This window comes from Emys orbicularis, chromosome 9, assembly GCF_028017835.1.
Source record: "Emys orbicularis isolate rEmyOrb1 chromosome 9, rEmyOrb1.hap1, whole genome shotgun sequence".
In the NCBI taxonomy this organism is placed as follows: domain Eukaryota; kingdom Metazoa; phylum Chordata; order Testudines; family Emydidae; genus Emys; species Emys orbicularis.
The window spans coordinates 102,472,107-102,540,466 of record NC_088691.1 but is presented as its reverse complement, the minus strand read 5'-3'; the positions used below and the strand labels follow the sequence as shown (position 1 = coordinate 102,540,466).

General features: G+C 49.2%; 1 protein-coding gene across 2 annotated transcripts; it reads left to right on the top strand.

The window, feature by feature from the left end:
• Positions 1-8,035: 8,035 nt before the first annotated feature.
• Positions 8,036-42,987, top strand: TFRC (transferrin receptor). 2 transcript variants are annotated; one of them, XM_065411110.1, is made up of 19 exons: positions 8,036-8,106; positions 14,676-14,748; positions 20,431-20,641; positions 21,641-21,854; positions 22,101-22,235; positions 25,251-25,344; positions 26,532-26,654; positions 28,858-28,953; positions 29,271-29,410; positions 29,971-30,140; positions 33,053-33,172; positions 35,009-35,094; positions 35,227-35,290; positions 35,630-35,697; positions 35,785-35,849; positions 36,384-36,465; positions 37,966-38,190; positions 39,011-39,151; positions 39,693-42,987. In XM_065411110.1, the coding sequence occupies exons 2-19, from the start codon at positions 14,716-14,718 to the stop codon at positions 39,933-39,935; spliced, it is 2,310 nt and encodes a 769-aa protein (XP_065267182.1). In that variant the 5' UTR covers positions 8,036-8,106; positions 14,676-14,715; the 3' UTR covers positions 39,936-42,987. The 2 variants fall into 2 exon arrangements, with proteins under 2 accessions (XP_065267182.1, XP_065267183.1); XM_065411111.1 differs by lacking the exon at positions 8,036-8,106 and adding an exon at positions 8,197-8,240.
• Positions 42,988-68,360: the final 25,373 nt, after the last annotated feature.

The following is a 68,360-nucleotide window of genomic DNA, read 5'->3' as shown; positions in this document are numbered from 1 at the left end:
CTCAAAATGACAAGAACAGGTGGAGTTTCTCGAGTTTGAAAACGAAATAGACATTTCGTCATCAGTGCAGAATGATATACCCAAAGGTTAAACCTACGCTCACAAATGCCTGATCTTAGATCATTCAGCTTAGTCAGTTTAGTGATAGTTTTCACAGTCACTGGTGCGAGTTTGTGACCAATACCTCCCCACCACAACCCTGTTTGTAAAAAAAATTAGAGTTGCTGTTTACTAAGTACTAACTTCAAGTACACAAGGAGCAAAATTATGTGCATTTCAGAATTCCCCCCACTCCACACCTCTGCAAGCAGCTTGAAATCACATTCGCCCAGTGAAACACAAGAAAAACGACTTACATCATCAGACCTTTGGTTGGTTGGTGATCCTGAGAGCAGGATGCTAATACCTAGCAATTTTGCAAAATTGATTAACCCTTTGGATAGGGTGACCAGATGTCCTGTTTTTAAAGGGACAGTCCCATTTTTGGGGACTTTTTCTTATATAGGCGCCTATTACCCCCCACCCCCATCCCATTTTTTCACAGTTGCTGTCTAGTCACCCTACCTTGGAGCTTTCATGTGTAACTTCCCCACAGCCACAAATACACCGCAGATTGTTTACAATGCACCATGATGTGCAGAACAAAGACTGACTCTGTGGAAAAGCAAAGCTATAAACTTTTATGACTAGTCAGAGTGGCCCATGGAAGTAGAGAGCAGATCCTCACCTGGGGCGCCGGAAGGACTGCAAAAAGGTGGGCGCCCAGGGGTGCTGCCCCCCTGTGTGCCAGGTCACAAAGCCACTAGCTCAGCTTTGGCCCAGAGTCTCCCTACGTCGTACCACCTTTTTGCCATCCAGCTCTGCTCATGGGCCAAGGGGGAGAGGGAGCTGGTCCTCTGCTCCCATTGCACCCCATCCAAGGTCAGGTTCTCAAAAATGGGGGGCATGGCCCCACCTTTTTAAAACATGGGGAGCAATGACTCTTCCCCCCATCTCCGGCACCGGTGTCCTCACCCATGCTATAGCCCAGGGGTGGCCAACCTGAGCCTGAGAAGGAGCCAGAATTTACCAATGTACATTGCCAAAGAGCCACAGTAATATGTCAGCAGCCCCCAATCAGCTCCCTCCCCCGCTCCCAGCGCCTCCCCCTCCCTCCCCGCACCTCCTGATCAGCTGTTTCATGGCTTGCAGGAGGCTCTGGGGGGGAGGGGGAAGGAGCGAGGACATGGCAGGCTCAGGGGAGGGGGTGGGAAGGGATAGAGTGGGGGCAGGGCCTGTGGCAGAGCCAGTGGTTGCAGAGCCGCCCAGAGGATTCAGGGGGCCTGGGACAAAGCAATTTCGGGGGCCCCTTCCATAAAAAAAAGTTGCAATATTATAGTAACATGTATTTGGAAATGTAAAAAATAACTAGTGAAATACATTCAAAAATTAATTTGTAATAATTTGAAAATACACTAAATACATTATTTAAAAACATGAAATGCTTTAATGGTATGTATACATTTGCAATTACATAATGGGCTGTCGCTGGGTGATGGTGATGGTTGGTGCCAATGGGCTGTCGCTGCCTGGGGGTGGTGCTGCTGTTGCCCAGGGCTGGGTGGGGAGCTGGGCTCTGGGTTGGGGGGTGCCCGGCTCACAGGGGCTGGACTCAGGGCTGTGGGGAGATGGGGTCAGGGGGGTGTCCAGCTCAGAGGGGCTGGGCTCGGAGCTGGGGGTCAGGGCTGTGGAGGGGATGGGCTCGGGGGGTGTCTGGCTCAGAGGGGCTGGGCTCGGAGCTGGGGATCAGGGCTGTGGGGGGGGATGGGGTCGGGGGGTGTCCGGCTCAGAGGGGCTGGGCTCGGAGCTGGGGGTCAGGGCTGTGGGGGGATGGGGTCAGGGGGGTGTCCGGCTCACAGGGGCTGGGCTCAGGGCTGTTGGGAGATGAGGTCAGGGGGGTGTCTGGCTCAGAGGGGCTGGGCTCGGAGCTGGGGGTCAGGGCTGTGGGGGGGATGGGGTCGGGGGGTGTCCAGCTCAGAGGGGCTGGGCTCAGAGCTAGGGGTTAGGACTGTGGGGGGGATGGGGTCAGGGGGTGCCCGGCTCAGAGGGGCTGGGCTCAGAGCTGGGGTCAGGGCTGTGAGGAGGATGGGGTTGGGGAGTGCCCAGCTCAGAGAGGCTGGGCTCAGAGCTAGGGGTCAGGGCTGTGGGGGGGATGGGGTCAGGGGATGCCCGGCTCAGAGGGGCTGGGCTCGGAGCTGGGGGTCAGGGCTGTGGGGGATGGGGTCGGGGGGGTGCCCGGCCCTGGCCCCTTACCATGCCGCTTACCCCCTCTCCCGGAGCCTCAGCGCGCCGCGTCCAGCGCTGCAGGGCCCGGGGCCTGGGGCAAATTGCCCCACTTGCCCCCCCCCCCCGGGGCGGCCCTGAGTGGTTGAGCAGTGAGCACCCCCTGGCACATTGGAAAGTTGGCGCCTGTAGCTCCAGCCCCGGCGTCTGTGCCTATACAAGAAGCCTCATATTAACTTCTGAAGAGCCGCATGTGGCTCCGGAGCCACAGGTTGGCCACCCCTGCTATAGCTCCTATAGTACACTGCTCCGGTGACACATAGGGGCATTAAAACGGCCCTAAAAGGACACCTTAAAGTCTTAAGGCTTCCTTAGCATCAGAATGCAAGAAGTCCCCATATATCCAATTCAGCCCACATAGTTTAGAGAACAGTCTTCAGCCTTTGTCTGAGCTTTTCCCCCTGCACTCGAGATCACACAATTGTGCACATAGTGCATGCTATATAAACTGCTGTCTGGCCCCATAGATGGGATTAAAAAAATAAGACGAAAAATTGGAAAAACTATCGTTTGTGAAGACCAGTAGGTCCACTGCTTCCTTATGGACTTAACACCAGCCCATTCTTCTGCTCCCATGAACCTAATTAATTTAAATTTAAATTCCGTCTGTGTAAGCACCATCTGTCCCCACACAAACAGGCAATCCAAGGCACTACACATTTCTCTCATAGCCTTGACATTTTGGCCAATATGGTATTTATGTCCACATGTAAAAGGGCCAAGGAACCCATTATTTTCCCCTACTAAAGAATATTTCTTTTGAATCATGTAACCGCTGTGCCCAAAACCAGGTTTCACACTTTTCTATACAGTGTTTTCATTGATCGTTTGCTCATATTTTTCCAATTAAATGAGCAGTTATGCTTGTGTTTCACATTGCTCTGTTCTATTTCTGTTCTTTTTGGACCACATTTTGGTGCCTCAGAAGTTCGAGAGGTAAAGCACACTGACCAGATGGTATATGCAGGCCCACAGGTTTCCATAAATGTCAGAAAAAGGGGAAAAAGATGAAAACTAGGAAAGCAACAGGTCCAGACTGTGGAAAAAGGAGGATGAAATGGGTAGATTTTGCAGACATGGTTCAAAGGACACTGACCTCTACCTTGGCAGTTGTCTGCATTGTAGATTTTAAAGTCTTCAGTCTAAACTGTATTCTCTTGATGTTTTTTTAACTAATCCAGGTTGTATCACTATAATCTAAAAATGAATTTTACTGTGATGTGGAGATTTTCTGTATCCAGCAGCCAAACCACTGTGGCTATGAAGCAAGTTCAAATCTGGTCACTCTTTGATGCAGTGTGTGCAGTACTAACTAATCCATGCTGCAGTATGGTGCTCAGGAGGTCGGTGCTGCTGAAGATGTCATCATTTAGATGAGACGTAGAAACCAATGGGCAGATCACACCTGGTCATAAAATGGCTCCTTTGGGAAAGAAGAGCGATGCTAATTCTGGTGCCCTGCTCAAAATTCCCAAGTCAGGCATCTAAATTCTTCCTCCCTACATTTCCCTTTTTGGGTGGAAGGGACAATGTCTGCTCAGAAATCCTGTTTCTGGCCTTCTTGAATCCTTCCACAGGGTGGGAGATCAAAGAGCCACAGCCTGGTGGGGGGAAGGCATGGGGCCATTTGCTTGCAACACCCCCTTCACCTGAACCCTTCCATGGGGCTGGAGGGCAGCAGAGTCTTCCATTCCATCCCCAGACTCCTCCATGGAGTTGGGGAGAGAGGAGCTGTCCCAGCCATGAACAGGGGCATGAGTCCAGAGCAGAGAGAAGAACTAGGAGAGACACCTGCCTTTTGGGCTGCTTCCCAGTGGCTTCCGTGTGGTGCAGAGGGCTGGCTGCTCCTGTGCACCCCCACTGAAATGCCTTGTCTGGCCAGTGGTGCTTGTGGGGTCTCTGACAGAAGTGGGGGATGACAAACAACCGCCCCAAACCAAAGCAAACATGGTAACAACAAAAAAGAACAAGCGTTCAGAATTTAATTTAACAAAAATACTCAGATGTGATTTTTGCTGCAATGAGCAAAATGTGAAGCTGGCAGCATCCCTTCAAATGGATACATGGTTATTATCCTTGTAAAAAATCTGCTGCACTTTGCTGAGGTTTGGGGGGCATGTTTCATTCCTTACTGATATTCACCTCCATCCCACACAGACCTCCCATTATTTCCCTTTTTTATGATTGCAAAATCATTTAATCAGCAATGCCGAGCTGGGAAACAGAACGTAGGGAAAGTGCTGTACCCAGCAAAAAGTGTAGAAGGATCCTGAAGAAAGCGGGCCTTGTTGTTTAGACACTGGGACTGGGGAAATCAGGGCTCAGTTCCTGGTTCCACCACAGGCTTTGTGTGTGACTTCAGGCAAATCATTTGATTGCTCAGTGCCTAAGCTCCTCATCTGTTAAAGGGGATAATAACCATTCCTTTCTCCCACCCTTTGTCCATCTTGTCTATTTCGATTCCGGGCAGGGCCTCTTCATGTGTTTGTACAAAACCTAACCCGAGACCTTGATCTTGACTGGTGCCTCTAAGCCCTACTGAAATACAAATACAAATAATAATAATAATTAATAACTCATTTGTCAAACTTAGAACCCAGGCCAAAATTACGAGGTTTGCATTTATAACAGAGCTTGGGAGGGCTGAGGTTTGTCCTGAAGACCCAACATACACAACACAACACAACCTGAATTTAAAAAAATAACTCCCCGGAGCTGCAAATACATTGGGACAACCACGTTTTCTTGTTGGGCAGCTGTGACCCAGGGACCTCTTGATGTCAATAGGCAGAGGGCACAGGCATTCATAAGAGTTACAGGGGTCCCCAGCACTGGTATCTATATAGTAGTTCACTCAAAGAGTGTCATGAAAGTTCTCCAATGAAAGCCTGCATCAAACTGACCCTTGTAATCATTGCGACACATATATACGGATAATATGTACGGAGTCATATAGAGATACTGACCATTATGCTCTTAAGGTCTGTGACTTGGGGCTGGTCACCAGCAAAGTGAGAAACAGGTTTCTGTCTGTTCACACGTAAATTGAGTGTTGTATGGTTCACAATGGGCACCCACTTACAGTCTGATCAAAATGCTAATCAAGTGATTGCAACGAATGGTGTGGAGAAAGTGAATAGAAAAGAGTTATTTACCCCTTCATGTAATACAAGAGCCAGGGATCACCCAATGAAATTAATAGGCCTCAGGTTTAAAACAAACATAAGGAAGTACTTCACATAACACACAGTCAACCTGTGGAACTCATTGCCAGAGGATGTCGTGAAGGCCAAAAGTATAACTGGGTTCAAAAAAGAGTTAGATAAGTTCCTGGAGGATAGGTCCATTGATGGCTGTTAGTTAAGATGATCAGGGACAAAACCCATGCTCTGGATGTCCCTAAACCTCTGACTGCCAGAATCTGGGACTGGATGAATCACTCGATAATTGCCCTGTTCTGTTCACTCTCTTTGAAACATCTGGCCCCAGACACTGTCGGATGACAGGATATGGGCTAGATGGACCATTTGTCTGACCCCGCAAGGCCATTCTCAGAAAAATGTGCCAAGCGGCCCCAGTGACCCAGGGAGAGGTGGGCACAATCCAAATTGTTGCCAACTCTCACCATTTTATCACGAGTCCTTCAATATATTTCCCTTAAAGCCCCACTCCTGGAGGCAAAGGATTACGGGAAAATTGCAGCTTTTGTTTAAAAAAAAAGTATGTTTCTAACTCAGAGTTGTGCGGTAAAATACTGAAAATGTGACCTGAGTGTGTCTTAAAGGCTCAAGAAACAACAGGCAAATAATAATAATACCTAGCTCCAATACAGTGCTTTTCACTGGTAGATCTCAAAGCAAACTCAAACAGAAGTCTCATTTCTTTTTTTAATCTCACAATTTTAAAGCAAATCACATGATTTCGGAGGGGCTGACACATGATTGGAGTACAATGAGGCTGGCAATGCGGGATTTCATATAGGTTGATTGATACTGGCATTGATGTGGGAGCCAGTGCATCGTGATGGCACAGGTGTGTCAGGGGATTCAGTGCGCTGGGCGGTGAGGCTGGCACCGGCATGTCGGGAGATTTGGTTCATCGGCGGTGATGTTGGCACAGGTGTGTCGGAGGCATTTGATGCATCATGTTGATATTGGCACAGGCGAGCGTGAAGTAGGGTTGCCACCTGGCTGGTTTTTGACTGGTCCGGCCAGTTTTTGTGCTGCCTTGTTGGTTTAATGTGCCATTTTGTTTCATTTTTCACTTGGGACATGTGAGGCAGCTCTGCTGTTCACACCCCCGTGGGCTGGGTATGGAAAGAGAAATGATAAAATAACAGAAAAACATACCTGGGCTGGGCAGGAGTCGAGTGTGTAAAATGGCTCTGTAAAATAGTCATATTAATTAGCTCGGGTCGGCACAAGGGCTCTTTTGTTGGTGGGGAGGGGAGAGACCAGTGAGCTGAGGCATGTTGGCGTGGGCACACACAGCGACACACGGGAGGCAAGGCGCTGGGCCATAGTGCTGGCACACCCAGTGAGGTGCCGGGCCGTGGCATTGGCACACATGCAGTGAGGCTCTGGGCCATGGCGCTGGAAGATGTAGCAAGGCACCAGCCCATTGTATTGGCACATGAGAGGCAAACTGCCAAGCCTGGCGCTGGCACACGAGGTGAGGTGCAGGGCCATGACATTAGCACACGGGAGGCGAAGCGCCTGGCCATGCCGTTGGCACGTGGGAGACACTGGGCCAGGGCGTTGGCACACAAGCGGTACTGGCCTGTGGCATTGGCACACATGAGAGCTGCCAGGCCGTGCACAAGCACAGCGAGGCACCATGTTGTGGCATTGGCACACAGGAGATGAAGTCCTGGCACACAGCAGGTACTGGGCCGTGACATTGGCACACAGGAGGCACTGAGCTCTGGTGTTGGCAGAGGAGAGGTGAGGTACCAGACTGTGGCATTGGCACAAGGGATGCGCTGGGCTGTGGCGTTTGGACACGAGAGGTGAGGCACCAGGGCGTCGCTTTGGCACACGTGGTGAGGCACCAGGCCATGGTGATGGCACATGGGAGGCACCAGGTCATGGCAATGGCACACAGGAGGCGCAGGGCTGTGGCATTGGCAGAGGGGAGGCGCCAGGCTGTGGCGATGGCACATGGGAGGCACCGGGACATGGCGATGGCAGAGTGGAGGCGCCAGGCCATGGAGTTGGCACTTGGGAGGTGCCGGGCTGTGGGGTTGGCAGAGGGGACGCGCCGGGCCATGGGGAGGCACATGGGAGGCTCCGGGTTGTGGCAATGGCAGAGGGGACGTGCCGGGCTGTGGCGATGGCACATGGGAGGCGCTGGGCCGTGGGTTTGGCACTCGGGTGGTGTCGGGCTGTGGGGTTAGCAGAGGGGAGGCGCCAGGCCATGGCGATGGCAGAGCACAGGCGCCGGGCTGTGGCGATGGCCGAGGGGAGGCCCCAGGCCGTGGCACACACAGGGAGGTGCTGGCTGGCGCAGGCAGTACGGGAGAGTCACACGCTCCCCACCCCCGCCGGCGCTCTGCCCTCAGCCACCTCCATCTCCCCGGCCCCCGTCGGGGAGAGGGGCAAACCCCTCCCCCCGCCCGCTCCGTGCGCGAGCTGCGGGGGACAGTTTGCAGGGGGGTGGGAAGGGACGTGTTACGTCACTCGCCGCGTTCCGTGGGGCGCGGCTGATTGGCCGGCAGCCGGTTAAAACGCGGCACGGCCTCCGTCTATTCCTTGAGGGTGGCTGAGACGGCGGCTGCAGCAGCAGGTGAGTGGCCGGCCGGCCTGAGGCGCGTGGCCGCAGGGTAGTTGGCGCGGGCGGGAGAGGTGAGGCGGCGCCCGGCTCCTCCCCCTCCCTGTGCCTACGTGCGGCGCGAGCCGGGCTGCTGCTGAGCTGTGGCGGTGAGCGCGGGGCGGCCCGGGGCTGGGCGCATGGGGGGGACTCGGCATTGGGCGCGCGCGGGGCTGCCCGGCCGTTGGCGGTTGGGGGGGGGAGAGGCAGCTCCTGACGCGGCCTGTCCGCGCGCGGGGTCGGCGCGTGGGCTCCGCTGGCCGGGGACAGGCTGCATGCAGGGCCCTCGCCGCGTGCGCGGGCGGGGCTAGTTCCTACCCCGGGGCGCACATGGCGCGCGGGGCTGCCAGGGCCGCGGTGACCTTGAGCGCCCGGGGGGCAGGCTGGAGCCCGGGCCGCGCGCGCGCTCTGCCCGGCCCCGGGGCCCTGCAGCGCTCCTGGCCGGGCAGTTCCCCTTCTGCCTGGGCCTGCCCCCCGAGGCGGCCTAAACCACGAGCTCCCTGCAGGGAGTGGGTCATCCTAGGCCTGCCGCAGCCCGTCACCAGGCGTCTGTCTCTGGCACCTCCAGCTACAGCCCCGAGCTGGGCTCCAGCCCGCTTTCCTTGCAACGGGGCACTTCCCGCTGGCTGCCCCCCACCCCCATTCCTGCAAGGCTGCTGCCCGGAGCCGCTTGGGAGCACGCTGCACGGAGCTCCTGGGGCAGGAGCCCCCGCCACGCCTTGCCTTAGCCGTGTAACTAATGTTAGTGCAGCTTGGCTGTGTGCACGTTTATTGTGGAGCATTAGAAAATGGCTTCTGTCAGAGCCTGCATTTTTTGTTGACCTCGGGACACAATAGAGGAGTGTTGCAATTCTCTGGCAGGGTGTTATTATTTAACACCTTTTGTACTTCTGAGTCTCTATTTTTAGACTGAAGGGAAGTCACTGCTATTGAGGTGCCTCCTTAGCCTGTGGTCTCTAGGCTATGCTGGCCCTTTTGGCAGGGCAGGGGTGCACGGCTCCATATTGCAGTAAGGACAGCTGGAGGTAGTACAAGTACAGGCAGGCTATAGTTGTCTAACCTTGTCAGAGCAGGTCTCGGTCACACGGCATTTGATTGACCAAAGTACTCCCACTGTTGCTGCACTAATGTGGTGGTCTTGTGTCACAGCACAGGACTTGCACTTCAAGCTCAGCGGTATATTTTCTGTGCTTTTCCCTAGAAGTTGTGGAGTCATTCATCTGAAAGGTGGGGTACCTTCAGCAGTTCTTATCTAGGCTGCTGCAGCAGCAGAGCAGTGCCCATAGGGTGGGATATCCTGTTTCTGGGAAAACTTCACTCTTGATTTGGCTCAGTCCTCTTAACTCGTGCTACATGAACTATGAAGCCTTATAGGCCAGTAATTAGGGACCTATGTTCACCACAGGTTTGCCACCTTATACAGGGTAAAATTGATTTATTTGGGGTTTGGACCCCATTGGGAGTTGGGCATCTGAGTGTTAAAGACAGGAACACTTAAGTGTCTTTCAGTTAAGTCTGCAGCTTTGGGGCACGTGGTTCCAACCCTGGGTCTGTGTTGGAGCAGACCGGCGCATCTGGCTCAACAAGACAGGGTGCTGGAGTCCCAAGATGGCAGGGAAAGCAGGGGCAGAAGTAGTCTTGGCACATCAGTTGTTCCTAAGGGGGTTTCTGTGATCTAACCCATCACATCCACAACCTCCCTAGGCAATTTATTCCAGTGCTTAACCAGTCTGACAAGAAGCTTTTCCTAATGTCCAACCTAAACTGCCCTTGCTGCAATTTAAGCCCATTGCTTCTTGTCCTATTCTCAGAGGTTAAGAAGAATTTTCTCCCTCTTCCTTGTAGCAACCTTTTGTGTATTTGAAAACTGTTATGTCCTCTCAGTCTTCTCATCTCCAGACTGAAAAAAAATGGGTTTGTTTAATCTTCCATTATAGGTCATGTTTTCTAGACCTTGAATCATTTTTGTTGCTCTTCTCTAGACTTTCTCCAATTTGTTCATATTTTTCCTGAAATGTGGGGCCCAGAAATGGACACAATACTCCAGCTGAGGCCTCATCAGCGTGGAGTAGAGTGGAAGAATTACTTCTCATGTCTTGCTTGTAATACTCCTGCTAATACATCCCAGAATATTTGCGCTTTTTTTTTTTGCAACAGAATTACACTGACTCATATTTAGGTTGTGATCCACTATGACCCCCCAGATTCCTTTCCACAGTACTCCTTCCTAGGCAGTCATTTCCCATTTTGTATGTGTGCAACTGAACATGCCTTTCTAAGTGGAGTACTTTGCATTTTTCCTTATTTGATTTCATCTTATTTACTTCAGAGCATTTTTCCTGAGACTGAGTACAGTAAGAATAGGATGTGAAGGATTTGAGAGCAAAACTAAGCAGCTATGCTTGATGTGATGGAGAAGAGGGAGCCAGTAGAGGGTTGCAGAAGGGGGTGACATGATCAAAATGATGAGCTAGGAAATCCTTGCAGCGGTGTATTGAATGGGGTAAGACTGAAGGTGTCCAAGCCAGAGACGTGGATGTTGTAGTAATTGGATGTTGTAGTAATTGAGACACGGTATGATGAGAATCTTGATAAGAGATCTAGCTGTGAATGGGTAAGCAATCTGTGCAGAAAGAATTGGTGAGTTTTAGATGTTCTGGATGTGGGATTGGCGTAGGTTAATCAGATTTTGGCCAGTGTGCCGCTGCCTCTAAATGCAGTGCTGTCCAGGGAAAATGGAGTTAAGATGCTTCACTAATGCCCTTCTGAAGTACTCAAGCGGCAGTTGCCTTAATGCACAGCTCAGGTTGCATTGCACAGTCTACATGAATTTACAACCCACACTGATGGGAGAGCTTCTCCTGTCAGTGTGCAGTAGATGTGTCCATCGTAGAAACTCTCCTGGTGACATAACTCCTGGTGTAGACAGCGCTAAGTCGATGTAACTTTGTTCAGCTGTGTAGACTTTTCACAGTGCTGAACATAATAGTTATACCAATTTATAAGTATGTAGTGTAGGCCTGGCCTGAAGCATGAACATTCTTTTGTGGATTATTAACTCCAGCAATGCCAGTGCACAACTTGTGATTCTTGAACAGGATGCAAATATCTGTGGCTAAAGGGAACAGGTTCTATAGGCCACCACATGGTGGCTTATTGAGTTGTCACTTACGCACCCTAGGGTTCTTTGAGTTCTAAACTGAGACATCTGGGCAAGAAACATCAAGTAATACTTCCCATTTTCTATAACTATAAGTTGAATTAAAATATAGTTATTTAGCTTAGTTAAGTGGGTGAATTTGAGTCTAACATACCAAATAAAACTCCTTGTCAGCTTGGGAAGGCAGTATGTTTGTCTGTCAGCCCCCAATAATGGGGGTATTAACAATTTGTACCAAGTGATAGCAAAACACTTATAAAAACAGTGTGCTTGCCCAGTCAAGCACTCAAAGGCCAAAATTTGCCCATGCAGCCTTAATTTGGCTGCTTGTATAAATGCACTATAATTAATGATCACATGCTATTTTTACAGCACACCTGCCTCATTCTGTGAATGAGTAGTTTAGAAGCATTCTCATTTAACTTGTGGCCTAAGGTGATATTTAATCCATACCATCCAAACCTGGCAGCAGATGCTAGATTAACCTCCTCATGGGTGTAGATCTGGTGCTCTCACTACAGTATCAGTGATTCACAAAACAAACTCACTTAGAATATCCCTTTGAGTTCAGGTGCTGGTGTCCCCACTTCACAGTTGGGGAGCTGAAGTGCAGAGTTTTTGGCCAAATTATCAGAAGATTTGACTAACTTTGGATGCCCAACTTGAGACCACTAGGTCCTGAACTTTTAAGAGTACTTGGTGTTTTTTTTTTTTTTTAATAGCACTAAATATAGTGCATGTGACTTCAGGTGCTTTTGCAGATACGCTGAGCACTCTCAAATCTGGCCACAGGTATCATGTTGTGCACCCAGAAAACAAAGTGCAATTAATGGTCACCTGTGAAGTCTGGTTTTAAATGAGTTGCCCAGCATCACATAGGAACACTGGCATATGCGGAGATAAATGCTATCCTGGAGAACTGGATTCGAACTGGCTTACCCATAAAACCATACTTCTGCTCTCCTCTACTTCATTCAGTACAACCCTCCTCCACAAATGAAGTAAGGTCCTATAGACAACCGCCTCATTCACTACACAGCCTTGCTTCCCAGGGCACTATCATACACTGAGTGATACAGGGGTCCTATAGAAAATTAGTAGAACTGATACAATCTTTAATTACATGATGTAGGCACAAAGGAGGGGCCAAATCAAGGCTACAAAGGCAACCTTAATTCTTGCACTTCCTAACTCAAGTGCTGACTCTTCAATCTTAATGTTCCAGTATAGCATTTAACCCCTAATCTCTAAAAATCAAAATCAAAAAGTGCATCATGTAGAACTACTGATGCACTGTGGAACCCCAGTTGGAACATCAGCAGGGTTCCAATCTCCAAATTCACAGCACAGATCTTTTATGCTAACTGAGTGACTGCTAGTGGTGGTAGGCTGTTATCCTCTATAGGGACAAGTCACTAGAGGGATGACACTTTGCGAGTGTGCTTCATGTTATCTTCTGACAGCAGAAGAATGACTCATGACTCTTGGATTTAATTCCAGTTTCTGTAGAGATGTTCTAATGGTTATGGGGGACAGACCCACCTGCATTCCCCTGTTCCTCTCCACTGTTAAAACAAAACCTGTGCCTGAGGCTGATGTCTGGCATGGAGGATTTCAGCCCAAATGTTTAGTTTGCCAAAGTTACAAGCAACTGAAAATGGGGTCTTATAATAGATGCTAGCAACATTTGCACCTGCAATTCCAGTTGAGGCTGAATGAGGAAGAGTCAAATAACTTACTTAGACTACAACTCTATCAAGTAAGTGATAAGGATAAGATTTGTCAGTCACAGGTTCCATGACTTTCAGTGGCCTCTGACACTTTCTGCTGGAGCTTTCAGCTCCATGCCTTTTAGTAAAATTCAGACAAGTAACAGGCTTCTGTGTATTTTGTTGCCCATGACCTGTCTGAAATAACCATGACACAAATCTTAACCTTAGTGATAAGTCTTACCTTGTACTCCTTCCCAGAGAGCACATCATGAGACATTCCAGTACAGTGCAGGACGACACATCTTGCTCATTACATTCAATTGGCAAAAGATGCCAGGATTGTTAAACACTTCCAGCCCATAAAAGATGTGATCTTTGAAACAGGTTTATTTAACCTTAAGTTTATTTAGTTGGTTCTAGGTCAGTGATTCTCAACCAGGAGTACACCTACCCCAGTAGAGGTCTTCTGGGGGGGTTGGAGGGTACATCATTCATCTAGATATTTGCCTAGTTTACAACGGGCTACCTAAAAAGCACTAGCAAAGTCAAAAAACACTAAAATGTTAGACAAAACGAGATTAAGTAACTTTTTCAGTAATAGTGTGCTGTGATTATTTTTGTGTTGTGTTTGTTTTTTTTTTTTTTTTGTAAGCAAGGGGTTTTCAAGTGAGGTGAAACTTGAGGTATGCAAGATAAATCAGACTCCTGAAAAGGGTACAATAATCTGGAGTGCTTAAGAAGCACTATTCTAGGTGTTGGAGAAACTATTCTTTTGGAGCCATTCTGGGGCTTCTGAGAGCCCACGTGCTTCTGCTGGTCACTGGACTTTAAAAGAAGTGTAGGGATGATTCCTTAGCATGCTTCCACTAATAAAATGGGGGGGACTTGATATCTAGATAAGATGGTGGCTATGACTACTGTGTATTCTTTCATCACTAGGAATCACATACAAAAACATTGGTATTTCCCCATCCATGGTAATCACTTCACTAAAGTGTTTAAATATTGGATTTGCTTTTCTAACGGTTCCAAAACAAAAGGTGCTTTAAGACTAACCACTCTTCCTGGCCTTGGCTATAAGGATTACTTGTTGGATGGGAGCTCGTGAATGTATTCTAGTTTTTGTTTGGAAATTACAAATATTATACTTTGGTTCTTAGCAGTAAGCTTTAGTTAATAAAATAGATACAACTGAAACTTTGGCTTGTTTCTTGAACTTGAGGTTTGGGGACTTTGAGAGACTGAACTTTGGGGTTTCCCATTAGAGCTAGCTGAGTTAATCACCATTTCCTCCCTTCTTCCCCCACACCAAGCCTTCAAATGGGGAGGGGATGCAGTTGGTTAGGGCAACTGCATCACTGTTAATACTGACCTTAGCAACACTCCAGCACACATACCAGAATGAATATTGCACATACATTTATCCAGGTAATCTTGCAACTCATATGGTATTTGGCAAAACTGAATAACTACATTGGTAGTACTTAAGATGAAGGCCCAGAAATACTTCATATAGAAAGAAGCTACTTCTACGTAAGCACTTACAAACTTTCTGCCATAGCTCTAAAGTGGCATAACACAGTAATTGGTGTTGCATCTGGCAGATTTAAGTAATGCTGATGTGCATGAGAGGAATTACAATTTTAATGTGTACATGTCTTTTTAAATTTTAGGTTTCAGTCAAGGAGTTGGAGGGAGCTTGTTCAAGAAGTTATGGATCATGCTCGATCAGCAATCTCCAACTTGGTAAGATTTCCTGTCTAGTAACGTTGCTGTAGTCTGAACACTTGCTCCTAGTTTAACTTTCACCAGAAGTAGTGAACACTTGTAGGAATAAAATCTAATCAAGATTGACATGTAATAAGATACTGAGTTTGTGCCACTCGAGTTTCTTCCTATCTTAGATGATCCTAGGCTGTGGTTTTTCAAGAGTGAAGTTTCAGGTTGAGCACCCAAAAGCCCCTAGTCAAAGTGACCTAAATCCTGACATCTGAAGATGGTGGTTCCCCCCAGCCCCATGGTGTCAAGTTGGACATATGAAGTCACTGGTCATTCTGACTATAATATATTGGTAGTGGGAATGGAGGAACCACCATCAGCTAGAAACTGTCAAAATGATATGATTTCTTTTAACCTGGTTTCACCAGGGAAGCTGAAAATGGCCAAGATGTAAGATAGAGGGGAACTGACTTCTGTGTAGAACTCATACAGACTAAGGCTTGTCAACAACTTGGCAGTATAGACAAAACTTTTGTCTTTCACAGGTAAAAAGTCCCCCTGTCCTCCCCTTCCCCCAAGATAAGTTTTGCTGCAGCAAGTGGCAGTGTGAATGCCCTTTGTCAGCAGGAGCACTCTCCTGTAGTCTTTTTCTTAAGATGAAGGATTAGGACTCCAGAGAATTGCCTTTGCACTCACATAGGGGAGGCAGTAAGTTGACTTTTGTGGGTCTTATTTTTCCTGGTCTGTTTGTAGAGACTGGTAGGGGGCAGTATGTTATGAAACAGAGCTCTGATAAGGGGGTGGAGGTGGGAGAGGAGTTACTTAAGCACAAGTGTGGACACAAGAACAGATATAAACTAGCCAACAAGCTTAGGCTTGAAATTGGGTAACAGTCTCAAATCTTCAGAGGAGTGAAGTTCTGGAACAGCCTTCCCAGGGGAGCAGTGGGGGCAAAAAACCTAACTGGCTTCAAGACAACTTGATGAGTTTATGGAGCTTCTAAACAAGGTTTGACATCTAGAAGCCTCTGTTAATTGGCTGAGCCTTAGTCAGTGGGCAGGGCTATCAAGAAGGCCAGGGCTTTATAAAACAGTGCACAAGTGGCCAGGGAGCTTTGCACAAGGGAGTTTGGAAGGGGAATGGGAATGGGGCAAGGTTCACTTGCTGTTCTTTTGATTGTAGTTTAGTTTACAGATTTTAAACGTCTTGATTTTAAACAACCCTTTCATTAACTAGGTAGCTGCAGGAGACCATGCAGGCAGAAGCCCAGCAGCAGAGTGGGGACTATACAGTTTATTGTGCTGAGTGCAGCATATATGATTACCTGCCCTGTGGGCGGGTGCCATATGTGTGCAGTCAGTGCAAGGAGCTCCTGGCCCTCAGACTGCATACTGGCTTTGGAGGCCAGGGTGGCGGAACTGGAGGAGCTAAGGGAGGCAGAGGTATGTTGATGAGGCTTTCCGGGACACTGTCGAATTGTCCCACCTCCGGTCTGACAGCCCCTGCGCTGTTGAGGAGGATGAAAGGCCCAGAGAAGCAGAGCAGTCAACGGGAGCAGAGGGAAACCTTCCCATACTTGGGACCCTCCTTCCAGACGGTGCTGGGGTTGCCTCTCGCACTGAGGTTACCTCTCCGGGGGAGGGAACTCCAGTCACTAGGGAAAGGCAGGTGTTAGTAATGGGAGATTCGATCATTAGAAACATAGATAGCTGGGTTTGTGATGACCAGGAGAACCATATGGTGACTTGCCTGCCTGGTGCAAAGGCTGCAGATCTCTCGAGGCATCTGGATAGACTTCTGTGTAGTGCTGGGGAGGAGCCGGTGGTCGTGGTACATGTAGGTACCAATGACATAGGGAAGGGTAGGAGAGATGTCCTGGAGGCCAAATTTAGGCTGCTAGGGAAGAGCCTGAAATCCAGGACCTCTATGGTGGCATTCTCAGAAATGCTCCCAGTTCCACACGCAGGGCCAGGTAAGCAGGTAGAGCTTCAGAGTCTCAATGCGTGGATGAGACAATGGTATAGAGAGGAGGGGTTTAGATTCATTAGGAACTGGGGAAACTTTTGGGATGGGGGAGCCTATACAGGAGAGATGGGCTCCACCTAAACTAAAGTGGAACCAGACTGCTGGCACTTAACATTAAAAAGGTTGCAGAGCAGTTTTTAAACTAGGAGATTGCTGACTACAGAGATGCACATGGATTGGACAGACTTCTCTTAGAGGAGAGTCTATTGATAGAGATTCTCTAGGTTATAGTCAGGAGCAGAAGATGGAAGAGGATAATTTAAGGGCCAGATCAGACAAACATTCCGATAAAGAATTGGACACATCAGGAAAGGGCAGACCAATAAACCGTGACAAGTTTTTTCAAGTGCTTGTACACAAATGCTAGAAGTCTAAATAAGATGGGTGAACTAGAGTGCCTCATGATAAAGGAGGATATTGATATAATAGGCATCACAGAAACCTGGTGGACTGAGAGCAATCAATGGGACACAATCATTCTGGGGTACTAAATATATCAGAAGGACAGAACAGGTTGTGCAGGTGGGGAGTGGCACTATGTGAAAGAAAATGTAGAATCAAATGAAGTAAAAATCTTAAGTGAATCCACATGTTCCATAGAATCTCTATGGATAGTAATTTCATGCTCTAATAAGAATATAACATTAGGGATCTATTATTGACCACCTGACCAGGATAGTGATGATGGAATGTTAAGGGAAATTAGAGAGGCTATCAAATTTAAGAACTCAATAGTGGGGGATTTCAATTATCCCCATATTGACTGGGAACATGTCACCTCAGGATGAAATTCAGAGACAAAATTTCTCAATACTTTAAATGACTGCTTCTTGGAGCAGCTGGTACAGGAACCCACAAGGGGAGAGGCAACTCTCAATTCACTCCTGAGTGGAGTGCGGGAGCTGGTCCAAGAGGTAACTGTAACAGGACCGCTTGGAAATAGTGACCATAAGATAATTAATATCCCTGTGGTGGGAAGAACATCTCAACAGCCCAACACTGTGGCATTTAATTTAAAAAAGGGGAACTATGTAAAAAATGAGGAGGTTAGTTAAACAGAAATTAAAAGGAACAGTGACTAAAGTGAAATCCCTGCAAGCTGCATGGATGCTTTTTTAAAGACACCATAATAGAGACCAACTTAAATGTATATCCCAAATTAAGAAACCCAGTAAAAACTAAAAAAGAGCCACCATGGCTTGGCTTAACCATGTAAAAGAAGCAGTGAGATAAAAAGGCATCTTTTAAAAAGTGGAAGTCAAATCCTAGTGAGGTAAATAGAAAGGAGCATAAACACTGACAAATTAAGTGTAAAAATGTAATAAAAGCCAAAGAGGAGTTTGAAGAATGGCTAGCCAAAAACTCAAAAGGTAATAATGTTTAAGTACATCAGAAGCAGGAAGCCTGCTAAACCAGTGGGGCCCCTGGATGATCGAGATACAAAAGGAGCACTTAAAGACAATAAAGTCCATTGCAGAGAAACTAAATGGATTTTTTGCTTCCATCTTCACGGCTGAGAATGTTGGGGAGATTCCAAAACCTGAGCTGGCTTTTGTAGGTGACAAATCTGAGGAACTGTCACAGATTGAAGGGTCACTAGAGGAGGTTTTGGAATTAATTAATAAACTTAACATTAACAAGTCACTGGGACCAGATGACATTCACCAAGAGTTCTGAAAGAACTCAAATGTCAAGTTGCAGTGTAACCTGTCCTTTAAATCGGCTTCTGTACCCAACAACTGGAAGATAGCTAATGTAATGCCAATATTTAAAAAGGGCTCTAGAGGTGATCCCAGCAATTACAGACCAGTAAGTCTAATATCAGTGTTGGGCAAATTAGTTGAAGCAATAGTAAAGAATAAAATTGTCACACAGAAAAACATAAATTGTTGGGCAAAAGTCAACATGGTTTCTGTAAAGGGAAATCGTGTCTTACTAATCTATTGGAGTTCTTTGAAGGGGTCAACAAACATGTGGACAAGAGGATCCAGTGGACATAGTGTACTTAGATTTCCAGAAAGCCTTTGACAAGGTCCCTCACCAAAGGCTCTTACATAAATTAAGTTGGCATGGGATAAAAGGGAAGGTCCTTCCATGGATTGAGAACTGATTAAAAGACAGGGAACAAAGGGTAGGTAAATTCTCAGAATGGAGAGGGGTAACTAGTGGTGTTCCCCAAGGGTCAGTCCTAGGACCAATCCTATTCAGCTTATTCATAAATGATCTGGAGAAAGGGGTAAAAAGTGAGGTGGCAAAGTTTGCAGATGATACTAAGCTGCTCAAGATGGTTAAGACCAAAGCAGACTGTGAAGAACTTCAAAAAGATCTCACAAAACTAAGTGATTGGGCAACAAAATGGCAAATGAAATTTAATGTGGATAAATGTAAAGTAATGCACATTGGAAAAAATAACCTGAACTATACATACAATATGATGGAGGAGGGGGCTAATTTAGCTCCAAGATCTTTTTCCTGATTCATTGTAGTCATTGTGGCTAGTTCTCTGAAGACATCCACACAGTGTGCAGAGGCAGTCAAAAAAGCAAACAGGATGTTAGGAATCATTAAAAAGAGGATAGAGAATAAAACGGAGAATATATTATTGCCCTGTATCTAAATTGATGGTATGCCCACATCTTGTGGTCTCCTCATCTCAAAAAAGATATACTGGCACTTGAAAAGGTTCAGAGAAGGGCAACTAAAATGATTAGGGGTTTGGAACAGGTCCCATATGAGAAGAGATTAAAGAGGCTAGGACTTTTCAGCTTGGAAAAGAGGAGACTAAGGGGGGATATGATAGAGGTATATAAAATCATGAGTGATGTGGAGAAAGTAGATAAAGTTATTTACTTATTCCTGTAATACAAGAACTAGGGGCCACCAAATGAAATTAACGGGCAGCAGGTTTAAAACAAATAAAAAGAAGTTCTTCACACAGCACAGTCAACCTGTGGAACTCCTTGCCTGAGGAGGCTGTGAAGGCTAGGACTATAACAGCATTTAAGAGAACTAGATAAATTCGTGGAGGTTAAGTCAATTGATGGCTATTATCCAGGATGGGTAAGGAATGGTGTCCCTAGCCTCTGTTTGTCAGAGGGTGGAGATGGATGGCAGGAGAGAGAGCACTTGATCATTACCTGTTAAGTTGACTCCATCTGGGGCACCTGGCATTGGCCACTGTCGGCAGACAGGATACTGGGCTAGATGGACCTTTGGTCTGACCCAGTATGGCCGTTCTTATGTTCCTTCTGACAAAGTCTGACTAGATACATGAGTTTATGGTCCTGTGCTTCCTCTAGAACAGGTGAGGGTGTCCAATACCTAAAACAATGAGCTGCCTTAGAGGTTTTACTTATCAGCATTTTATCAAAGTCCTGAACTCCCTTTTTCATAAACTTGAAAAGATGGCCTGACATTCTCAAACCTTACTTTTTAACTAGTTTAGATTGACTGCAGAGTTAAATGTGAAGATCCCAAATTTTTGTGGGTTTATAGCAAACATCCAATCTGGTGACTCTAGACATATAATCACTACAGTAGTTAAAACAATTCTCTTTTAGAGTGCATCCTACATAGGACCCTCTGCATGTGTTCTGGAATGAACACAAATCCCAGATTGTAACACTGCACAAAGCCCACTATATTGCTTATCAGTCATGTAATTCTGACTTCTTTCCCATTTAGTTTGGGAGTGGGCCGCTGTCATACACCCGTTTCAGTCTGGCTCGTCAAATGGATGGAGACAGTAGTCATGTGGAAATGAAACTGGCTGAAGAGGAGGAAGTTGGAGAAAATGGAATGACTGACAACGTTCATACCCATGTAGCAAAGCCCAGGAATAGTGGGAGAAACCTCTGGTGCAAGGTTGCTGCAGGAGGCCTCCTCTTCTTAATTGGTAAGCTAAAAGGGCAAAGATGGTGGGGAAAGGAATTGTACAAAATATTATGCTCTGTTATAGTTATTCTTCAGTGTGCCTCTTCCAATAGATCATCTAGACTACAGTACAATAGAATCTCAGTTAAACACCTCAGGAATGGAGGTTGTTCATAACTCTGAACAAAACATCATGGGCCTTTCAGAAGTTTACAACTGAACATTGACTTAATACAGTTTGAAACTTTGCTGTGCAGAAGAAAAATGCTGCTTTTAACTACGTATCTTTAATTTAAATGAAACAAGCACAGATGGCTTCCTTACCTTGTCAAATCTTTTTTTAAACTTGCAGTACAGTCCTGTGTTAAATGTATTTGCTTTCTGCTGCCTGATTGCGTACTTCCAGTTCCAAATGAGATGTGGTTGACCAGAGTTAAGAACTGACTGGAAGTTCTCTTGTACCTCATTCCTGGGGCTGAAAGTGTGAATACCTGTTGATGCTTTAAACTCTTCATATTTGTAGTAAAACAATGTCTATCAAGGCAAAGAAGGGCAAACAGTATTATGAAGAAACTAGTAAGTGGTTTTTTTCCAGCTTAACAGAGGAACAAAGCTACAATAGGTGTATTAATGTAGGAAGCAGATCAAGTAAGTCTTCAGGAAGATGTGGACTTCCTGCTTTAGTACTAGATGACTAGTTTTGTTACAGTGGTAGACTCAAAGCAAATGGAGCTAAATAAAACTGAATGGTATTGGAGACACATTGTATGAAACTTTTTAATCTGTGGTACAGGATGCTCTCTATATTTTAAGATCAAATGTGAATAATCAGTTAAGGTGAAGCTTAAGAAAGCTAGTACAGTTTATAAGAACTTCCAAAGCTTGCATGGGAACAGGCTAGTCTCCAATAAAACTCCAACTACTTGGAATACACAGTCAGGTGGCTTGAGTTAACACTGGGCTGGCTCAGGTTATTTTATGGCTTTGTAGCATATAAACACATCTGATTTCTTTCCCTTAGGGTTTCTGATTGGCTACTTGAGTTACCGTGGGCGAATGCAGGCAACCAGCACTTGTTCAGATGGAAGTAATGCATGTGGAAACCCTGCCATCACACCTTCCGCAGGAGATGACGAGTACATGGAAGAGCCTGAAATTGAACCTGTTCTTTACTGGAATGATCTCAAAATGATGCTGTCAGATAAGCTGAGAGATGTAAACTTCAACAACATCAGGTAAGATCCTTCACAAAGTCCTAGTCAGAGCTATTTGTTTCACATCCTGAGTGTTTTACTAATCTGAAACAAACCACCTACCTGTTCCTATAGAACAAGGGTGTTAAATAACTGAAGACTATTGCCACCTCAGTTAGTTTAGCCTAGACTGCACTCATGATTGTAAGTGGCTTGTTCACAACCTGGCAGTGTACTGAGTTGCTGGCTTTTAACCTGGTGTGTCTTTACATTTAACTTCCATTCCAGGAAGCTGTCATCTTATGAAGCTGGCTCTGAAACAGATGAAAGTCTTGCTAACAATATTCATGGTCAGTTAACTGATTTCAAACTGGATAAAGTCTGGAATGATGAGCACTACGTTACACTGCAGGTCCAGGGAAGGTATGTTAATATGCCAAAGACAGTAAGCTGCTTTTATTCATTCAGGCATGGATCTTGCTAGTTCAACAGTAAAATTCTTCAGCTAGAGCAAACATTTGAGGTCTAACTCTCAGGCCAGCTAACATTGTTTGAGGGGAAATCCAAGCAGAAGTCTCTCTCTAGGCTTCACTTCTGCCTGTGGTAGCTGCTACTGGGGTGCCTCAGGAAAGTTTAAAACTTGTTTTAAAAGCCTAGCTTACAGAAGCAGTCAGTGTTGGCAGATTTTTTTACCACAGTGCTAAACTGTAGAACTAAGCTTGTCATACTCATGACTTGCTTTTACCTAAAATGAGGCTGAAGACTGACCACTTTAGTGCATATCTGTTAATACAACCCCATTTCTGTTGGGATATATAGATCCTGTAGCTATATCCATAAACTTGTCTTGGCCTGCAAGACCTTATCAGCTCAAATCCATAGTGTTAGGGGAAGGCATACTTGGAGGAGAGTGTTGGGAAAGCCAGAGTCCCTAACTTCTGCATTACTCACATATGGGAGCACGAAGTTCACATAAAGAACAGGAGTATTGTGGCACCTTAAACTAACAAATGTATTTGAGCATAAGCTTTCGTGGGCTACATCCCACTTCTTTGGATGCATAGAATGGAACATATATTGAGGACACACTCGCTCTCTTACCAACTCTGAGAGGCCAATTAAGTAAAGGGGGGGGACTTTTGAAGTGGTGATCAAGATATCAACCTGTCTGTACTGGGCTAAGAAGTGTGAGTACTTACATGGGGAGATAGATTCAATGTTTGTAATGGCTCAGCCATTCCCAGTCTTTATTCAAACCTAAATTGATTGTGTCTAATTTGCATATCCATTCGAGTTCAGCAGTTTCTCATTGGAGTCTGTTTTTGGAAGCTTTTCTGTTGTAAAATAGCCACCCGCAAGTCTGTCATTGAATGACCAGACAGGTTAAAGTGTTCTCTGACTGGCTTTTGAATGTTATGATTCCTGATGTCAGATTTGTGTCCATTAATTCTTTTGCGTAGAGACTGGCCAAACTGGACAATGTACATGGCAGAGGAGCATTACTGGCACATGATGGCATATATCACATTGGTAGATGTGTAGGTGAACGAGCCCCTGATGGCATGGCTGATGGGATTAGGTCCTATGATGTCACTTGAATAGATATGTGGACAGAGTTGGCATCGGGTTTTGTTGCAAGGATAGGTTCCTGGGTTAGTGTTTTTGTTCAGTGGTGTGTGGTTGCTGGTGAGTATTTGCTTCAGGTTGGGGGGGCTGTCTGTAAGCGAGGACAGGTCTGTCTCCCAAGATCTGTGAGAGTGAGGGATCATCTTTCAGCATAGGTTGTAGATCTTTGATGCGCTGGAGATGTTTTAGTTGGGGGCTGAAGGTGACAACAGAACACCACTAGCTATTTTCTTTGTTGGGCCTGTCTTGTAGGAGGTGACTTCTGGGTACTCATCTGGCTCTGTCAATCTGTTTTTTCACTTCAGCAGGTGGGTATTGTAGTTTTTAAGAATGCTTGATAGAGATCTTGTAGGTGCTTGTCTCTGTCTGAGGGATTGGAGCAAATGCAGTTGTATCTTAGAGCTTGGCTGTAGACACAGATCTTGTGGTGTGTCCTGGATGGAAGCTAGAGGCATGTAGGTAAGTATAGTGGTCAGTAGGTTTCTGGTATAGGGTGGTATTTATGTGACCATCGCTTATTAGCACAGTAGTGTCCAGGAAATGGACCACTTGTGTGAATTGATCTAGGCTGAGGTTAATGGTGGGATGGAAATTATTGAAATCATGGTAGAATTCCTCAAGGGCTTCCTTTCCATAGGTCCAGATGTCATCAATGTAGCGCAAGTAGAGTAGGGGCGTTAGGGGACGAGAGCTAAGGAAGCGTTCTAAGTCAGCCATAAAAATGTTGGCATACTGTGGGGCCATGTGGGTACCCATAGCAGTGCCGCTGACTCAAAGGTGTATATTATCCCCAAATGTGAAATAGTTGTGGGTGAGGACAAAGTTCAGCCACCAGGTTAGCTGTGACATTATCGGGGATACTGTTCCTGATAGCTTGTAGTCCATCTTTGTGTGGAATATTGGTGTAGAGGGCTTCTACATCCATAGTGGCCAGGATGGTGTTTTCTGGAAGATCACCGATGGATTGTGATTTCCTCAGGAAATCAGTGGTGTCTCAAAGATAGCTGGGAGTGCTGGTAGCATGGGGCCTGAGGAGAGAGTCCACATAGCCAGATAATCCTGATGTTAGGGTGCCAACGGGGCATCCAGGATTTCCAGGTTTATGGATCTTGGGTAGCAAATAGAATACCCCTGGTCAGGGTTCTAGGCATGTGTCTGTACAGATTTGTTCTTGTGCTGTCAGGGAGGGTTTTTTAGCAGATAGTGTAGTTTCTTTAGGTAATCCTCAGTGGGATCAGAGGATAATGTGATGTTAGAAAGCTGTCTAGCAGCTTCTTGGTCGTAATCCAACTTATTCATGATGTCAACAGCACCTCCTTTGTCAGCCTTTTTAATTGTCAGTTGTTCCTGAGGCTGTAGATGGCATTGTGTTCAGCATGGCTGAAGTTCACATAAGTACCCTAATTCTTTCTCTACTCAACACTTGCATGCAAGCACCTGTCATCCCTTTTTGGAGTTAATGACTCCAAACATGACCGCCTAGTAGCTCATTACTATAACCTAAATGTAGGCTTTGTGCAGCTTGGCTTAAACTAGCTTTATGGACCATGTATACAACAAATGCTTATACATATTCTGGGGGGAAGCAGCATTGGAAAGCTGGATAACGGTTTGAGCTACTTGTCTTAAGGTCTCACCATTTCATTTAAACATGTCAGATTTATACTTCCAAATATTTCTATGGTAAAACACATTTTTAAAACCAAATACTCAAATAGTAAATAGCTAGTGCTAATAATTTCTAAAGATCTACCATTTTAGAACTGGTATCTTGGGTGGCTCTGCTTAACACTGTTTCTTGCTGTCTAATAGCTCACCAAATAAAGTGACTATTGAGTCTTCAACTGAAACACCACTGGAAATTACTGATGGATATGTGGCATACAGTGCAAGGGCAACAGCAACAGTAAGTTACCTAGCTTCATGAATTGCAAACTATTCTTGTAAACAAGTCTGTATGTGCTGAGGATGGCTAACAAGTCAGTTCATCTCACTTGTGGACAAGTCACTGACTAGGACTGAGACTTGAACTGTCATTGGCTCCTTAATACTTCTAAAGTGTCTGTCTGGCTTTCACCCCTGAGGCACAGGACTACTGCTTCACTTACAGCCAAGCAGAGCTGGATATGGTGGTTTGGAGTAAAACCACAGGTTACTGGGCAGAACAGCTCTACAGAATAGCAAGAGGTAGTCCCTCCTGAGGCTTACCACTGAGGACATGGCCCAAGTATTTCCAAGCTCCAGCCCATGAAGCAAGAGTGCTCTAAGTCAGAACTCCACTCTTACGTCACACCCACATCTAGTAAAGCAAACTAACTCAGGTCCCTGATTTCACATTTATTAACAGTTGTAAATATGCTTAGCTTATCACCTCCAAGATGAGCATGTTTGTCTAAACTCTCTTGTCCCACTTCTGGTAAGTGCCCTGCAACTCCCCTTGTGGGAGTAGAGGGATCTCCACAAACCCATTTCCACCACTAATCACCAAGGCCTGAAGTAGCTGGTGGCTGCTTCCCTACTAGAGTTCCTAGCTAGGGCCCATCCAGGAGTCCTTCCAGTCTTACCTTTTTATGATGGTTCTTGAAGGGCCCTCAAAAGGTCATCTGGTCAAGTCCCCTGAGCTGGGGCAGGATCAAATACCTAGACCATCCCCTAACAGGCTTGTCCAACCTCTTCTTGACTCCCAATGATGGGATGCCCCAACCTCCCTTGGAAGCCTATTCCAGCACTTAACTGTGTACCTTAGCTATTAGGGAAAGTAATCTAACTAAATCTCTCTTGCTGCCTATTAAGCCCATTACTATTGTCCTACTTTCACTGACGCTGCAGAACAATTGATCACCTAAGAGGGGAACCTCTGCCCAGAAAGCTGGTGTTCTAACAGCTGGGAGTTGCTACAGCTTGAACCTAGATAATTTTGCTGCTGAATGCATGAGACTTGGTTGAAGCTAGGACATCCAAGTTGCTGCATGAGTGTAAATTTCTCATTGCACTTCCTGTAAATAAGACCAGTGGTCCAGGCCCCATGGCTTTAGATAGATCTGGTGAGTTATCCGTGACTGCTACAGCTACATCCGTCTTACTTTGTTCCAGGGTAAACTAGTCTATGCTAACTATGGCCAGGCAGAGGACTTCCAGGAACTAAATAAAATGGATATCCCCGTAAATGGATCTGTGGTCCTTGTCAGAGCTGGGAAAATTTCTTTTGCTGAGAAGGTAAGTAACCGCTCTTGGCTCCTATTCTGAATAGTGTGGTCATAGATCACATAGCTAATATTTTACAACACTTTTATATTTAGAACTGTATCTTCAGGTTAGTCAGATTAGCCTTTAGCTTTAGCCCAGATGTATTTGAGTGCTGCAGGGGTGGGGAGAGGAGGGGTGTACCTCTTGATGTTAATGGGCCTAGCAAAAATTGTTCATGCTGCCATGACTTCTGGCCCATAGTTGAGGGAAGGAGTAGCCTGTTTCAGTTACCTCAGTTACTGTGCAAGAGAATAGTGAGGACTGAAGTCTCTTTACTTTTTTGGGGGGGGCCCAAGTAGGCAAACTTGTCACTAGGTAAGTGCTGAACACTCTGGAGTTCTAGGTGGGGCTGGTAGCATTGCCTGTAAAGACTGAGTGACCCTTTCATAAGAACAGCCATACTGGGTCAGATCAATGGTCCATCTAGCCCAATAACCTGTCTTCTGATGGTGGCCAATACCAGATACTTCAGAGGGCATGAACAGAACAGGGCAATTATCAAATGATCCATCCCTTGTCATCTAGTCCCAGCATCTAACAGGAAGAGGATTTCCAGGGTCTTGTAATGCCAGAAGACCCTATTTTAGTGGCTTACGGCTTAGTCCAAACAGTTGAAGTTTGGCAGAAACTTTCCATGCCACTTGTGTCTCAGGTGACTTGGACAACTGCAGCCACTCATGAGAGAGACCAGTGAAACACTTTACCCATGGGAAAGAAACTGACCTCTTTGAGAAACTCTAGTGTCTCCATGTTTGGGAGCAGGAACTTAAAATTTGACAGGAAGGTGGCCTTTGGTCTGTGCCTTTTGCCATCCCCTGCAGAAGTTGACCAAGCTTGATCCATTGAAAAACTCTTGCACATGCTCCATAGAATCTCACTAGACCTTCACAGCTAAATGGGCCAAAGATTTGTCCATGCTGGGTATGCTCCAGTCTTGGGCTGAGTAGGGCTCATGGCAATAGCAGATCTGAGCTGCTCCAGGCACCGGAACAGAGTAGAGGAGCTGGTCTCTTTGGGGCTCCCAGCACATCACCCCACATTGGCTCCAGGCAGCATAGGAAATGCAGCTGCCTCTGAAATGGAGAGGAAAAGCACTGGACTGGATTGGGATGGGTTGAGCTGAGTAGCCAGAGAAGGAACCTGGGACTGAGTGGTCACTGGCCAAGCTAGATAAGGGAGTGGGGAAGGAAGTAATGGGATCAGGAGCCAGAGGTGGGGAAGAGACAGGACAAGGAAGGGCAGGCCCATAGGCTAGGGGAGAAATGGATGGTCTGCCCACTCCAGCACACCAAGGCTGCCCTTGTAACCTTCATTTTGCCCCATGTATGCATGTAATTATACTACCATAATGACCCCTATACTATATTTTCCGTTGGACACTGCCCCATAGTGTGCACAGGATGGATAGTACTCCATTAATGAGCAGCTAGTCACTCCTTAACTTAGTTACCATATACTATGCAAACCTTGCTCTGAAGGCGGAATTATTTCCACATGGGCTTTTCTACGGCACTCATCTGTATAGTGCTTCTGTAAATTCCCCACCAGGCTCTCCGTGTGAGCACCCAGAAAAATAAAACCAGCAGTGACCACTCATGAGAAGACTGGGTTAAAAGATGTGCCCAGCATCACACAGGAACTCTGGCAGAGGCAGGGATAGAATCCAATTTTCCAAGCCACTTAACTTGCATAAGAACAGCCATACTGGGTCAGACCAAAGGTATCACTTCCTTTCCTGTAATCCCCTGTGCACATTCAAACTTCTGGTTTCATTTTTGCAGGAGTCCTATATTAGACATGTCTCCTTCAGTACATATAACCCTGCTTCATCTCCGCATAGACCTTCTCTGTACACTGAGGCAGCATAGTCTTGAATTATGCTAGTATGTGAACATGTATGGGCAAGAGGTTACAGTTAAAGGTGCACAAGCTACCTTGATTCTGTCCTTTAGAGCAGTGCTTCTCAAGCTATCTGTGGGGGACCGGCAACTCTTTTCCAACATGCCAGGGACTGGTGCCATATCCTATTTGACACTCTTATGAGGAAACTCGCTGTGGACCAGCAGCCGATGGCTCATGGACCACCACTTTGAGAAGCACTGCTCTAGAGTTATTATGTAACACTAACACAGCTCAGACTCTTCCACTTAATCAACTTCACCCTCTCTTCCAGGTTGCCAATGCCGAAGGCTTAAATGCAGTAGGTGTCTTGATATACCCTGATCCTGCTGATTACAAACTCCAGAATAATGAGGTTCTCTTTGGACATGTAAGTAGTGCTGGTGAACATTGGTTGGCTTCCCTCTAGAAGATGCAGAGGAGGACTGCTTAGCATGCTTGCCTAGAGGACAAACATGCTGTCTCTTGCATAATGCCTCTAGAGACAATTCTCCACTTATGTGAACTTGACCATAATGGTTCCTTGATACAGGGCCATAGTGATTGACAAAGCACAGCTGTAGCTTTGCAAATACAAGAATACCAGTAGTGTGGATATAGCCAGATAGACCTCTAGCACCTCACTCTTACAGACCTTAAAAACCATTATATGTATCTTGCATGTAACAACACATCCTTCATTGACAGGCTCATCTAGGAACAGGTGACCCTTTTACCCCTGGCTTCCCTTCATTCAACCACACTCAGTTCCCACCAGCTAAATCTTCTGGACTCCCAGGCATTCCTGTCCAAACGATCTCTAGTGCTGCTGCAGCCAACTTGTTCAGGTAATATTGCCTACAGGTGTTTCACCAAGGGTCAGTAGTACAATTGGATCCCTATGAGTAATCCATGAAATTGCTGAGAGTCCTTAGAGAACAGGAGAAGAGCTCTGCTTATAACAGTGTATATGAGCTATAGCTTGTACAGTTAGCTGCAGATTCATCATCAATATAGGACTCCCAAATTCTTGACTGTTTCATCAAATGGAGTCTTGTATCCAACAGTTATTCCTAATTTAATATAAACATTGGCCTATAGCATTGCTTAAATGCAGGCTTTAAACAAATGGTGTAAAAATTGTGGTATGCTTCACCTCAGTCTGAGGTTTGGAATTCCCCAGTATTACACAATGCAGTGCACTCTTAATCCAGCATGCTGCTGGCTAAAATCAGGAACTAGTCTTGCCACTGTCACAAATTCCCACCCAGTGGAAAGGCATTGGTCAGTAAGAGGTTAAACCTTGCCAACAAACAACTCTACAACTCCATACTAAGGCTCTGAATGATATGCTTAAAGGTGACAATGAAGTAAAAGTATTTGATATCTGAATACTTTTCCCCCCCAGGAAAATGAATGGCGAAGACCCCCCTAAAGAGTGGAGAGGTAACCTCTTGGTTTACAAAATGAGGTCACAGAACACTGATGGAACCAAAGTGACACTTGAAGTAAACAATCAAATGGTAGAGAGAAAAATTCATAACATCTTTGGCGTTATCCAGGGTTTTGATGAACCAGGTAAAAAAGCTTTGCTAATATCTTATTGACTAGGCTGGCCTCATTTAGAAGCTTGTTTAGCCTGTAACTGGCATAACAGGCTGGGGGAGTCCTGGACTAAACATCTTTGTCTTAGTGTTGAATACATAAAGTTATGTAACCAGTCCTCATGACATGGAAGTCTTGAAGTAAATAGCTACTTTCTCTTACTAGGCCACTGGATAACAGGCAAAACAAATAACACAGTTGCATAGAAAATCAAAGGGGTAAATGTGGGAGAAAACTAATTGTACACCACTCATGGGGGAGTAAGCAGGCTACTTTCTGAATTGGCCTGCCTCTTAATGACACTGTCCCAAGTTCTCTAGCTAAATGGCCTTGCACCTAGTAGTAATTTAGTTAAACTTGCCCATTGTCTACACACACTTGAACCAATCCAACAAAGGATTTAAAACCAATTTAGACAAACCAGTGCATGTTCTGGCTTATGGTTTAGGCCCTGTTCATAACCAGTCTGCCAGACCTGGGCACTTTATAGTGCCTAAAGACCCATCAGGATCTGAGCCTCCCTCTTCCAAGTACTGTAAATACACACGAGACTACTTGCTCCAAAGCACTTGTGAGACTGATCTCTGACAACCCAGAGTCTCCAAGACATGCTCAGTATCCCCAGCCAGGCTGCCAACTGGATGGGACTCCATCTCAATGCTAGGAAATGCACATCCCTGCATATCAATGGCAGCAGTAGGGACTCAGGCCAGGCGACACCATTTCAGGTCCAGAGCAAACCCATGATCTTCCTTGGCAGGCAAGCCTACCAACATCTCAGCACAGCCACAGGTTTCCACATTTAGCCAACACCTGAGGATATCAGAGATCCTACAGAATGTGGCCAGGATCAATTCCTTCCTACTGGCACCATGGCAGAAGATCAACACCTTGAATACCTTTCTGATCTCCCCATATCATTCATCCTGAGGGGATCTGCCATGGCAAAGGTACCTCTGAACAAGGCAAACACCATCAGGCAGCTAGTGAAGAAGTGGATGTTTCTTTCCCCAGAGAGCCAGCAATGAACTGGGGGGGGGGGGGGGGGGGGTGTGTGTGTGTGTGTGTATATCTCACAGGCAGGGTGGTGCCAACATCCCTCATGTGGGTGATCTGTGCCACATTGCAGTAATCAGTCATGCCGTCTAATGTGCCCAGATGCCATGGTGAGGAATATATCCTGCATAGCACTCTGCTGTCATCAAGAAGTGACTTGCCAGGACCCCCTCCAACCAAGATGTTGCCACCTACCTGAGTGGCTCACTGGAAGGGGAATTTGGAAGAGACGGGAGACTTTGCTTTGTTCTGGACATGTGCCCGCAACATACATAACAGGAGAAGCAGATCAGCTGCCACTGGACATGGTGCAAGGAACGCTGTGAGCTGGGAGTCCTGGTGCCACAGGTGAAGCATGCAGAGCACACAATCATCACTCCAAAGCTAGAACCATGCTGGAGAGGACCTGAAGGATGCAATCAGCTGCCAATACATGGGGGAAATCTGAAATGAAAGCCAGGCCAGGGCATGGTATTCAAGGTGACGTGCAAGTAGGACACTAGCAACCACTTCCTCCTTGGGGGCAGCTTCACCTTGTTTTTGCCAACTGGAGGTTCATCCACAGGGCCCAGCTCAACTGCATTCCACTGAACAGAACCATGGGAATGGGACAAGCCATGCAGGAAGCACAGCTATGCCAATGAGATGCTATCCTGTGTAGCTGCAAGCCCCATTCTGGACCCTAGAAGCTGTAGCGTAACACCATCCAGGATCACCTAGTCAGCACCATCCCACCACCCATAGCAAAGGTGGACATGAACGCCACCATCCCTGGAACAAACAGCCAACTATGGCCAGTCATCACCAACAAGGGCCAGAAGAAGATGGTGGCCATCATAGTGCCCTTTGAGAACAGGACCATGGCCTTCTGCTCCACCCATGCTCAAAAGGTGGAGAAATACACCCCTCTGGCCAAACCCTTGAGAGCTAAGGGTTACCAGGTTCAGGCACATGCGTTGATCGTCAAAGCCTTGGGCACATGGGACCCCAGTAATGAGCAAGTGAGAACGCAGAATTGGTCAGTGGTACACTCAGCTAGTGCAGCAACTCATTGTGTCAGAAGCCATCAGGTGATGGGACATCTACATAATGTCCCTGGGACATCCTCAATACCAGGAGGGATCAGCACTCCAGCTCATAAGCACAGTGGGGAAAGTAACTGATATAATCCATGAGGGAAACTTTCTAAACAGGCAACTGACCTTACATTCTCAATTACTGAGGGACAATTTTCACTCACTGCTAGATTTGTTTTCCACAACCAACTCTGTATAACTTTTCATGAGTGATGTACCCAAATACTTGGATGCTACTACTGAACTGTATTGAATTTATTCACCTAAATTTGGGTTATTGCTGATTATGTATTATTGCTGATTATGTACTAATGTATCTTACAACTTTGCATTTGTGGATAATCTAAGCACTATACCCACATGTAAAGACTTTTCTTAACCTGTGTAATTTTTTTAACCTTCACTTTAACAATTGTTAAAGTGAACCAGAAGTAGCATGCACTGATGGAAAAGAGTTTAGTTGACTTAAATCCTACCAAGGAACCTCCAACTATCTTCCTCTATTGTACACTTGGCACTGAGCTGAATTGCATTTCAGACATGATCAGAGACTGTTTTCAAGAATGGCCCTAATGCTGAGCTAGTGAAGATCCTTCTTAAAATTCAGTCTTTCTCTAAAAGTTGCGTGCCGCTTTCCTACTAGCAATACATGGAAGAGTAAACATTTTGGCAAGTGTTTTGCCAAAATGTTTTGGTTCTACCTGCTTTCTGAAATAGTAAGGCTGCATCTCGTTGCTCTTGCCCTCTTTGCAGATCAGTATGTTGTGATTGGAGCCCAACGAGATTCCTGGGGTCCTGGAGCGGCAAAGGCTGGTGTGGGAACAATCATGCTGCTGGAGCTTGCCCGTGCAATTTCTTCTATGGTAAAAACAGGTAAACAATGAAACACTTAATTAAGCCCAAGTACACTTTCTGCTGTAAAAGGAACAAATGCAAGCCAATCAGTCCTGCTTGGTTGTTCAGAACATGCTTCCTAATTGCTAGGATTAACATAATACTAACTAGTAAGCAAAATGCTCATGAAGAATCTCTACCTTCATTTCAGCTAGCTAAGCTGTCTCCTCACCACTTTGGGGCCCTGCCACAACTTCATCCAAGTGCCACTTGGATAAGACAGAATTGGAGTTGTCAGTTCAACTGACAACTAAGCTCCTCCTCTACCAAACAACTTCATCCTGCCAAGGCTTTCTGTGGTGTTTGTCTTGGGGTGGGGGGGAAAGGTAGAATTCACTGCTTGCTTTTAGTCAGTTTGTCAGGGGTTCTCAAACTGGGGGCTGGGACCCCTCAGGGGATGATGTATTACATGGGGGGGCAGGGGGTTGTGAATTGTCAGCCTCTACTCCAAACCCCACTTTGCCTCAGCTTTTGTAATGGTGTTAAATATAGTGTTTTAACATAAGGGCAGGGGGGTTGCACTTTAATATATAAAGGGGGGGGTTGTGAAAGGGGTCACCAGTACAAGTTTGAGAACCACTGGTTTAGGTTCTTTCAAAGCTGATCTGCTGGTAAGAACTCCTCTTCTATAGCAATGGCAGCTTTACTTTGTCTCAATCCTGTCAAAACATGCCTCTTCTCCTGGAAGTGCTAGCTACTTGTATTATCATAGTACCTAGGTGCCCCAGTCATGGATCAGGCCTTTGTTGTACCAGGTGCAGTACAAAGACCCCAGATTCTTTGGCATAGGGCAGAGTAAGACACGGTGGCAAATTGACAGTACTGGAAAACAATGACTGTGTTGGCTAGCATAATAGGCTGTGGTCTCAGCACAACAGCAGCCTAGCTAAGTGTTTGGCTGTCTCAGCAAGAACTTCACTGAGTAATCTTACAAATTAAGGTGCATCAAATCTTAGGTTGCTTAACTTTTAAAACATTTTGGTGGAAGACTTTTCAAATGTTCATGTACAAATAGCATTTATTGAACTTGCATTTTGGCTATTTGATTTACATATGTACATGGCAGTACCTACCATGATATAAATGGAAATAAGGCATAAATCTGTAGCAGTGAGGGGTAATAACCATTGGAACAGTTTACCAAGGGTCATGGTGGAGTCTCAGTAACTTTTTTAAAGTCAAGATTGGATGTTCTTGAATTAGAACTTTCTTTTTTAGGAGGAATTACCTTGAGGAAATTCTCTCCTGTTACACAGGAGATCAGACTAGATAATCACAATGGTCCCTTCTGGCCTTGGAATCTGTGAATGTGTTGGGCACTCCTCAGGAAGTCAAGAAGGAATAACCTGTGCTCCTGGGGGCTGATAACAGACTGGGGCATTTTGGGGGGAATAACTATTCAGTGCCAAATGTAGTCCAATTGAAAGTGACTTGAGGTAACTTGTATGAATGACTTGGTTAAAGAGGCTTTAACCCCCAGGTAAAACTGACTGCAATTAGGTGTCAAGTTTGGATAAAAACATGTGGATCTCAAAGACCTCTATACAGTCAAAGGACTTGGAAAAAAAATAAGACCTCTGTTTTGTTCCTTCTGTTATATGAACCCTCTTCCAGATAACTTGGATGGATTGTTGCTCTCTTCTTTCAAAGGCACAATCTATACCTGTTGTCCTACATCTATAATTCAGCTAAAGGCCTGCAGCCCTGGTATCTGGGGAACTTTTATTACAAGTACACTGCAAACTACTATTCTGCATCTCACTTGTTCTGTTAAGGTAATGGGACCCTGATATCCACTCTTTTCCTTATTTAAAGGTGGCTATAAGCCCAGAAGAAGCATTGTCTTTGCCAGCTGGAGCGCAGGAGAATTTGGAGCTGTTGGTATCACTGAATGGTTGGAGGTAACTAATCTTGGTTTGCTCACTGATGCCTTTTACCTAATCCAAGCATACCTCTTCTGTCTTGAACTATAGTAAAAGCAGTGTTACTAAGTTACTACCTATTAACAGGCATTGGTTTTTCTCCCATTTTAGGGCTATTCTGCTACACTGCACACCAAAGCCTTTGCATACATCAATCTGGATGCTGCAGTTGTAGGTAACTATTGCTCTGTGTTCAGCAAATCTACAAAACTCTAAAATTAGAACTGGTCAAAAACAGGTGAGCTTGGTAAGCTGTCACTTTTCCAGTGTGAAGCTCTAAAAGGACAAGGCTAAATTTTTTTTTCTCAAAGTAGCTACCAGTGCCCAATAACTGGAATAGCTGGTAGATCAGGTGCTTTGGATTAATTATGCTAATGTACCATATTGTGTCTTAAAGTCATTACTGCTGAAAATAGAAATGGCACTAAAGAGAAACCACAATGCAACTTTATTCCTATAATTCTTGTACTTGTATTGGCAACATGTTCCAAATCTTTAACTTCTACCCTCACAGGTTCAAACAACTTCAGGATTTCTGCCAGCCCAATGCTGTACAAAGTCATGGAGCAGACTCTGATGGGGGTGAGTCCTAGTCTCTCTAGGCTAGTCTAAACCATGATCCAGGTATACAGGAAAGTGCTTGGACAGTAACTTTGCACCTTATTGCAGGTGAAGCATCCAGTAAATGGGAGAAGTCTGTATGACAACATTGGTTCTGACTGGGCCAAAAAAGTGTAAGTCTCCTACTCTTCTTCTTTGAACAGTAACTTTTAAAAAGCTCTCGTATCTGGAGCAACAGAGCTAACCTAACTTCTCTGAAACCAAATGATCTCCTCATAAACCCCCATATAGGAATAAATCAACGGACTAGGCAGTCACTGTAGCTTTGGCTCTAAATTTGTTGCTACTCTGTTCAAATCTTGAACCACAGCAAACCATTAGGACCATCTCCCACCCATTATGACTTCATTCCCATGTTGATGGTGCAATAGTTTAGTACACTACTTGGTTTGGAACACTGCATGTTCAAACTAGATCACATCTCCAATCTAGCTTTCCAGCTATTCCAAGAACAGCCTTCTAGGAGATGCTGGTGTTCATGGGACTGCAGAAACTGGCTTCCTAGAGCTCCACTTCCATAACAGGAATCCCCTGTGCCACCTGGCCAGGTGTGGCCATCTATTTTTAGCTTAAAGCATCCGTTATTGCAAACATTAGATTGGGTAACCTACAGTTCTGAGTAACAATGCCAATATTTCTCATTGCAGTGTTCCTTTTCGTATGGATAATGCAGCCTTCCCTTTTCTAGCATATGCAGGAATCCCAGCCGTTTCATTCAGTTTCTATGATGTAAGTCACTTTGTACTTGTAAACAATCTCTGCCAAATGGAGTAGGAATGTAAATACAAGTTAGTTTTCCTTGCTAACAGTAAACTTGTGATAGGTTTGTGACTCTCCTGATCTAGCTAGTTGGAAGAACTAAAGCTGCTCTACTGATAAGATGAAACCAGATCAAGCACATGTGCTAATGACTTCTTCCATCTAGTGGTTTATCATCCCTGACATCACAGTGGATTAGAATCTGCTAAAGAGCAACTCCTGGCAGATTGCACTGCTCCTGGGGCTGTGGGTTTCTTACCACCTCCTGGACTGATGTGGAAGCTGAACTCAACGGGGGGGGGGGGGGGGGGTCAACTGTAACCTCAGGGCAGCACAGCTGTAGGGTTATACCATCCTATTTCAGTACTCCCTTCTAGCCAGTGAATGCCATCTCTTGTATGAGCAGCTTCCTAGTTCTTTAATGGAAGGCAAGATCAGACTGTTAAAAGTACACAGGTGGCCCAGAGGTAGAGCAGTTGCTTCTAGACTAGATACCTGTCTATGGCTCTCATCAAACACTTCTTCAACTACTCAAGACTTAAATTCTTACTCTTCAGCCATTGGTTCACACAGTAAGACTAAATCATGGTGGACTAAACAGAATTCTGCATGGCTTCCCTGCATTCCAGACCCTGCTTATCTACTTTCCTGTGTATGTAGATATGAAGCCTGTATATTGATGTGAGTTTCTAAACAAACCTACACAAGCCTTTTGAATGGAGCTAGAATTCCTGTTTCCCCAGATGTCTCATGTTTCATTCTCTGTAGAATTAATAGCACTGTAACACACTAACCTGCCTGTTCTACATACTACAGGCATAACTAAAAGTTTAGCTGAGCAGAGAAGTCAAATTATTTGAGCTTTTTGAGAACAGTAAGCTCTAAAAAGACAAACATCCTCAACTTTTGACATCTGCATTAATGCTTCTGCAAATATTTGATCATGCAGTTTGCTGGAACTCTCATGATATTGTTTGAGTGGATACTTATGCAAGAAGTTATATCTGCGGAGTCCAAATGGCTTCTGCAAGTATTCTTGCCAGTGGAACGTGTGTATTCCTTCCTTCCTTTGCAGAAAGCCACCAAGGGATGTAAGGGCTGACATCTGAGTTGGTTGGTAAAGCTGCACTGCAGTGCTGTGGAGTATTAGCAGGTCACCAGTAACCTGGGAAACATTGGCAAAGCAGCTTGCTGCCCACTTCCACTCAAAGTGGTGGTGCTGGCATGCATACAAGTAACACTTCCCTATCCCTCAGCTTGGCCTTCTGTAGGGCAGAATGAGTGCTTTGCAGAGGTGCCAAATAGAGTTCCTCATGGGAGGGAAGAGAAGGGACTGCAGATAGACAGACCTGCTAGTACTGCTTACAGTACAGCCAAGGACTAGGGTAAAACTCACAGCTAGAGAAACATACTCAAAACCAGGGTTAGGTGTAAGAACTCTGCTGAGTGCAAATGCTTTCTGTCTTGCAGGATGAGGAAGGGTATCCCTTCTTGGGCACCAAGCAGGACAGTTGGCGCAATCTTGCCTTATCTGTAACTCCTCTGGAAGAGTTGCTTCGGACAGCTACAGAAGTGGCTGGCCAGATGGCTATTAAGATGACACATGATCACCAATTTTACCTGGACTATGAGCAATACAACCAGGAATTGCTCAAGTTCATAATGAAGATTAGTCCATATAAACAAGAGATAAAAGTAAGTTTTTTACCTTCCTAACTGAACTAACTTTAAGGTTATGTAAGATTTTTTTTCACTAACCCTAAACACTGAAATCTGCCAGTCTTAACCCTAGCTCATCAGGGGATGAGGGTATCCTTGTCCATTCAATTCCTGGGACTAACAAGAGCCCCAGTGTGATGACTGGCAAAATGAGCCAACTATCAGGTGCTGGACAGAGGTGCTGTTAGCTACAAGTGAAGATGGGCAGCCTGTAGTCAACTCCTAAATCTCCCTTTCTATGGTGGATACCAAGCTAGAATGGAAATAAAATAGCCAGCTGGAGATCCAATAGCACCAACAAATAGCATTAGCAGTGGTGCACATTCACATGCCCAGACTGAATACCTCATCTGGATGGGCTCTTCTAAAAGGGCCTCTGAAGGTATAGCTGCTGAAGTTAAAAACTCCTTGAGTAATGTTCAGCCTAAAGGTACCAGTAACTCAGGCTATGCCTACGGTTCAGTTTTTCAGCATAACTTGTCTCGGGGGTGTGAATAAATCTCCCCTCTGCATGACAAGTTACACCAACCTAAGCACTGGTGTGGACAGCACTAGGCCTGCAGGAGAGTTTCTCCCACCAACCGAGCTCCTGCAGCTCGCTGGGTTGGCGCAGTAAAGCTGCTGGGAGAGTGCACTGCTGGCCACTTAGCATGGCTATGCCACTGAACTCTAGTGTAGCTGTGCCCTCAGTCTTTCAAAATGGTCTCCAGGTAAGATTTTTACCAACTCCGATTCCCAACCCTGTCTCTGATAAATCAGGAGTAAAATTACTAACTCTAGCTCCTCTCCCTACCAGGAAATGAATCTGACCCTTCAGTGGCTGTATTCTGCCCGTGGAGACTTCAGTCGAGCTACAGATGCACTGACCAGAGACTTCAAAAACACTGACCTTAACAACAGGCTCCTCTGCCACATGATAAATGACCGCATCATGAAAGTAAGTCTTCTGAGCTTGGTTACAAGAGTTGATGATCTCACTCCTTAAAGGAGCCCAATATCAAATAGAATGAGCATTCATGAAGGGTTCTGGTGGATATTTGGACTCAAGTCCACTGGATGTATACCTAGTGACTGGTGGACTAGCTGATGTATTCTACCTGCAGCCACATCTCCTTAAGAGGCAGAGCTGTTTTCTTGGATCAGGGCCTGCACTTGCAAAGTGGTCATCACTTCATGCCTTACTACAGTTGTTGGATTAGGAAATGCCTATCTGGCCCCATGTGGCTGCCCTGGTAAATCCTTAATTCACTTCCCCTAGAAACATGTCTAGGTGTTAATAGCTAACACTGGCAGAACAGCCATGCAAAAGCAACACTAAAGAAGCCACTAGGAGAGGCTGTTGAAACCACTTCTGAATTTTTCTAGTGCCTAGATAATCCCTGGCTTCTGGCCCCTTCATCACTTGTCTCAGTTCTTGGCTACTGGACTGAATTCCTGCCAATGTCAGTGCAATTCTAAATTTGACCTTTCCTCTTAAGGTGGAGTACCACTTCCTTTCTCCATACGTCTCTCCGAAGGATACTCCTCTACGTCATATCTTCTTTGGCTCTGGTTCCCATACTCTGTCAGCTTTGCTGGATCACTTGAGCCTCCGGAAGACCAACCCAAGTGCCTTTAACCCAGACCTGTTCAAGAACCAACTGGCCCTGGCAACCTGGACTATTCAGGGTGCTGCTAATGCCTTATCTGGTGACATTTGGAACATAGACAATGAGTTTTAAATGCATAAACCTTGATGCTGGGGTGCAGAAACAGGGAACCCCACTCTTCCTCAATGACACTGAGTAAACATTTACACTAAATCTATTGACCGTATTTGGAAACCTACATTTTGATCAAGTAAACTTCAAATTTGATTTTGATCGGGAAACATCACAAGCAGCTGTTTAAGCAGGGATTTCAGTCTATCCCCACTAAACCTGCATCTCCCTCAGAACAAGAGGTTCCTCTGATTACAGTATAATCTCACTAAAAACACTACTGCTTGTGGTGCTGCCTTTCTATTATGCTTGAGAACAAACAGGTCAGACTAATTAAAGCAAGACATAGTCTACTCAAATCTAAATTCTGATCTAAAACTAAACTGGTACCTTTGAGTGGGGAGGTACAGTTAAACTCAGGTAGACAATGTTGGCTTTCCCTTTTGAGGTCAGTCTTAAAGTTAGTGAAGGCAGAAGATCGCCTTCATAACAGTTTATGGGGAAATTCATAAGTGCTTCCAGCCTCCCTTCTGGGGCCATGAAGACACCTTGACCTCAAGTAAAAAAGCTGATTTTTCCACACAGTAGTAGCCCTTAGCTGCTGAAATAGTCAGGAAGTTCTGAAGTGTCTAGCTACCCTAATGCATTGAGTTACCATGTGAATGAACATATTGACTTCCTGGGAAGAGGTGACTTAAAGACTAAACCCCTTACAGAAACTTGCATCACAAAGGGGAGGTGAAATCCAGAGATTAATTTGTCCCCTTGAGTGTCCTGGCAGTCTTTCAGATAAAACAGGCCACATGGTAACCAATAGCTTTGGATGGCTACAGCGGACACTTCAGACCCTGTTGCTGTGAGGCCTTTCATGAAATCAAGAGTCTTTACTTGCCAAATTTTTGTTTGGCAAAGTAAGTTGGGCAACTCAAGGAAGGCTCTCATTTGGCACTGAGATATTTATTTTTTATTTATTTATCAGTGACAGAGTTCACTATAAATGGTGTGTTTTTTTTATAGAAGATAATTATCGGAAGCAGTGCCTTCCATAATTATGACAGTTATACTGTCGTTTTTGAATAAAAGCAGCATCTGCTATTACAATCGAACATGATACTGGAATTTTGCATTCAAATTTTAAAAGGAAGCAATGGTCCATGAAACTTAAATCTATTAGAAAATTACCAATTCAGCTTTCCATGTTTTTCAGACATGGAAAACACATGGAGATCTTGAGTAAGCATTTAATCTGGTACTAAAAGTGCTCATTTCTAAAGTGACTCCTGAAAACCCCAAAATTTTGAGATGCAGACAAATTAAAAATAACTGCAATTAAGCTTCCCTTGGACTTACTGCCTAGCCCTGAGGTCATGCTTCTCTTCCCCTGCTTCTCTTCCCCTGCTTCAGTTGATGACCTCTGTAGCTTATACAGGGAGTGCAGCTCCGTAACCTACTTTAGGCCTTGATTAATGCAAGAAAAGCACCTCTGAGCTTGGCAGGTAAGACCTTTCAATTAACCTTTAAGGATGCATTAATTGGGTTAACCATAGCCCTGGCTCCACCCTTGCTAAGCCTAGGGTGTTGTACACAAATGCAGACTTGTACCTCTAAGATCAGGCAGCAATTCAATCACATGGCAGCTTTGCTGCAAAATTTCCAGTACCTTATGTATCATGAAAACCTAACTCATTATCGGGAGCAGTGTCTCCCATAATGTATAAAGAACAAGGTAGTTTTTGCCTACCAAGGTGTTATATCGGAGGCAGTGATCTCCATATGTTGCACTAAGGGTGTACGTAATTATCGGGAACAGTGTTTCCCATAATTTTCTTATGCTTATCATGCAATGACATCTACAGAGCTTGATGGTTAGTATCTAACATGTATCCTCAAATTCCTGCAGTTCTAGTTCCACTTTCCTGTGTGTTGCAGATGCAAATACTAGTGTGTATTATGCACGTGACTTTTTTTAAACCCACTCTGTAGGTTAAACTGTTTCAAGTTGTTGTGCTGTATGTAATCTCTCTAGGTACGTGACTGCTGGGTCTGACTATTTAGCAAATATTAGACTAGTAAGGCTGTTCGATTTATCTTAGAAAGGTGAAGGGAATTGACTATAAAGGCTTGAGGAATTGCTAAGGGGAACATATGGTGCTGGATTTTGACAACTCCACTGTTTAGTGGGCTACATTCAGTCTCATATGGTATGTCTAAGCCAGTACAATTTGATTTTGTACTTGTTAATATCAATCTAACTAGCATCCCGAGACTAGTCAATTCAGCAGACAGCAAGGCTCTAGGGGTCCCATCTGCTCCCTAATCAAAGACTAAGACTTCCTTGTTCCTTCAAATATGTTAGTACTTCACTGGTAAGTTCCTCAAGCCTATTTAGGTTCTATTAAATGCTGCTGTCTCTAGCTGCAGCCAAAAAGCATATCCTACTAAAGCGCTCACCCTGCCCCATTACAACAGGGTGCTGGTCTGAGCCCCCAGTGTGGCCCACCTGCATACAACTGGGTTTAGACTCCTGGTGCCTGTGCTGGAGCTGAATCTGCAGAGAACTTAGACCAGACCTGTTTAGTGGCAGCTCAGGGATGGGGGAGTAGCTATTGCAATTTGAGGCTAAAATAAGCCCTTGAGACTTCATTAATGAGCTTTGGAGTAGCTTGGTCCTGGCCATCATGAAAGACCGAGCTAAATTCAAGTGCATACACTAAAATCTTCTGCTCTGATGGCATCAGCAGCAACCTTGATACTACTTACAAGGAGGTGACCATGTGGCACTCAAACAAGTGATAGGACGAAGTCTCAATCCTGTTTGACTGAAACTCATGTGCTTGGAAGTTGTTGCCACAGCACTTGCATGCATCTTGAATTGGATTCTGTAAACTTTGCCTGCTACTAAGCATATGAATAAGACAAACTCTGTCCTGTAGCTAGATGAATCATAACTGATTACTACAGGTTCCGTTCATACTGTCTTGCTCTTGTACTGAAATTTGACTTTGGGATGGGATATTAATTTGCTTTGTTCCTGAATTACCTGCTGTCTCATTAAATAAAACTTGAAAGCTTCCATACTGTGTCTCTCATCAGTGACTGTAAAATACTGACCACCGCTCCTCCGGCCACTTAAGACTCCTAATAAACCACCTAAAGCCCTGTTATTTATAGCAGTTAAGTGTCCTTTGCTTTGCAGAGTGATGGCTTATAAACAACGCCATGTGTCTAGTGGTATAAGGGCTCCAAATTCCCCAGCTGCTGTCATGAAATACCTCCCTTCACCATCCAAACACCTATGGCTATTGGATGATCTCCTGACAAATTGGTTTTTTGATTGGTTCACATGTGGGCTTGGTGGCTGTGACATTGTCTGGGAGGCTCTACCAAGAACTGACCTCCTCCTTCCAGATGTGCCCAGCTACTTAGCTCTAGCTACTCTCAACCCCCCCCTGACTTCTACACAGCTGGCTCTTCCATCCATGGGCTGCCTGACTCCATGGAACAAGGCAGGAAACCTGCAATGTAACTGCAAAACTGTCTGGTGGGGGAAGTTGCAGAGGAATGGTAGCGCCTACCTGCAGCAAAATGGCAAACGTCCTAGAACAGTGTTGTAGCAACTTTGGCCAACGGGAAGAAACTAGATCCACAGCTGCAAGTTTGGTTTATGGGCACCTGAGTAATCTGCCCAATTCACCTCCCTTCAAAGCCATTGCTTCAGTATCTGCAGATTGAAGCAGAGGTCGCTGCGTGAGTTACTCGGTGTTTGAGGCTTTCTTCATGGTCTTTGTAAATGCTACAGGCCCAGGAAGGAGCCTGGCATACCATGGACAGTAAGGTGGGTGAAACACACCAAGGACAGCCTTAGATTCTGAATCGCTGTCTTTGTTGTAAGCATCAATGCACTGGACCTTGCAAACCAGGGCTGCAGTTCCACCACAATGCTATAGGTGGTGCAGTTACCTGCCCAGGATCAGACCTCAAAGGCAGGCAGCCTTACCTGCCCTCCACCCTCCCTGCTGGATGTGAACAATAGGCTGCTGCTGCCTTCCCCCTTCTCTTCTCTCTTCTCACCCCCCCCCTGCCCCCATATGAGAGCATGTAGTCATGATTCTGGAGTCTAATCTAATGATTGGTAATAGCTGTTCAACTATGTGAAACTCCCCAGCTTGTAAAATCCCATACATGGATGGAGATAAAAGCTAGAAACAGGATTTCCTGGGCCAGGAATACATTTCAACAGGTGGGGATTCTATAGAGGAAAATTTCATTCCTTCCAGACTACAGCTGTTCTCAAGTCACCAGAACATTCAGGTTAAAACCTTGTGCCACTGACCATGTCCCTGTACTGCTGTGAGTAGTGGAATCACTCACTGGGTGTCAACTGTTCTGATGCTCCAGGGAGTGTCTGGGACCTGGCAAACAACCACCTGGCAGGCAGGGGTTTGACCCATTAAGTAAACCAGCTAGAGACAGGATACGGGAGACAGTTGAGGGTCTCACCCACCACCTCCCAACTAACATGGTAAATGGGCTGTGTGAGAAACAAGGATAGTTCACCAATGCTGACAGAGTCCAGCACAAAGGGCAGCAGACTCCATGGAAGGGACATGTGCTCAAGGAAGTGGCTGGTAGCTTGTGACAAAGACTCACCCTGGCCCAGAGCTGTGGTAGGTTTTGTTTCTGGCTTACTCCCCTACCCCAGTCCAGTGGTTTTAGAGTGATTTCAGACACTCATTCTCCTCTACAGAGTATCAGGCAGGCTTCTAGCTTGCTGTTGGGATGGGAGGAGGCAGAGCCCGTGCAGTGGAAATATTGGGGCAGGGGGGCCTGATCCATGTTTCTCCCCTTGGCCCTAAACACCCTCTGTGGTGCAGGGAGAAGTCCTGGATAGTCCAGGTCTCTGGTGGCAGGGGAGGGAAAATCCTGCCCACTTGCTCTCACAGGCCTGGTCCTGGAAGCTGTCAGCAACCAGTATAGCCTGGACTCTGCAGAAGTGGCAGCAGCTCCTCTGGGGGCCACAGCTGTGACTGGTATGGCAGGGACCTGCCATAGCTTCACTCCCCTGGTTCTATCTGGTCACATTCCCTCACTAGCCAGCTCTGGTGCTAGAGCTGTTGGCCAAGACACAAGACAGTATCAACCTTCAGCTCAGCCTGAGTCCAGGACGGCCTGCTGACTTGTCCGAAGGCAGGTGCCACCGCCCGCACCAAGAAGCTCTGGCTTATCCCTGTTTTCATAGAATATCAGGGTTGGAAGGGACCTCAGGAGGTCATCTAGTCCAACCCCCTGCTCAAAGCAGGGCCAATCCCCAACTAAATCATCCCAGCCAGGGCTTTGTCAAGCCTGACCTTAAAAACCTCTACAGAAGGAGATTCCACCACCTCCCTAGTAACCCATTCCAGTGCTTCACCACCCTTCTAGTGAAAAAGTTTTTCCTAATATCCAACCTAGACCTCCCCAACTGCAACTTGAGACCATTATGCCTTGTTCCGTCATCAGGTACCACTGAGAACAGTCTAGATCCATCCTCTTTGGAACCCCCTTTTAGGTAGTTGAAAGCAGCTATCAAATCCCCCCTCATTCTTCTCTTCTGCAGACTAAACAATCCCAGTTCCCTCAGCCTCTCCTCATAAGTCATGTGCTCCAGCCCCCTAATCATTTTTGTTGCCCTCCGCTGGACTCTTTCCAATTTTTCCACATCCTTCTTGTAGTGTGGGGCCCAAAACTGGACACAGTACTCCAGATGAGGCCTCACCAATGTCAAATAGAGGGGAGTGATCACGTCCCTCAATCTGCTGGCAATGCCCCTACTTCTACAGCCCAAAATGCCGTTAGCCTTCTTGGCAACAAGGGCACACTGTTGACTCATATCCAGCTTCACGTCCTCCACTCCTCCCAGTTTAGTGTCATCTGCAAACTTGCTGAGAGTGCAGTCCACACCATCCTCCAGATCATTAATGAAGATATTGAACAAAACCGGGCCCAGGACCGACCCCTGGGGCACTCCATTTGAAACTGGCTGCCAACTAGACCTGGAGCCGTTGATCACTACCCGCTGAGCCCGACGATCTAGCCAGCTTTCTAACCACCTTATAGTCCATTCATCCAGCCCATACTTCTTTAACTTGCTGGCAAGAATACTGTGGGAGACTGTATCAAAAGCTTTGCTAAAGTCAAGGAATAACACATCCACTGCTTTCCCCTCATCCACAGACCCAGTTATCTCCTCATAGAAGGCAATTAGGTTAGTCAGGCATGACTTGCCCTTGGTGAATCCATGCTGACTGTTCCTGATCACTTTCCTCTCCTCTAAGTGCTTCAGAATTGATTCCTTGAGGACCTGCTCCATGATTTTTCCAGGGACTGAGGTGAGGCTGACTGGCCTGTAGTTCCCCGGATCCTCCTCCTTCCCTTTTTTAAAGATGGGCACTACATTAGCCTTTTTCCAGTCATCTGGGACCTCCCCCGATCGCCATGAGTTTTCAAAGATAATGGCCAATGGCTCTGCAATCACATCTGCCAACTCCTTTAGCACCCTCGGATGCAGCGCATCCGGCCCAATGGACTTGTGCTCATCCAGGGGAGCCTGACAGGAGCAAGGTTACTAGGTTCCCCCTATTCTCTCTAGGCCCCATGAAACATCTGGCTGCCATATCATTCCAGGATACCAAATTCTCCTCTTTGTCAAGGTCATTTGGAATTCTAATCCTGTCCTCCAAACTGCTTGCAACCCCTCCCAGCTTGGTGTGATGTGCAAATTCTAGAAGTGTGCTCTCCACTCTTAAATAACAGGAGTACTTGTGGCACCTTAGAGACTAACAAGAGACTCTCCACTCTTCTTACCCTTGCCTCTAATGAAAATACTGAACAGTACCAGACTAAGGGCTGATTCCTGTGGGACCCCACTAGCTACATCCTTCCTGGCTAAGCAAATCATTGGTAACTACTTCGTGTGTGGGCTTTCAGCCAGCTGTTTGCCCGCCTCACAGTAATTTCATCTAGGCTACATTTCCATCGTTCACTTACAAGCATGTCAGGTGGGACTGTCAACAGCCTTACTAAAATCAATCGTGTATCTTCAGACGGGAGGCAGTGACCCCACGAATTGGGAAGCGCTGGCTGCCATGGCGTTGCATCGTGCATCAAGCCGCAGCCTGTTTTGAAGAGACTCACCTTGCTGAAGAGGCTGAGAAAGGGCAGAGGAGGAAGGAAAGGGTACGACATCCCAGCCAGCAGCTGTGTTTTCTCCAAGCAACCACCTGTCGGGTGTGGGAAAAGCTGTAGAGCACAGATTGGGCTCCTCAGACATCTTCAGTCTCATCAATGACTTTCTTCCCCCCGGCAGACATCCTCGTATCGAGGCCTAGCCGATGACTAAAATCAAGGTCTGTCATGTCTACTGTATCTCCCCCCTGCACTCATCCCTTGCCAGAGTTACTGGCTTAGTGAAGGAAATTGAGGTGCAGCATGATTTGTTCTTGAGAGATGGATGCTGCCTATTCCTTCACCCTCTGATCCTCTACCTCAGAGAGTCCAGGACTTTGGCCGGGTGAAGCCTGAAGCCCCTTGCAGGGCAGCAGAACTAGCCTTTTGTTGGATCCTTTCCATGCCCTGGAAGGGGTGGACACAGCTTGTGGCCTAGCCGGAGGGCCGAGCCACAGAAGGGGGGAAACCGCTGCAGGGCCGGAGCAACTATCACCAGGGGGTGCCAAGACAGAAGAGCGCCAGTTACACCCTCGCCCAACCGCGAGCAGGGCCGGCTCCAGGCACCAGACACCCAAGCACATGCTTGGGGCGGCACCTGGTAAGGGGCGGCGGGGGGAGCGCGGCGCGGCGGGCGGCGGGGGGAGCGCGGCGCGGCATTCCGCGGGGGGGGGGCGCTCCGGCGGTGCAGCGCTCGGCGGCGGGGGCGGGCTCCGGCGGCGCGGCGCTCGGCAGGGGGGCGGCGCGGGGCGCGGCGCTCGGGGGGGGGTTCCGGCGGCGCTCGGCGGGGGGGGGGGGCGGGCTCCGGCGGCGCGGGGCGCAGCGCTCGGGGGGGTGGTGGCGCGGCGCGGCGCTTGGCCGGGGGGCGGCGCTTTTTTTTGCTGCTTGCGGCAGCAAAAAAGTTAGAGCCGGCCCTGACCGCGAGGCAGCGCCTGTGGGGATAGACCCCTACACAACAAGCACCACCTTGTCTGAGACCAGGGTGGTGGTCAGATCCACTTAGTCTTCCTGCAGCGATGCCTCCACGCCTCCCCCCATGGATCAGATCTCCTGACGCACAGCTCAGGCCCCATGAGCTACCGCAGGCTCATAGCTCAAGCTTCAGGGCCGGGCTCCTCGATGGGTCTAGACTTGGACTCTTCGGCTGAGGTCCAATCTGTACTTATGAACAGCAGGAAGCCTTCCGCGTGCAAAGCTTACCTGCAGAGTTGGCAGCGCCTCCTTTCCTGGTGCTCCTGCCACTGTCTCCTGCTGAAGCTCCTTTCTCGAGGAGCATCAGTTACCCGTTGGAATCGAAGACACAGGGACTATCCATGAGCTCTGTTAAAGTACACCTGGTAGCTACGGCCTTCCCTTCGCCTATCGAAGGCCTTCCGGCCTTTGCCCATCCTCCCACATCCAGAGTCCTTAAGGGCTTATCTCATTTGTTTTCTTATATTTGGAACCCACACCTCCATGAGCCTTCAAACTGGTCCTCAATGCCTGAAGGAACTCCCTTTTTGAGCCTATGGACACCTGTTTGTTCCTTCATCTCTCCCTTAAGACTTCATTCCTGGTAGCTAGCACCTTGGCCAGAAGGGTGGGAGAACTCAGAGCTCATGGCCAATCCACCAACGTTACGTTCTACTGTGACGTGGTCATGCTGCGCCCCCATCCTCAATTTCTATCAAAGAACTTGTCAGATTTCCATATCAGTCAGGATACCTATTTGCCGGTAGGCTTTTTTCCCAACTCTCACTCCTCGAGAGAAGTGGCTAGCCTCCTCACCTTGGGCATTAGGAGGGTGCTCATCTTCTATCTGGACAGGGCAAGAACCAGTAGGGCTTCCCATAGCCAGTTTGTATTCTTTGCTGAAAGAAGGAAGGGCCAATTGATTTCCATGCAGAGCCTATCAAAGTAGGTATCTGGTTGCAGCCCAGCCTGCTATAAAGCCACCGGGACACATCCCCCTCCCACAGTGATGGTCCACTCCACCAGGGCTCTGTCCAATTCTATAGAACCTCCTTACGGACGTTCCCGTAGTGGAAATATGCAGAGCTGCAACCTGGTGCTCAGTTCGCACATTCGCCAAATGCTATCTGTCCCGTGTGCAAGCTGGACGCAAGCTCTGGCGGTGCTGGCCTCCCAACTGCCTTCGATCAGCCTCTTCAGTGCCCATCTCCATGCTGAGTAACTGCTTGGCAGGCTCCTACCGTGGAGCACCCATGGGGACATAGAGCCGAAGGAGAGGTTACTTACCTGTACAATAACTTGAGTTCTTCAAGATGTTTTGTCCCTATGGGTGCTCACTTCCTGCCCTCCTTCCCCTCTGCGGCACAGTCTTCTGGGCTCTGTAGTTGAGAAGGAAGTGAAGAGGCAGAGGGTCCATCCCTCCCTGTATACCAGCTCTGGAGCATGAGGTTGTGTAAGGCCCAGAGACACTGCTAATCCAAGTCTCCTGGTCCAGAGCTGTTGTATTAATTTGGATTAAATATGTGGGCTGAATATTAAACTGTGTTAAACAGGATTCAGTGTTTGGTATAGAGAGACCTCAGCATGCTTAGTACCCTGGCAAACACACCATTAAACATCCTTTTATTAAAAGTACAGAAAAAGAAGGAAAAATAGTTAAAGCATTTAAGGGATTCAGCCAGAGCTGATAGAGGTGACTGTGACAGGATCCTTGGGGTACAACCTGAAACTGTGGGACCGCTGTGCCCCTTAACTCTCCAGCTTGGGCTGTCTCTCACAATGCTATGTTAGTGACAAGCAGTAAACTCCTCCAGGTGCTGTGACCACTCAGCCATCAACATGTGGACACACTCCCAGCTGAATGCTTTAAGCGGCTCATGAACTATATAGCGACACCAGCAAATCTCCCCAGCCTTGCACCCCGGTAATGTACCATCTTACACTGCTCAAGACTTCCTTGCACAGTGCAAACTCATTAATTAGTTCATAAGACCGGCCGTACTGGGTCAGACCAAAGGTCCATCTAGCCCAGTATCCTGTCTACCGACAGTGGCCAATGCCAGGTGCCCCAGAGGGAGTGAACCTAACAGGTAATGATCAAGTGATCTCTCTCCTGCCATCCATCTCCACCCTCTGACAAACAGAGGCTAGGGACACCATTCCTTACCCATCCTGGCTAATAGCCATCAATGGACTTAACCTCCATGAATTTATCTAGTTCTCTTAAATGCTGTTATAGTCCTAGCCTTCACAGCCTCCTCAGGCAAGGAGTTCCACAGGTTGACTGTGCTGTGTGAAGAACTTCCTTTTATTTGTTTTAAACCTGCTGCCCATTAATTTCATTTGGTGGCCCCTAGTTCTTGTATTACAGGAATAAGTAAATAACTTTATCTACTTTCTCCACATCACTCATGATTTTATATACCTCTATCATATCCCCCCTTAGTCTCCTCTTTTCCAAGCTGAAAAGTCCTAGCCTCTTTAATCTCTCCTCATATGGGACCCGTTCTAAACCCCTAATCATTTTAGTTGCCATTTTGTTGCCCAATCACTTAGTTTTGTGAGATCTTTTTGAAGTTCTTCACAGTCTGCTTTGGTCTTAACTATCTTGAGCAGTTTAGTATCATCTGCAAACTTTGCCACCTCACTTTTTACCCCTTTCTCCAGATCATTTATGAATAAGTTGAATAGGATTGGTCCTAGGACTGACCCTTGGGGAACACCACTAGTTACCCCTCTCCATTCTGAGAATTTACCATTAATTCCTACCCTTTGTTCCCTGTCTTTTAACCAGTTCTCAATCCATGAAAGGACCTTCCCTTTTATCCCATGACAGCTTAATTTACGTACGAGCCTTTGGTGAGGGACCTTGTCAAAGGCTTTCTGGAAATCTCAGTACACTATGTCCACTGGATCCCCCTTGACCACATGTTTGTTGACCCCTTCAAAGAACTCTAATAGATTAGTAAGACACGATTTCCCTTTGCAGAAACCATGTTGACTTTTGCCCAACAATTTATGTTCTTCTATGTGTCTGACAATTTTATTCTTTACTATTGTTTCAACTAATTTTCCTGGTACCGACGTTAGACTTATTGGTCTGTAATTGCCGGGATCACCTCTAGAGCCCTTTTTAAATATTGGCGTTACATTAGCTATCTTCCAGTCATTGGGTACAGAAGCTGATTTAAAGGACAGGTTGCAAACCCTAGTTAATAGTTCCGCAACTTCACATTTGAGTTCTTTCAGAACTCTTGGGTGAATGTCATCTGGTCCCGGTGACTTGTTAATGTTAAGTTTATCAATTAATTCCAAAACCTCCTTCGCCGCTCCACAAAGGGTAGTGAGCATGCAACAGCCGTTGTAATCTGAGCAGATTCCCCAAGCACGTTAGACAAATTCACTGGTAAGGATACAACATTAGAATAAGTGTATTAACTACAGAAAGAGATTTTAAGTGATAAGTGTTGGTTATATAAGAAATAAAAATAAAACCGCAGTCTAAACTCTACAGACTAAGCAAGATTTGAATCAAGCAGTTTCTCACCCCACTCGATGTTCCAGGCAGTCTACAGTTTTTATTGCACAGGTTGAATTTCCTTCTCGGCCTGGGGCCAGTCTTCCCAGTGTTCTTGTTGCCTCCTTCAGCATAAGTGGGGGAGGAGAGAGGCTCAGTGGTGATGTCATTGAACTTTCTCTCACATGTTACTGTGACATCTTATGAACGTCCACATACTTTTGACAGTTGAGCTCACAATTAGGGGAAACGTCCAGGCCAAAACCTCTCCGAGAACTCAAATTACTGGAAGGCAAATAACCTCACCCCCTCACTCCTTTACAAAACCGACTGAGGACTCTGCCAGATTTGATTGGTGCAGCCAATAAGCATGTTCCCATGCTAAACATGACTCACATCCGCAACGTGGGCACTTCGATGTGGCCATTGCTGTCCTGCCTTCCGGCATTTTGTTCTCCAAGGTTCATTGACTGTCATGATTGTTCCTCACCTTACCAGTATTGACCACTATGGCTGAGTGGAGCTTCTCTGCCCTGCAAAAAAACTGAAACCCTTTCTCAGGACGATGACAGCCCAAGAACGTTTACACAATACATGCTTTCGTATGCGCATAAACCGATTGCGGATGGACTGAAGCTGTCTGAAATTGCAAAGGAATTCTTTTCAGCTAAGGACGGGTACATCCACTTTTTTGGAACATTTTAAGACCAGGCTTCTTTTCTTGTGTGACTGGTTACTCTCACCAACACAAGCTGGTCCAAGATATCCCCTCACCCACCTTATCTCTCTGGTTTCTCCATTGTCGTCGTGTGTCACCAAATTTATCCTCGTTTTAGTAAAAAGGTCCTACCGTACACAAAGCATGCGAGTGTGAGCAGTGCAGTTTGGTGTGGGGGGTGTCATGTGTAGAAAGACATGGGTCTTGAGGGGCATAGGGGCTCAGCTTAGTACGTTTAGGTTTCAATAGGCACCTTCAAAGCCAGCTTCCCCTGGACGAGCCTGCCATGGTACAAGCATCTAGAAACCTAGGCACCTACTTTGGTTTTGGTTGGGAAGGGCAGGTGGAGGGGCAAGAGCTGGTGGTGGGCCCTCCCGCCAGACTTGTCTACACTAGGAGATGTTGCCAGTGTAGCTATATCTGCAACACCCCTAGTGTGAGCAGTTATCAGTATACAAGGGCTTATACTGGCATAAGCTATACCAGTATAACTATGTCCAGGCTAGGGCTTTTCCTAGCATAACTGTTGGTAGAAAATCACAAGCCCAGCCAACATAGCTATGTTGGTACAACTTCAAGTGTGGAGAAGGCCGGAGGGGTAACCTAGAGGCCGTGGTGAAATGGTGTAGGTGACGTGAAGTCCATGTGCTGCACTAGTATATCGGCTCCCGAGGGGTGCGCTGGGTTCTGATAGTTGCCTGGCAGGAATTCCTCCATGTGGCAAACCTGTTTCTGGTCTTGGTACAACATCTGCCTGCTCTGTACCAACTTTGCGCGCTACTTGTGCCATGTGAGCAAGGGCACGCTCTAAGTGGGTTTAATCAGTGGCCAGCGGCAGATCCGTGACTGTGGTGATGCTAGCCGAACCTCAGCATTTAACAATCAGCTTGATCTCCAGCAGAAGTTCCCAGAGGTGCAGTCCACGCCCCGCTGATGGTCTCTGGGCTTGTCGTGTGGTGGCAGCTGCTTGGTTGCAAAATACATCGCTGATTACCCTTCTGTCTAAGCAGTGGTGTAGTCACCATGGGGACTGTGTATGGGAACGGAAGGGGGGTCAGCCTCGGGTGGGCCACACCATGAAAGTTAGAGCTGCTGGTTCTGGCGTAGGCTGCCCCTGAATGCTGCAGCTTTTGGGAAAGAGCTCTTTTAAGCCAGAGGGACAGTCGTCTTCTCTGAGCCTTAGTTAACACAGCGCCAGCTCTTGGCAGAAGGTGCTGCACCATCAAGCTCCCAGCTCCGCTTCACACAGCCACCCAAGTGCTGTTCTCACCTGCGCGGCTTGTCCATGGAGCAGGCAGGAGCAAGGGCTAACCTCCTGGTTGCAATGTCTATGCAGGTTTCAGAGTAGCAGCCGTGTTAGTCTGTGTCCGCAAAAAGAACAGGAGTACTTGTGGCACCTTAGAGACTGACACATTTATTTGAGCATGCGCTTTCGTGGGCTACAGCCCACTTCATCAGATGCATAGAATGGAACATATAGTAAGGAGATATATATATACACATACAGAGAACATGAAAAGGTGGGAGTTGCCCTACCAACTCTAAGAGGTTAATTAATTAAGATGAGCTATTATCAGCAGGAGGAAAAAACACTTTTATAGTGATAATCAAGATGGCCCATTTCAGACAGTTTGACAAGAAGGTGTGAGGATACTTAACATGGGGAAATAGTTTCAGTGTGTGTAATGGCTCAGCCACTCCCATTGTCTATGCAGTTGCTTAACCATCCCTCCCCCCCCCCCGGCCCACGAGGTATGTTTGGGTTTTCTGCAAGCCAATTACTTAACAGTTTCATGCTGTTCTTTGAGTGTGTGAAGCGCGCTTATTAGCTAACCGTTTTAAGGCCTTAGGTGGGTGGAGAGCATCCAGAGCAGATGAGGTAATATTAGCAATCTGTGTTCCTGATGAATGGAGTCTGGTTGCATGCTCCCAAGGTCTTGTTCACTGAAGGCAGCCAACACCCCCAGTTTGAGTTCCAAAATAAAATGGAGGCAAAAGTCAAATATTGGAGAACAGGCCCCGGGGGCTTTCAGCTAAGCCATCGACACCCATTTTCAATTGCTTTTAACTCTTGTGAAGTCTTTGAAATGATTGGTTGCTGTGAGAGGCTCACCTGGCCAGGGGCAGGATGACTAACGCACATTCTATTTAAGTAGCTTCTTGCTGGAGCTAGTGCATGTCACGTACACAGCTGAAAAGCCTCTGGGGGAAAGGTTGGAACGTGATTAGAGCATGTCTGTCGAAGCCAAGCCCCGTTGTCTTCCGTCGACGGAAGAGGGAGGGAAGCTACAAAGCCCGTTGAAAGTTTGCATGAGAATATCAGCATGAAAACTAGACAGCGGCCTGCATATTAATCGGCTTTTTACTCGGTTCTAGGGCGGTCGTGCCAACTGAGATTGACGCTCCATGGTGGTAGGCACTCTACATCGAGCTGGGGGGGGTGAGAGACTCACCCTGGAGATAAGACAGACCAAGAGGGAAGAGAGGACGTGGTAGCCACGTTTCACAGCTAGGGAAGTGAGGGACTAAGCAGCTTGCCCAAGATCACACAGGCACTCTGAGAACCCAGCCCCTTGGCCACAAGATCATCCTTCCTCTTGTGAAGAGGGCAAATCTAGAACTATATGCCCAGTGCTGCTAGTACCCGTGTTCATATACCAGGCAGGCAGTCCCTGTCGTATCTAACCATAGCAGACCAGGAAGGCTGAGACAGGTCCTTTCCAAAATAACAGGACAGGAAATGGCCCTGCAGGTACATAAGAACGGCCATACTGGGTCAGACCAAAGGTCCATCTAGCCCAGTATCCTGTCTTCCGACAGTGGCCAATGCCAGGTGTCCCTGAGGGAATGAACAGAACAGGGAATCACCAAGTGATCCACCCCCTGTCACCCATTCCCAGCTTCTGGCAATCACAGGCTAGGGACACTCAGAGCATAGGGTTGCATCCCTGACCAATTTGGCTAATAGCCATTGATGGACCTGTGGTCCATGAATTTATCTAATTCTTTTTTGAACCCCATTATAATTTGGGCCTTCACAACATCCCCTGGCAAGGAGTTCCACAGGCTGTCTGTGCATCGTGTGAAGTACTTCCTTTTTTTAAAAACCTGCTGCCTATTAATTTCATTGGGTGACCCTGGTTCTTGTGTTATGAGAAGGAGTTCTCCACACCAGTCACGATCTTATAGACCTCTCTCATATCCCCCCTTAGTCGTCTCTTTTCCAAGTTTTAATCTCTTCTCATATGGAAGCTGTTCCATACCCCTAATCATTTTTGTTGCCCTTCTCTGCAACTTTTCCAGTTCTAATACATCTTTTTCGAGATGGAGTGGCCAGACCTGCCTGCAGTATTCAAGTTGTGGGCATACCATGGAGGCTAGGTAATGCTAGGAGTTCTTCACTACCCACGAAAGGGGCACACGGATCCCATGGTACAGAGAGAGAAAGGAAAAGGGCCAAGCCACCCGCAGCCTGATGTCACCATGTGGGGCCAGAATGAGCCAGGCTGATGATCTCCAGCATCATTTTGTTGAGTCATCTAGAAGTTTCTGCAAACAGATTCTGGTACCCCAGGGGTCTATTCCTTGCCCCTCCCCGCCTGGACATGGGTAACTCAGTGCTGGCCCAGTGCGTGGAGCTGGAGCTGCAGCAATGGAGGTGGGGTGCCAGCCCCAAGGAGCTCACGTGCTGAGGGCTTCACTCTGCCTCTGGCATAGAGAGCAGCAGGCCAGGCGGGGATGCTCTGTACCTTGGTACGGCGGAGAGCTGGCTGGGGGCAAGGCACCATGCCTGGAGGGGCCTTACCTTTGTACAGCAGAGTGCCGGCTGGGCACCCGGGGATGAACCGCCAGCCGAGCTGCAGGACCTGCCCTACCTGTAGAACAGGTGTGACTAGTCTCTGTCCTCACTCCCCAACGGGACAGCCAGAGCTGGGAGAGGTGCCTGGGGAGCTGTGGCTCGGGGCCGTACCCAATCCCAAAACACACAGGTGCACGCTCCTTTTGCCCGGTTCTGTCCTCGCACACAAGGCAACCACTTGTTCCTGCTGTGCTGGGCATAAGGCCAGTCAGGCTCTTACATGGAATCCCTGCTTAGCCCCTCACACCATCCTGGCCCTTTCCAGACCCTGCCACACACACCCATCTCCCCGCAGAGCGCTGCCACTAGAACCGGGGCCCCTCTCACTTCTCCCATCCCCCCTCTCCCAGGGAGTGGCTTCCACGCCCTCTATGAGGGGAGAACCAGCAGCCTGCGGGTGGGGGGGTCCTGGCGGTAGTGGCCCCATTCCCTGATGGAGGAAGCGGGCTCTGAGGTGTCCCCTGCCGAGCCACAGGGGGCTGGAGGCCCCCTCGCCCAGGGAGGGGAAGAAGCGTCAGAGGACAGAGATGCCAGAGGGCAGCCGCTGGGCTGCTACCAGCTCATCTAGGGGCCTGCAGCTCCCTGGGCAGGGCCTTGGCCTGATGGAGGCCAGGCTGGCGGCACCTGGGCCTTGAATCACTTCATGCGGGCACGTTGTTAAAACAGCTGGAGGGGGCCTGAATTCCTGACTGAGCGAAGTGAGGCCGGACCCTCGACGCGAGGGCGTTTCTCGGCCTGTCCGTCTGCGCCTGTATCACGAGCACTTCTGCACCCTGCCTCCAGGCCGCTCCAAAACGACCTGCCCCGGGGCTCCCAGCTCAGCCTCGGAAACCCAGCCCAGGAGGGCTGCCAGGACACGTTCTGTCCTCAGGTGGTTCTGTCACCCCGCTGCTTGGACCCCAGCTGCAGCCACCTCTAGACCCTCTGGCCTTCTTCACCTGTAACTAGCCCCACACACCACAGCTCTATGACAGCAGCTGTTGCTGGGGACTAGGGGGGCGTGAGCCCCCTCTGGCCCCTTGGCCCAGCCTTTCAGCCTCCTTTGACATGACTGGTGCGTGCTGGGCATTGACTAGGGCTCCCAGCCGCTACAAATAAATACAGATAGGGCGTGATATTGATTAATAACCCATCACCCAAACGATCTGTCTAATCTATCCCCCCACCCCGCAACGTAGCCCCAGTCGTGTTAGTATCGCAGCTCTCCTGGGTGTGCAAAGGTAGAGAGGCGCTGTCTGCAGCGGTATTGCATGGCGCGGTTCTGCTCATCCCTGCAGGGTGAGGGGTTTGCTCTGCCTGCAGCCAGGTGGGTTTGGGCTGTCCTCCCAACGGCTCGGTTTCGCTCTGCTCGAGGCAGGCGTTTTGGGGCAGCGGGTGGTACATAGCTAGCCTCGCAAACAGCCCCGGCTGGCTGGCAGCGCAGCCCCGTTCGCAGGCGCCCGTCAGCGTTGTAAAGGGCCGAGGTTATAAAGGCGGCATTACTGATCATGCCCGTGTAGGCTGCAGCCGAGACACGCCAGGCTGGGTTCGAGAGGCGGCTGAGTCGCCGCAAGCAGGGAGCAGGGGAACGTTTCCGACACGTCCTAGCCGGGTCTGCTCTGGGACTCCCGCCAGAGAATGACCGACCCTGCAGGGTCCTGGCTGGGTCCCGAGGCTGAGCCTCCCACACCGCACCATCCCTGGGGCGCAGCCGTAGTGCAGTCTGAATGAGAGCCAACTCCGCGGCCTGCCCGAGGAGACCTGCTGAGCTGTGGGGTGCATGGCGCGGGGTCTGGGCGAGGAAGCCCTCAGGGGCATGGGGAGCCAGGCAGCCTCTGCCACTCAGGAGATGCTGTGTGGTGCTGAACAAGTCCTGAAGAGCCCCCCCCCCCCCACACACACACACTGCATGTTCTGGACTCCCCATGAGACCGCTGACCCGGACCCCCTTTCGCAGCCTGCTGGCCTCACTTCTCGCCCAGCCTGCCAGGGAGTCGTGGCCAGAAGTTGGGGCAGCGCTGGGGCGACAAGGCGGAGACGTCGGCCCAGCAGACGGAGCCCCGCGAGGGCCAGGGAGGCTGCGGGAGCCTTTGGCAGGCTGGGCTGGGTCTGCGCTGTAACCGAGCAGGCTGCAGCTGGGGGAACGCTAACTCCCCATCAGGATCCTAGCGTTTCGGGGGGGGAGGGGTTGGTAACAACGGGCCCGATCCTGCTCTCCTCCACACACAGACTGTGGGGACGCTGCAGGGCCATGCCCCACACCCTGAGCAGGAGGCAAAAGAAAGCTCCTGTTTCCACCCTCCAGAAATGTCACAAACAGCATTAAAACCCAGCTCACAATCCCACTGGCTGCATTAGCCCCATGGCTGAGGACCTCGCCCGCTGTAGCCCCAGGGTGAAAGCTGGCAGGCTGTGTGGTGCTGACACCCGTCGGCTTCACCCTCCGGTGACCAGCGTTGGGTCACGGGGCCCAGGCAGCTCCTTACACTGGGGCCCTGAGACTCCAGAGGCAGGTGCCTAACCTAGGAGTGGATTGAGCTCTCACACAGCTCAGACTGAATGCCCTGCGTCCCCTGCCAGCGAGCTCTAGGCTGGGCTCTCGGCCATCCCAGCATGCTCTGGGCTGTGATCTGTGCCATCCCAGCATGCTCTGGGCTGGGCTCGCTGCTGTCCCTGCATGCTCTGGGTTGTGATCTCTGCCATCCCAGCATGCTCTGGGTTGTGATCTCTGCCATCCCAGCATGCTCTGGGCTGGGCTCGCTGCCGTCCCAGCATGCTCTGGGTTGTGATCTCTGCCATCCCTGCATGCTCTGGGCTGTGATCTGTGCCATCCCAGCATGCTCTGGGCTGGGCTCGCTGCCGTCCCAGCATGCTCTGGGTTGTGATCTCTGCCATCCCAGCATGCTCTGGGCTGTGATCTGTGCCATCCCAGCATGCTCTGGGCTGGGCTCGCTGCCGTCCCAGCATGCTCTGGGTTGTGATCTCTGCCATCCCAGCATGCTCTGGGCTGGGCTCTTTGCCGCATGGGGCGGAAGGCGCTGTTCCAATGTCCCAGCTGCACTCTCATGGGGACGCACCCCGAGGCCGCGCTCAGCCATGCTTCCAGGACCACGCATGGCATTGCCACTCGCCAGCTCTGGCCGTGTTCTCGCAGTGATGGGATTGGGCTGGGCTGGAGCCCATCTGGCCACTGCACAAGAAGCTGCAGCCCACTGATACATCTGAGCTGAACAATCAATCGGAGCTGCTGTTGGAGGAGCACTCTCTCTCTCTCTCTCCACCCCCCCATAGCACCCCGTATTTGCAGGAGTGTGGGGGGAGTGAGGAGCCCAGCACCCGGGGTGGCCCTGCCCCGTCACCGTCTCCTGTGAGCAACGGGGACAGGACGTGGACTCTGCTTCCCTGGCCTGGGAAGGGGCAGAGGAGGATGAAGAACCCCAGGGGCTGCCCCCCCCCCCAGCCTGGAAGTGGAAGGGGACCCCACTGCAGCCACCTCTTCCCCAGGCTTTGGAGAGAGGAGTGAAGAGCCCCAAGCGGCCGGACAGCTGAACTGATGAGGGGGCTGGGGAGGGCAGCCGTGGGGTGAACAGAGCCAAAGTCTCCCAGCTCCAGCCCCTCCCCACAGACCAGCTCACCGCTGAGCAGTGCTGCAGCGCTTGGTGATGGGAAGAGGCCTGCGGTGCAGGGTGCTCAGCCTGACACCGCTCACCAGCGCAGCATCCCCAACTGCCAGTCTTTGGGTCCGGCCCTGGAACCTGCTGGCATGGCCTGCAGACTCTCAGGAATTTCTCCTGCAACCAAGCCAGCCCCGTCCCTGCATGCCACAGCGGCGCAGAAGGATCTGCTCCTCTCAGGGCCTTTGGGGCCTGATCCAAAGCTGACTGGACTCAGTGGAAAGACTTGGCCCTGCCGTGCACAATGCCTGATCCAGAGATGTGCCCCATTCCAAATCCCCAGCCCTCTAATCCCTTGAAGTGCCGAACGGGGCCAACTCTGCTCTGCCATGCCAGTGTGAATCCAGAGTGACTAGGCTGCAATGGGTGGAGTTACTCCTGATTTACCCTGGGCTAACAAGTCTGTACGCCCTCATCTCGAATACTGCGTACAGATGTGGTCTCCTCATCTCAAAAAAGATATACTGGCATTAGAAAAGGTTCAGAGAAGGGCAACTAAAATGATTAAGGATTTGGAACGGGTCCCATATGAGGAGAGATTAAAGAGGCTAGGACTCTTCAGCTTGGAAAAGAGGAGACTAAGGGGGGATATGATAGAGGTCTATAAAATCGTGAGTGATGTGGAGAAAGTGGATAAGGAAAAGTTATTTACTTATTCCCATAATACAAGAACTAGGGGTCATCAAATGAAATTAATGGGCAGCAGGTTTAAAACAAATAAAAGGAAGTTCTTCTTCACGCAGCGCACAGTCAACTTGTGGAACTCCTTACCTGAGGAGGTTGTGAAGGCTAGGACTATAACAGCGTTTAAAAGAGAACTGGATAAATTCATGGTGGTTAAGTCCATTAATGGCTATTAGCCAGGATGGGTAAGGAATGGTGTCCCTAGCCTCTGTCTGTCAGAGGGTGGAGATGGATGGCAGGAGAGAGATCACTTGATCATTACCTGTTAGGTTCACTCCCTCTGGTGCACCTGGCATTGGCCACTGTCGGTAGACAGGATACTGGGCTGGATGGACCTTTGGTCTGACCCGGTACGGCCTTTCTTATGTTCTTATGTTTGTGGCTTTGAGAAGTGGGTTGGAACAGTAGGCTGTCTCTGTCCTTTGTAAGGGGTTTCCTGGTCCTGCATGCAGGCTAGAGGGCGATCAGTCAATCTGCAGCCAGCTGGCCTAGGGTAAAGATGGGGTGAGTTGTGCCTGTCTGTTTCAGGGAGCAGTCTGCTTTGTCTCTCTCTGTTTTTAGTTCTTGTGTGTTAACATTCTGAATTCTAGGAAATAAAGTCATGGTATGTGGCAGCCTGCCAGCAAGAGGAGTTATGTTTTTATCTAACATGTGTACATGCTGTGAAACATAACAAGTCTGGCCCGACATCTTCCAGCTGCCAGTTGGAGCCAACTCTGGTGGTTGACTGCAAAGGCAGAGGGGAAGCGCTTGGGAGGGATTTGTCCTGGCTCCAATTGCCTCGCAGGAGTTAACGAGCGTGCCAGGCAGGCAGCAATGGCTGGCTCCTGAGTGCTTTGTTATGCTCTTCAGGCGCAGGCTCGGGCTTGGTCCCAACAGCTCCCTGTTGATCTGCCACTGGATAAGGTTGCACTTTAGGCAGCCGTCCATGCAGGTGCAATCAGCCCTGCCTCTCTCCAGGCTGCTCCCACCTCCAGCCCCTCGGGCTAGCGGAAGAGTGGGCAGCCCCGACCTGCGGGCACCCCATGCAGAGACTGAGCCCATCTCTTTTCTCTAGCTTTCTCTCCTGTTCTCTCTCTCTCAGTAGTGCCAGCAGCAACAGGAACAGATGCTGGGCCACATTCTCAGCGGGGGCGAAGCGCCAATGAAGAGAGGCTGATTTACACTGGCTGAGGATCTGGTCCTTGGTGGGCGTGGGTGTGGCAAGCAGCCATGCCATGTAGGGAGGATGGGGGTCCATAGCTGGGGATGGGTTGGGGGTTGGAAAGGTCCTGCTGCCTCAGGCCAGGGCCCTGCCTGCCTGCTGCATCCCAGCAAATCCAAACAAAATCTCAGCCCCGAGGTTGGTTTTGCTCTGTGTTTATTTGTGTCATTGACACGCTCTAATGCTCCGCCCCAGCATCACCAGCACCTAGTGGCCAGAACAGCGCCTCACCATGGCTACCAGCCCAGCATCCATGCTAAGCAAAGGGGCGCACGCCCAGGAACGAACGGCCCTCCCTCTGGCTGCCCCTGCCTCTGGGCAGCATCTGCAGCACCATACCAAAGGCAGGGAGGAACAGTCCCAACAAGCAGGGACTGAGGGGGGCGGAGGAGACTCAGCACCAAGGGGTATGTGTCTGTGAGGGAGAGACAGCAAGAGAATGGCAGCGCTTGTGTTCAGCCTGTCTCTCGAGGTCAGGATCTGTCTCTGCAGCCATCCTCTATGCACCCATCCCTGTAACCTAGTGCAGTGGTTTCCAGCCTTTTTTCATTGGCGGACCCCTTTGGAAATCTGTCGTCTGTCTACATAGCTGAATTTGGATCAGTCTAAAGACAGAATTCAACTGGTAACGTTGCATGTGCAGGACAAGGCATTTGACGCAGCGCCAGAAAGGGCGCTAAATGGTTGGCTTCTATGGTACGGCCAACACTTCGGGGTTTGGCCTGTAGGTGGGGGTGTGCGCGTACTTTTGATTGCTCGGATAAACAGAATGTCTTTTCTGGGATCTGAAACTTTTATTTTCACAGTCACCTGTTGCGGACCCTTTAGACATCGTCTGCGGACCCTGGGTTGAAAACCACAGGCCTACTAGTGTGCCTAGTAGTGTGCCTATCTATCTATTCATCCCCACCCCCATCCATCCCTGTACACACCCCTCTACCCACCCATTCCCCCATCCACCCCCAAACACATCCCCTATATCCAGCCATCCCTCCCCATCTATAACCACTCCCAACCCCATCCATCCCCATACACACCCCTCTACCCACCCATCCCCCATCCACCCCCAAACACATCCCCTATATCCAGCCATCCCTCCCCATCCATAACCACTCCCAACCCCAGCCATCCCCATACACACCCCTCTACCCACCCATCCCCCATCCACCCCCAAACACATCCCCTCTATCCAGCCATCCCTCCCCATCCATAACCACTCCCACCCCCATCCACCCCCTCTACCCACCCATCCTCCCATCCACCCCCACATCCATCCCCCATCCACCCCAAAACACATCCCCTCTATCCAGCCATCCCTCCCCATCTATAACCACTCCCAACCCCATCCATCCCCATACACACCCCTCTACCCACCCATCCCCCATCCACCCCCAAACACATCCCCTATATCCAGCCATCCCTCCCCATCCATAACCACTCCCAACCCCAGCCATCCCCATACACACCCCTCTACCCACCCATCCCCCATCCACCCCCAAACACATCCCCTCTATCCAGCCATCCCTCCCCATCCATAACCACTCCCACCCCCATCCACCCCCTCTACCCACCCATCCTCCCATCCACCCCCACATCCATCCCCCATCCACCCCAAAACACATCCCCTCTATCCAGCCATCCCTCCCCATCCATAACCACTCCCAACCCCATCCATCCCTGTACACACCCCTCTACCCACCCATCCCCACATCCATCCCTCCATCCATCCCACCCCTCCATCCATCCCACCCCCATCCATTCATCTGCAGACACATCCCCTCTACCCACTCATCCCCCATCCATCTCACCCCCCCACACCCATCCCATCCCACCCACGCCCCCTCATCCATCCCCGTACACACCCCTCTACCCACCCATCCCCACACCCATCCATCTCCAAACACATCCCCTCTATCCAGCCATCCATAACCACTCCCACCCCCATACACACCCCTCTACCCCCACCCTGCCGCAGGCCTCTCGCCCCGTTAACCCTTCGCTGCCCAGGGCTCGCGCCGACCGGGCACCGCCCCCGCGGCTCGGCCCCGCGGGCCGGGCGCGCTCCTCGAGCTCGGGGCTTGCCCCTTTAAGAGCGGGCCCGTGGGCCGGGCGCGCGCAGGCCGAGGGGGCCGGAGCCGCCGTCTGCGAGCGGGGACTGGAGGCTGCGGAGCGCCCGGCCCGGTGCGGCCGAGCAGGGGCAGCGGCGGGAGGAGCAGGGGAGCCCCAGGGGGCAGCGGCAGGGGGTGGGCGAGCCCCAGGGGGGCAGTGGTGAAGTAGGGGAACCCCAGGGGGTGGGGGAGCCCCAGGGGGGCAGTGGTGAAGTAGGGGAACCCCAGGGGGACTGGGGGTGGGGGAGCCCCAGAGGGGCAGTGGTGAAGTAGGGCAGCGGCAGGGGGTGGGTGAGCCCCAGGGGGGCAGTGGTAAAGTGGGGGAGCTCCAGGGGGGCAGCCCCAGGGGGTGGGGGAGCCCCAGGGGGTGGGGGAGCCCCAGGGGGGCAGTGGTGAAGTAGGGGAGCCCCAGGGGGGCAGTGGTGAAGTAGGGGAGTCCCAGGGGGTGGGGGAGCCCCAGGGGGGCAGTGGTGAAGTAGGGGAGTCCCAGGGGGTGGGGGAGCCCCAGGGGGGCAGTGGTGAAGTAGGGGAGCTCCAGGGGGACTGGGGGTGGGGGAGCCCCAGAGGGGCAGTGGTGAAGTGGGGGAGCTCCAGGGGGGCAGCGGCAGGGGGTGGGGGAGCCCCAGGGGGATGGGGGTGGGGGAGCCCCAGGGGTCGGGGGAAGTTTGAAGGGGGCAGGGGGTGGGAGTCAGGAGCACAACAGCTGAGCCATCAGGGGGCAGGGGGTGCGCGCAGGGGAGCAGCGGCACTGTCAGGAGTTGGGGCTGGGGTGGGGCGTTCAGGAGTCCGGGGGCCTGAGCCTGGCCGTGCAGGAGTCAGGGCTGAGCCCAGGGTTGCAGGAGTCAGGGGTGATTCTGGGCCTGCGGGAACAGTATCAGGCGGCTAGAGAGGCTAGGCCAGGGGTGCGGGAGCAGTGGGCGGCTGGAGAGGCCAGGCCAGGGGTGCGGGAGCAGTGGGTGGCCAGAGAGGTGAAGCCAGGAGTGTGGGAACAGTGGGTGGCAGTGGGGACAAGGCCAGGGGTGCGGGAGCAGCCGGCGGCTGGAGAGGCCAGGCCAGGGGTGCGGGAGCAGCCGGCGGCTGGAGAGGCCAGGCCAGGGGTGCGGGAGCAGCGGGCGGCTGGAGAGGCCAGGCCAGGGGTGCGGGAGCAGTGGGCGGCTGGAGAAGCCAGGCCAGGGGTGCGGGAGCAGTGGGCGGCTGGAGAAGCCAGGCCAGGGGTGCGGGAGCAGTGGGCGGCTGGAGAAGCCAGGCCAGGGGTGCGGGAGCAGTGGGCGGCTGGAGAAGCCAGGCCAGGGGTGCGGGAGCAGTGGGTGGCTGGAGAAGCCAGGCCAGGGCTGTGGGAGCAGTCAGTGACCAGAGAATCTAGGCCGGGGGAGTGGGATCAGCGGGTAGCAGTGGGAAAGAGGCCGGGGGTGCGGGAGCAGCGGGTGGCAGTGGGAGTGAGACCGGGGGTGCGGGAGAAGCGGGTGGCAGTGAGAGAGAGGCTGGTGGTAGGAGGGGTGAGGCCAGGGCTGCGGGTGGCCAGAGGGACGAGGCCGGGAGCACGAGCACGGGTGGCAGCGAGGGTGAAGCCAGGAGTGCGGGTTCGGGTGCCAGGGGGGGTGAGGCTGGGGTTACAGGAGGAGCATCTGGTAGAAGAGGGGAGCCTGGGAGTAGAGCAGCAACCTCAGGAGGAGGGAACAGTGAGCTCAGGGGTGCAGGAGCAGGGTCTGGCCCTGGGAGCCCCCCAGGAGCAGGGTCTGGCCCTGGGAGCCCCCCAGGAGCAGGGTCTGGCCCTGGGAGCCCCCCAGGAGTGGGGAGAGGGCCCGAGGGTGCAGCACCAGCCTGAAGGGGAAGGGGAGGCGAGCCCAGGAGTGCAGGGGGGCCAGCAGGGAGAGCAGCACCAGCAGGAGAAAGGAGGGTTTGTCAGGGGCCTGCAGGAGAAAGGGGGCCTGAGGCTGGGCCTGCAGGAGGAGGCGCTCAGGCTGGGCGTGCAGGAGGAGGCGCTCAGGCCTGGTGTGCAAGAGCAGTCTCAGGAGCCAGAGTGGCTGAGCCCAGGTGTGCAGGAAGCCGGGGGGACCCTGGGTGTGCAGCAGCTGCAGCGCAGGGAGGGGAGGCGGCGAGCAGCACAGGTGTAGGGCGTGAGAGGAGTGAGCCCAGGAGCCTAGCACGGTCTCCGGCCCAGACCCTTAGCAGGGTACCAGCACCAGCGGGTGAACCCAGGAGGGTGGCCTCAGCCCCGGCACTGCCGCTAGCCGGGGAGCGCAGCACCACCCTCATCCCGTGAGCGTGGCAGTGCAGCACCATCACTGGAAGTCAGCAGGAGAAGGTGGGGGTGAGCCCAGCAGCGCCATCCCTTGCCAGCGAGCCTGGAGCAGCCGGAGCAGCACCCATAGGAGAAGCCTGGAGGGGAGAATCCTGGAGCGTCGTGGCTGTAACACCGGCGCCAGTCTGGGTGGCCGGGAGTATAGCAGCAGCAACACCACCCTCATCATTCATGCACTGAGCCTGGGCACCAAACAGCACCGCCCCATTTCTACAGTGAGCTTTGCACTGTAAAGCCGCATGCAGTGAGCCTGGTCATGTACGCCAGCAACAGCTGGAGCATGCAGTGACTCTGGCAACATGTAGCAGCAGCATTTTACTAGCTTGGAGTATAGCAGCATGCAGTGACCGCCTGGCAGCATGCAGTGAGCCAGGCAGTGTCCAGCCACAGCACTGTGCAGTGAACCTGGCAGCATCCACGCAGCAGCCTCGCTACCAGCTTGGCCTTCCTGGAATATAAGAGCAGCACCTTTCCCATGCAGTGAGCCTGGCAGTTGATACCCTCTCCAGCCTGGGCAGCTTGCGAGTGCAGCAGCAGAGGAAGGAGGTGATCCTGTGGGTACAGTGGCAGTGCCATCGCCAGCCCAGCGAGAGATGGTGGGGAGCTTGGAGGGCAGGAACTGGAGGTAGAAACTGACAGGTAAGGGGGGGTGCTGAAAACCTGTGTCCCCACAAATCTGCAGTGCTTTCCCTTGTGTGTTGACATCGCCTGGCCCAGGGGCAGCTTGTGGAAGGGGAGCGTGTGCTCATGGGAAGTGTCTGGGTTAGTTTTCAGTGTAGGCAAATAACCGCGTAATGAATGGCTAGCGTGTCTGTGTGCAGCACTCGCCTGTGCTGGAGGGAGTCAGGACAGCTCATCTGTGTGTCATAGGCCCCATACTACTGAATTCTCCTTTAGTTTGGGCAACAAGGAGCAGTTCAAGTCCTGCTTCTGTGGAGTTTTGATACTGTGGCGTGCAGCACAGTGGCCCCTGGAGTGTGTTTCCTTTCAGACAAGGTTTCCTGTAGGTTCCCTCGTAGTCGGTTTCCCTTGTCTGAGGGGAAATGGGCAGAGCTTGGTTTTTCTCCCAGTTCTTGTGAGCGGAAGGTGGTGGCCTGCAGACTGGAGCTGCCGAGGTGGAAAGGGCTCAACAAGAAAGATGCCCAGGGCTGTCACGGTCTGGGCACTGAACGACACCCATATTCGTGGGCAGGCAGAGTAGCCACAAGGACACACTGACGCCCCTCACAGGATGGGCCCTTGGCTAGAATAAATACTATGCGATTGCGAGCTGCTCTATCACCGCATCCCTCCCTTGCATGCGCATGCAAACTGCTGCATCTGTGCCATATCCATGCAGGAAACCTGCAGCCGGTGTCCTTCGTCCAGCCCGACGCTCCTGTCCAAAGCTCGGGAAGGCTACCAGGCACCGAGCCTGCTGGCATGAAACGTGATGGGCCACTGACCAGGCCTCATTGGGAAGCTCAGTCCCCCTCCCACTCCTGTTCACCATCCCGGGGGCAGGAGAGGGTGCTGAGATTCCTGTCGGGGGCTGATCCAGAACCTTGCTTGAGGGTCCCTCTTTCCTAGCAGCCCCTGGCTAGTGGCTGTTTGACAAATCTGAAATCCTCCCAGCCCCACACTGGCAGCTAGAAGGGGGAGGAGAGGCCTCTCAATCCCACCCAGACTGTTCTGACCCTCCTCTGGCCTCTGTTGCTAAGGCCCTTCTCCCCTGTGGCTACAGCAACTCCAGTGCCTGCATCTGCTGCTCAGTGCCCAGCAGCAGCCTGAATTGGCTGGGATTTGTGCAATGTCATGGCTGCCCTGGGGGTTCTGCACAGTAGGTGCAAAACTGACTGGAGTTAGGTTAATTTCACGCTGCCTTTGCTTGGCAAAGCTCTGAGCTGCACTGGAGCTGTCTGTCTGCAGACTCAGGCAGACGATGCTGCATCAGACTCGGATCTGGGCCATGCTGGGGTGGTGTCCTCTGCCATAGAGGCTAGAGACCCTTTCAAAAATCAAATTCTGCTGAAACTGGTAGCTGGGCCTTCCTGCTTCCCCAGGACAAGCCACCAGCTGAGGGCAGAGGGGTTGCTGGGGGAGAGGATGTTGTGTAGGAAGCTGCTCTGGGGCACTTGTCTAGGTTGCAGTCTCAGGGAAAGGGTTAATCCCAGCCCAGACTGAAAGTGTGTGACTCCCTTGACTTCTCAGATCCTTGGGGCCATGTTGTGCAGATAGACGGGGTGATTCTGCCCTGGGCTACTGCAG

Coding starts and splice junctions, on each gene's coding strand:
- TFRC (XM_065411110.1), top strand. CDS start 14,716: ATGGATCATGCTCGATCAGCAATCTCCAACTTG. Junction 35,095..35,226: donor GTATCACTGAATGGTTGGAG/GTAACTAATCTT, acceptor CTCCCATTTTAG/GGCTATTCTGCTACACTGCA. Junction 36,466..37,965: donor TTTCATTCAGTTTCTATGAT/GTAAGTCACTTT, acceptor TCTGTCTTGCAG/GATGAGGAAGGGTATCCCTT.